Source organism: Enhydra lutris, unplaced genomic scaffold, assembly GCF_002288905.1.
Source record: "Enhydra lutris kenyoni isolate GAN:26980312 unplaced genomic scaffold, ASM228890v2 scaffoldscaffold144, whole genome shotgun sequence".
Lineage (NCBI taxonomy): Eukaryota > Metazoa > Chordata > Mammalia > Carnivora > Mustelidae > Enhydra > Enhydra lutris.
The window spans coordinates 181,833-250,820 of record NW_019154228.1 but is presented as its reverse complement, the minus strand read 5'-3'; the positions used below and the strand labels follow the sequence as shown (position 1 = coordinate 250,820).

The following is a 68,988-nucleotide window of genomic DNA, read 5'->3' as shown; positions in this document are numbered from 1 at the left end:
CAGGCAGTGTGCGACTCCTGTCCCCATCTCACTCGGTCTCCAACTGCGGCTGGCCGCGCTCTTGGAGAGAAAGCTCTAGCGGCACCGGCCACAGCCCTCGTCTCCATGCTCGGGGGCTGCTCGCCATCAACGGCGGGGCTCGGAGACTACAGCGGAGACCGTGTGGCCCGTGGGTCCTGACGTGTTTTCACGTCCCCTCTTTGTGGCCCTTTACAGAAGTCTATCAGCCCGACCCAATCTAGAAGGGACATGTTTCCATGGGTTTTCTAAGGAGCTGATCCTCTCAACAACAGGGGCAGGTAAAGGAATCCAAGCAAAACCCCAGTGTGGCCTGAAGTTAGCCCTGTACCTCAATAAAACAAAGTACTAGAACCAGAGAGACTTGTTTCCACAAAAATGTAACAAAAGAGGTGCTGGGTCCCCAAGATACGCAGAGCGCGGCCACGCAGACCTGCACAAAAGGATCCAGAATCCACTGGGGCACAGATCACAGCTACTCCAGTCACCAACCAGGTGATCATGCCAAGTTATTTCAGTCTCTCGAGTCTTTTTATGGTAAAATAGGGATAACAAAGATTGTACACCCCAGAGCTGCTGGGCAGAAAAAATAATGCCGGTAAAGTCTCCCCACAGCGCCAATGCCGAACAGGTGGTGAGCACAAAGCAAATACGACTGCCGTCACCCCGTCACCATACAGGGTCAAACCCCGCTCGCAGCTCAAAAAAAGTGTCTGGGCCAATGGCGATCAGTAGGGGACGAGGCGCATCATGCTACAAACCCAGGAAAGGAAGGCTTCATGCCTTCGCAGAGCACAGAGCACCCAGAAGAGGGAGGTGCCCGTGGGGGGTCCAGTAGCCGGCTGGGCGTGGACAAGCCTCCCCAGGAGCTCGCTGTAGCCACGCAGCCTACGACAGCCCCGCGCTCGCACCACCCCCGTCGCACACTGGTGGGAGGGCGCCTGCCATCGCCTGCGTCACTGGACACATCAGCCGGGATGACAGCCACGACGCCCTCTGCGTGGCCACCAAACCACAGCAGCAACTAGCCTGTACTGCTCGCTGGTGTTCCCACAGGGTAACTGTGGCCACAGAGGCGGATAAAGGGACGCTGGGCGACGTACTGGCTCCAAGCAGGACAGCAAGCCACCGGGAGGGCAGGACGGCACACACACCCACGCAGCGCACGCCTCGGCTCGCCTTCCGTTTCTGAGCAACAGGACAGGAGCCCACCAAGTACCTGTGGCTGGGATGAGAGCTGAGCGACCTGCATCTGAGGCTTCCCAGGCATCGGGGCGTGCAGGGACTGCGGCACGGGCTGCGGCGCCGGCAGCTGGCTGGGCGGGGGCACGGGGATAGAGGCATTCGGCTGTGGCGTCTTCGCAGGGACCTGGAGCTGCACGTGAGGCTCCACCGCCGGAGGCTGCTGAGGAAAGTGCAGTGCCGGCGGGAGGGGCGCAGTGGGGAGGCCGGCGGGGGGCAGCCTGCCGGGGAGCTGCGGCGGCGGGGTGTGCAGGCTGGCGGCGTTCTGCACCGGGGGCCCCGTGGATGGGTCATACTGCTGCTGGCTTTGCTTCTGTCCAGCGAGCTGGGCGGCTTGAGGGGCCGGAGGCATTCCTCCTGCAAGACAGGAACAGCCCCAGCAGCGCTAAGTCTGCAGCCCCCAGGCTCTCCGCACGCCACAGATCTCCCACCCCGGTGCTCATCACAGACCCGTAGGCACCACCACACACTCCAACGGGAAATGCCACTGGTACAGACGTCTGTTACGTTACCTCTAGTGTCGTAAACGAGCACACAAGGAAGGAAAGAAAGTTGCTTGAGCCCTGCAAGCCAGCCTCAAGCCGAGCAGGCACGGGAACCAGTGCCCCGACCACAGAAGCAACCAAGGAGTGCGCTGGCGTGCGAGGGGCAGGATCCCGAGGAGGAAGAGAGGCATGGCTCCCTCAGGCAGAGGGCCTGCCTGCACTGGCCCTTGCCCTCGCCCGCACCAGAGCTCAGAGCCGTGTCCCAGCCCCAGGAACCACGTCCGCTGCGCGGCCGCGACCGCATGAGTCCCACCGGACGCTAGGCCTTGAGGCATCTTCGCTGCATGCACTCTGAGCGGTAAGAGCGAGTGCGGGCACCGGGCCTTACCTTGAGCCGTGGGCATAAGCTGCTGAAGAGGAACCCCTGCGTTCGCCCCCGGGTGCTGGAAAACTGGCCCCTGGTGGCCCACCTCAAGCCGAGGCCGCTTAGACGGCTCTAGAATAAGTTTCAGAAAAGGTGCGATTCGATGTAAAAACAACACAACAGAAGTAGAAAAAACATGTGTCAGTGTTTTTTTTAATAATCTTTGAACAAGGAGGGCCTTTGGCCCTTCCATACGTGAACCAAAATCCGGAAGCCAGAAAAGCTAAGGTCGATGAATACAAGTTCTTTCCATTAGAACTTCGCAAGTGTAAGAAGCAGCCTCATACAAAAGCAAGGGCGGACGGCACCCCAGGAGACCACGGTGTGTGCGGCACACGCGTGCGCGAGGCTGGCGGGGCCGCCATGCGGAAAGCTCTCCCACGTTCACGGGACAGGCGCCAGCGACCAGACACACGCAACAGGCGAAGAGCAAAAAGGGCTCAGCAGAGGCAGAGTCACGAAAAGTTAACGACATGGCAAGGACCAAGCAGCCGCATCAAAACTGAAGAGCTCCACGGCACACCAGACGAGCCGTGCTCCCCCCGCAGAGCAACAAAGACCAGAGGAGTGATCGTGCTTCACCCACTGGCCACAACGTGAGAGCACCAGAGACTGGAGACGCGACTGCAGAAGGGCCGGCCCTTCTGCAGGGCCACACGCGTCCCCGTGTGGTCTGACCGAGCACTTCCACTCCTAGGAGCTTCTCCCTTAGATACAGTGACAAACGTGTCAAAAAAATAAAATAAAATCTGGGTTCAATGTTCAGAGAAAGGAGGCTATCAAGAGGAACACTACCAAGGACATGAAGAGGGCCGGAGCCCCACGCACTGGAGGAAGGAGCGGCTGTCAGAAAGAGTGTGGTCCGGGGTGGGCGAGGCGGCCTGGGAAGTAACTGGTGGCAACCAAACAGGGCACAGCGAGCGCACCCACACGCCCTCGGAACAACCACGGGCGACAACGTGAGCGTGCGGGCAGAAGGTCCGGCATGCACACAGACGTCAGCAGCAGTGACCTCTGTGGCTGGGGCACAGGGAGGGAACACGAAAGCAGAGGGACACTCGACTCACAACTTCCTCGACTGCCCCAATCTTTTGTTTTTATAATTCGAAAAAAAACTTAGTTTACAAAAAAGCGATTGACAACTTGAAAAAGAAGGCAGTTTTACCCTCAATCCTATCATGAGGACTAAGAGCCCGCCAGCGCACAAAAACGCGAAATGGAACCTACCGAACTCAGTGGGCAAACTTCGAAGTTCAGTACACACCCATGCAGCCACACAGATGTTCTCTTCAGCCGATCAGCACAAACAAATTACTCTCAAAGTAGAAAGAAAGTCACCAAAACTAAGCACATCAGCATTCATGTGGCCACTACACTGTACGCCCCCTCAGGCCACTTGGGCCGGTGCTCCGGGACGTACCTGCCGGGGTCCCCGCCTGCTGCCTCTTAAAGGGGTCCGTCTCGGCCACACTCGTGGCCCCCGCCACAAGGGGCCCCGCCAGAGCTTGCTGCTGAAAGAGAAAACGGGCACGTGAGAGGCTGATCATGTCGGTGCCTTACAAGACCGGGTATGAACTAAACTATCGTGATTACACCACACACTGGCCTCCCTACTCTCTAACTAGAGAAATGTTAGCTGCACAGCGCGTGTAATGTACGTTCTTATATAACACGGAATTTAAAGTTCTAACTTACCTCTGGAAGGGAAAAAAAGGACGTGTGAAAGATCTTATTCTGGTTTTAAATGGAGTTTCCTATCAGTGCAGACCTACATTCCCTCAGAAATGAACAGAAATCGCAAAGGACAAGCCAGTGTCAGCAAACACCGGTCCTCAATCCGACACCTGCGCCTCCCTCGGCCACACTGCCTGTCATCACTTAACCCCCAAAACACAAAAGCTGAAAATTTCTTCCTCCTGGAAAATGACACTAAAACCCTGCCTGACAGACAACACTGTGATCAACCTGGGTCTCCACGATGGCACTGCGGCCAGCGGGCTCCCTACACAGCTGGGGATGCCGGGTAACGCGCGTACAGGTGATGTCCACTGCTGACACGGGGAGCTTCTGGCACAGACGGGAAGTGGCCGAGTCGGGGCGCCCCACGCCTTCACATCTGTGTACCGTCCCCGCAGGACTGCTGCTTGCTAAGGACGATGTGTACCGAGCCCCAGTCGTGAACACTGCATTCACGGTCCCGCTGGGTCCGCCCTGCTGAACCCAGCACGCCGGATGCCGAAGTCACGCATGCCTACACAAGGCAGTGCCCCGGGGGGGCACCACGCTGTCAGCGCCAGCCACGCTACAAGTCGGGGTCTCCCCTGGGGACAGGTGCATTGACCGACTGAGGGCAAAGTGAGCGCTCCTATCTACGTTTAGTGAAGATGGGGAGGAAGGAAGAGAGGAAGGGGAAAGGAGGGAGGAAAGAAAAGAAGGATTTGAAAAACACATGGTATGTGATAGCGGTTATCTCTGGGGACAGGATTAGAAGTAATTCATAATTTGTGTGTGTGCACTTTTCTAGATCTTCCAAACATCCCACAATGAACATATACTTTTATATCAAAAGAAGCCTTTTTTTAAATAACAGAAACTGACAAAAGTCTCTACATCCAGAAATGGCCAAGCGATTCCTATCAGACTGCAGAAAATCCAGACGGACATGAGCTCTGGAGGATGGGACTGGACGCCTGCAAGGAAGGACAGGAACGAGGAGAGGTTTACAGCTTCCTAGCACTTGGCCTGAGGGCAGGCCTCAGCCCGCGCTGTGCGGGCCAGCCCAGAACCAGACACACACAGCCTCACTGGCTGGAAGACCACGAGGACGGAGAGCACAACACCGCAGCAGAGGAAGGCGGAATCGGCCGGGGAGATGACTGCACACGGGGAGGCCCCGAGTTCCCGCCCTCGTGTCCGGCTGCCTCCTACAGCAGGCACACACAGACTCCAAGCACAGGCCAAGGAAAGCACGCCGAGGTCTCGGGTGCCCTCACTCGGGAGAGTTCCAACTCAAACTCTCTCGCTCCTGAAGCCAAAACGGGCAATACTGCTCGAAGACCGCAATCGAACCCGGTGTCTGCAACGTCTCGTTCACGACGTCCCAAGTCTCTCCCAGACACAGAGACGCAGGAAAACCCGAGCCACGCTCAGAGCACAGCGCATGGGCACAAACCCCACGCCACGCGAACGCTGGGCTCAGCAGCAGGGACCCCAGTGACTTCAAGAAGCCCAAGGACGTAAAGAAAACATACTGCAACGAAGAACACAGGAAAACCGTGACCACAAAGAAGGACTATTAAGAAAGAGAACCAAACGGAGGCGCCCGAACCGAACAACAAGCTCTCTGGAAGACAAGATTCACTGGAGGGAGAAGCAGGGAGCGGAGGCCCGCGAGCTACAGGCGTGGCGCTGGGAGAAGCAGAGCCGCAGGCCCTGCGTGCCCAGGTGCAGCCCGGCCGGGCGCTGGGAGGACGACAGCCAGGCCGAGCCCAGGGGACGCACACCCACGTGGCCCGGTCACCCCCTCAGGGCTGCACAGCCCCCAAAGGGGATGCAAAGTCTTCTCCGAAATGGTGCTGAGGAACGAGGCATCCACAGGAAAATGCTAAACACTGGATGTTACTGAAATAAACAACCTGCGCTCATCACAGACACGGGCACGTGGGGCCAGCCTCCCTTCCCCGGCTTCCTGGCCGCCCCACTCTTGCCATCAGAATGACTCTGCTTTCTCGTACGCTGTCTGGCTGACTGTGCTACCGGGAAAGATACTGCCGTGCTTAAAATAAAACCTGAGGGCGCCTGGGTGGCTCAGTCATCAAGTGTCTGCCTTCAGATCAGGTCATGATCCCGGAGTCCTGGGATGGAGCCCCGCATCCGGCTCCCTACTCCATGGGGAGCCTGCTTCTCCCTCTGCCTCTCCCCCTGCTCGTGCTCTCTCAATTGCAAAAATAAATAAATAAATAATTCTTTAAAAAACAGACTTGATTTCAATTAGCAATCATTTATTAGAGTTCTTAAAAAAGAGAGAGAAAACAGAGATTCTCTGACGGGAACTGAACTCTGAGTGCCCATTTTAAGAGAGCAGCAAAACAGACCTTATCCATAAAAGACAGTGGAACTTCAAGGGAGTGGAGGAGCTCCACCAGGAGAAAGAACAGGTGAGGGCACTGGGGGTGCCGCTCACAAGAGAGACCGTCTGCCCCAGAAGGAGGAACCAACCGAGTTACTCGGGATGAAGAAACTGAGACAGTCACGGCAGCTGGCAGTCAGCTGGGGGTAAACATCAGCCGATTTAAATAAACCCAACCACCAAGCAACTATGAATGAACTGGGCCGTGGTCCGCAAGTCTGGGCCTGCAGTCAGAGTGGGGACAGGACTCGAAGGTGGGGGGAGCTCTGGTGCACAGGTCTCACCACATCTCAGCTCGAGGTTCTCCGGCGGTCTCCCTAGGCTCGCCTTGGGCAGGGAAACTGAGGACAGCACAAACAGAAAAAGCACTTGCCCTGACAGCACGCCTATTACAACAAACCAAGCTGCAGACCTCCACCCAGTCTACACCCACAAGCTTGTAACTATACATGTAAAACAAGGACACACATGTAAGAGCAAGACAGCAGCTGCAGGGGTGTCTGGGTAGCTCGGCAAAGCCTCTGCCTTCGGCTCGGGCCATGATCTCAGGGTGCTGGGGTCATAACCCACGTCCGGCTCTCTGCTCTGCTACTTCTCTCTCTCTCAAATAAATAAAATCTTTAAAAAAAAAAAAAAAAAAGACAGCAATAGTGGGGTAAGGTCACAGAGCTACAACCATTATCCGTTTCCTCTAACATCATGACTACCGAGAAATCATCTCCAATGAGAACGGCTGTTTAAAATCTAAATAACAGGGGCGCCTGGGTGGCTCAGTGGGTTAAGCCTCTGCCTTCGGCTCAGGTCATGATCCCAGGGTGCTGGGATCGAGCCCCGCATCGGGCTCTCTGCTCCGCGGGGAGCCTGCTTCCTCCTCTCTCTCTGCCTCCCTCTCTGCCTACTTGTGATCTCTGTCTGTCAAATAAATAAATAAAATCTTTAAAAAAATAAAATAAAATAAAATAAATAAAATCTAAATAACAAGGGGACACCAGGGTGGCTCGGTCATTAAGCGTCTGCCTTCGGCTCAGGTCATGACCCTGGGGTCCTGGGATCGAGCCCCCACATCAGGCTCCCTGCAGAGAGCCTGCTTCTCCCTCTCTTTCTACCGCCCCCACCCCGCTTGTGTGCTCTCTCCTGGAATCCAGCCCAAGTCAGGCTCCATACTCAGCGGCGAGTCTGCTGGAGATTCTCTCCCCTGGCCCTCCCACTAGTACTCTCGCTCTCAAATCACTGAACACAATAAAAATACAAACAGAGCAACACCTGTGCTGTTCAGGCTCGTGCCTCACAGAGCCCGGGCCCTGCGCGGGCACCGCTGCCCGAGCTGCGTGTGAGTGTCTGCGCTGTGCTCACCTACACACTCAGCTCCACACACCATGTCCTCTGCCTCTGCTTCCTAGACAACTCCCCACATACCCTTCTGCTCCACAAGGTGTGGCCAAGCCCCACACGCAGCCACGCGTGTCAGCACTGGGGCCACCACCTCCTTCCTTACTGACGGCTCTCACTGACATTGCTCTGTACGAACGTGCACGATCCACTGACCTGTCCTCCCTGCCAGCGGACACTCGGTTCTTACCAGCTGGACGCTCTTACAACCAGGGCCGCTAGGAACACTATTATACCTGGTTTCTGGCAGACACACTCAAGAATTTCTTACAGCATGCTTCTAGGACAAACGGTCTGCCTGTGGTCACCTCTTCCAGGTCAGGCAAAATGTTTCCAAACATCTGTGCTACCCTCTCATCAAAAGTAGATGAGAGGGGCGCCTGGGTGGCTCAGTGGGTTAGGCCTCTGCCTTCAGCTCAGGTCATGATCCCAGGGTCCTGGGATCGAGCCCCACATCGGGCTCTCTGCTCAGCAGGGAGCCTGCCTCCACCTCTCTCTCTGCCTGCCTCTCTGCCTACTTGTGATCTCTGTCAAATAAATAAATAAATTCTTAAAAAAAAAAAAAAAAGTAGATGAGAATCCCACTGACCCACAACAGCGGATTCTGTCCAGTTTGATTTCTGGTGATCTGGTGAGCGTGACATCATGTCACAGTGGTTTAACCTGTGTCACCATGGAGGCCACACATTTCATAACCTGACGGGTACTTCTTGCCTTCCGCTGTCCCACTGTCCTTAGGCAAATATTTACGGATGTGGTCTAGAAACACAGTAACGCATGACACTCCACGAAGCGTTAACAAGAAAGATGCCCAGCTAATACACGTCCCAAAGATCTTAGCTTCAGTCGTGTCAAACTCATCACAGGAAGCATCTAAATACCAGGTCCAGATTACGCCTCCCCACCAAAGTGGATGGGCCCCCTGCAGAAAGGACTGATTCTGGGCCAGAGGAAGGAAAACACAAGATGAACCTTAGTGTGTGCCAGCAAGGAAGGGCTCAGAGAGTGACCAGAACATGTCAACCGTGCAGGAGGCCCAGCATGAAGGGCTCCATCAGGTCAAAACACATGGTAACAGAAGGGGGGCCCCGGGCAGCAGATGATGGAAGGGCATAAAGAGACCTGAGTGGAGTGGGTTAGACCAGCACCTGACAAATTCCACAAGCCAAAACACTTATATCTGTGCCTTCCCCGCCAATAAATTACAACTCAGTGTGATCGAACTCACCTTCTTTACAGACCCAGGAAGAAAAAAAAATCACATGATGATGCAAATAGGTATAAAAATACCACTTGACAAAATTCAATATCCATTCATGATCAATACTAGAAATAAAGAAATCCCCTTCACCTAGTAAAGGACATCTGCAGAATCTACGGCTACTATCCCACCTGATGGCGAAATACTAAATGTTTTCCCCAAAACATCAGGAAGAAGGTAAGAATAAGTATTCTTATTCACTGCAAAGGCCTGACGGACCACTGCACTTAGCAAACCTGGAAGTCCTCGCCAGGACAAGAAGGCAAAAAAATAAAAACACATAAAAGGCATATAAACAGGAAAAAAAATAATAAATCTTGCTTTTCTTGGCAGACATTACTCCCTATGTAGAAAATCCCAGGGAATCTACAAAAAAGCTCCTAGAACTAACAGACAAGTTTAGCAAGGCTGCAGTACAGGTTCAAATAATCACCCGCATTCCTACACATCTGCAATGAACGTCTCAATTTTTTCTAACAACCACATACAACACCACAGAAACACTAGAAACACCTGAGTATAAATCTAACAAAATATGTACAGAATGGGCATCCTGAAAACTACATAAAACACTGATGAAACAAGTCAAAAATGACCAAAACAAAGGGAGAGCTATGGCATATTCCTGGACGGGAAGACTCAGTACTGTCAAGGTATCACTCCTTCCCACAGTGGTCAACAGATTCAACATAATCCAAATCCAAATCCTGCAGATATCCACAGAGCAGATTCTACAATCTCTATGAAAATGGAAAGGAACTAGAGTGACCAAAACCATTTTAAAAAAAGAAGAAGAAAAGAAAAAGGTCGAACTCACACTGATTTCAAGACTTCTGACAAAGCTACCGTGGCCCAGACCATGTGGCGTTAGCAAGACACAAGATGAACGGAATTCCAGAGGGTCTAGAAAGAGACCCACACAGCCAGGAACCAGCTCATTTTCAGCAGCGAGGCAAGGTCACTGTGCGGAAACAGAGTGGCCTTTTCAAGACACACTGCTGGAACAAGTGGAAATCAACAAGCAGAAGAGCGAACTTCACGTTCGTGTCTGCCACGTCATACAGAACCTGCCTCAAAGGGGATAGTGGACCTAAGTGTGAAACTCAGAACCATACAACTTCCAGGAGAAGATACAGGTTTCTGTGACCTCAGGCTGAGCCAAGAGTTTTTAGGATGCCAAAAGCACAATCTATAAAACCGACAAAATGATAAAAAAGACCGCATCAAAACCTAAAACTTCTGCTCTGGACAACAGTGTAACAGAGAGAAAGATAAGCTTCAGAACGGCAGGAAAACATCTGCAAATCTGTATCTGACAGGGAACCTGCATTCACATCATACAAAGAATTCTCAAATCGAACAGCGACACGCAGGAGTCCGACCTTCCCCAAGAGGACTCACAGACAACAACCGTGCAGGGGTGTGGCCACGACCGGAGAGGAGCAGGCAGGACGCACTGGGGCCTCCCCACCACTGGGGGCAGCAGAGCGCAGAAGGGCAGGCCAGGGCGCCTTTGCCAGTTTTTTAGAAAACTCGGGGGCGCCTGGGTGGCTCAGTGGGTTAAGCCTCTGCCTTCGGCTCAGGTCATGATCCCGGGGTCCTGGGATCGAGCCCCGCATCGGGCTCTCTGCTCAGCGGGGCGCCTGCTTCCCTTCACCGCTCTGCCTGCCTCTCTGCCTGCTTGTGAGCTCTGTGTCAAATAGATAAATAAATAAGAAAAGAAAAGAAAACTCGAACCTATACGAGCCTGCAATCTGCCGCCGAGGTCTGAACCCGAACGAAACAAAGGCCGAGGTTCACACACACCAAACTCTCTGTGAACACCGAGGCAGCTTTACTCCTAAGTAAACAATCCAACTGCCCTTCAATGGGTGAGTGGAGACAAAGCGGGGACACCCCTGCCCCCAGACACAGACGCTGGTAAACGGCACAGCGTGGCCGCTCAGCGACAGAAGCCACGGGCAGTATGACTCCATGCAGGTTTCGTTCATTCTGGAAACGGCAGAACCACAGAGGCAGGGGGCACAGATTCTGGGAGGGTGACGGAGCTCTGTTTCTGGACCACCATGGTGGCTACACAACTCTGTGGGTTTGGCACAACTCAACAGAACCACAAACAAAAAAAGAGTGAGTTTTACCGAATTCAGTAAGTCTAAACAAATAAATACTATTAGTGACATAACCCAATGACTGAGATAAAAATCCACATATGACTATGTAAATGGACGAAAAAGGAAAGCACACCGTTCACGGCAGAATGCCGACTGATCGATGCATTAGGGACAACGGAGCTAGAAAATCCATTCTGCAATCCTGAAGGTGAAAACGGATTCTGGCCAGATGGCGGAATTAATGGCCGAAAATTTAATGAGATACAGGATATTTAACCGAGTCTCAAAGTATCTTCCCCAGATTATTTATCATTTACCAAAGAAAAACTAAGAACCTTCCATTGCAAAAGCCTGACGGACACCAGCCTCACCAAGCGGTCAGAGCGCGCGTCACCAGTCCCAAGACCGCCGACCTCACGGCCTCCTAATACAGGAGCATGAGCCATACACAGCGTCACTTCTGGGTATTCCTCTCAAAGATACATGGCCCAAGTCAGACACAAGGGCAGAAGGCAATCCAGTATCAAAGGGCATTCTACCAAACAAGTAGCCTCAACTCAAAAACGTAAAGGTCAAGAAAGACTGAGGAGCCAGGCCAGGTTAAAGAAGACCAAGGAGGGGACGCCTGGGTGGCTCAGCGGGTTAAAGCCTCTGCTTTCGGCTCAGGTCATGATCCCAGGGTTCTGGGATCAAGCCCCACATTGGGCTCTCTGCTCCGCGGAGAGCCTGCTTCCTCCTCTCTCTCCCTGCCTGCCTCTCTGCCTACTTGCAATCTCTGTCACATAAATAAATAAAATCTTAAAAAAAAAAGAAGACGAAGACGACGACGACCGAGGAGGCATGACAACTACACCCGACGCCCAACAGGCGATCCCAGCCTAGGGTAAAACCACCATGGCCGACCCTTGAACAAGCCGGGTTTGAACTGCACAGGTCCACTTACACGCAGATTCTTTCCCCTACAGAACAGTAAATGTATTTTCTCTTCTTCCTTGTGATTTCCTTCTCTCCAGCTTACTTTACAAGCAGAATACAATATATAAAACAAATTAACAGACAAATACACGCTAATCAACTACGTTATAGGTAAAGCTTCCAGTCAACAGCAGGCTAACAGCTGTTCAGTTTTTGGGGAGTCAAGAGCTGTACGTGGTGTTGCGCTGCACGGGGACGGTGCCCCTGCCCTGTGTAAGGGTCCACTCTTATGTCAAGGACATAATGGTCAAGGACACCATCAGGTCAAGACACAAAAACCACGTATGAGCTTTGGCTTAGTCGTGGTCCTGGCGTGACCCAGACCGTGTCAGGTAAGAGAACATTCTCACCAAAGGCACACAGGGCATCAGACTTACAAGTGCATGACGTGGGATCTGCAATGGCCTGTCGCCGATTCGGTGGAGACGTGTGTGTCTACACATATGCCAGAGTGAAAACAACAGAGGCGGGCAAAAAGGGCACATCCGGTGAACCCGCGTAAAGGGCACAAAGGAGTTCTTTGGGAAACTGTTTTTGCAACTTTCACATGTGTTAGAAATTACAGCAAAATTAAAAATAAAAACATTGAAAAAAAAAAAAAAAAAGGTATCCCCACAAGATGAAACTAGTCTCCGAAGCAAGAACCATCCGTTCCCTCCTGAGAGAACGTGACCTGTCCTTCCAGGTTCTTGACATCACTGACGTAACACTGAACAATTCTGTTTCCAAACAATTAATGTTACTCAGTCCGCACTCAGTGGACACCCGGGGGGACCTACGGTCCTGACTTCGGCGTTTCTTCCAGCTGCGGAAAATATCAAGTTACCAGCTGCTTAAATCTTTTTTTTCTTGTTCTGTTTTGCACTGTTCTTAAAGATACAGATAGAAGACACAGGAAAGAACCAACATTTAAAACACAGCACACAAGGAACCCTGAGCACACATTCAACAGGACTGTATTAGGTGACATGCATGCGAAGGCTACTACCGCGTCACACTCAACACAGAAAAAATAAGAATGCATTAAGATCCGTGTTGTCATTTACTCATGCAACTTAACTTTATCATTTCATATGCAGGAAGTCTTTTAAATTTTTTAAAAATAAGGAATGGGCTCTGGAAAAAAAATGCTGGAGAGCAAATAGTAAAATTGAAGGTTAAAATATCTGGATGAAGGAAAGTTTGGGATGAGGCTACATTTGAGAACCATCGAAAAGTACCTGAAGCTGTTGCTGCTGGGATGAAAAAGCAGCAGAAACATTTGGCGGAAGCTGGGTTGCTATAGCAACAGGAGTACCAGTCTGCCCATCCTTTCCTGTCACAACCTTTACCTGAGAGAAAATATTTTGAGAAAAAAAGGCAACATAATTTTTAAGACTGCTCAAAATTTTGTCAGAATTTTACTGCTGATAGCTCAGTGATGTCTGGTGTATAAAAATGGAACGCTTTTGCATGAAATCCTGTAAAAGGACACCGAACTGACTTACGGTGGATTTACAACCTAATGACCTCACTCCAGGGCGCATCATGTGGGAACTCCAACTTGAGCTCAGGTTCTGCGACTTCCAACTACAATCAAGACAACGGCAGGCAGCCTCTGAGCAGCAAGGCTCTCACGCCCGCACACGCCATCGGCATGGCAGCCACCCCGCTGCCCACCGTGTGTGGGTCTCTCTGAGCGGGAAGGTGCAAAAAAGGGGAGTCAGGTCTCCTCGTTAGCACAGAGGAGGGGGACTGAGCCTCCAGACAACAGTGTGTACAAACAGAGAGAGAACTGAATTTCACTATTTCGTGGCAACAGAGGTGTAACCCTCAAAATAATATAAACCTTTTGGAAAATAAAAATGATCCTTTCTGGAAAGGGTGTTAAAGAAAACACAAAATGGCAAAGCCACACAGATATGTCCATAAATCTCAATGAGGACGGCAGAGCAAAGAGACCAGCTTTTGCTCAGCAAAGGCTGATTTCTTTGCAGGAGAAGAGCTGACAGAGTCAAATTACTTTAGTTGTGTTGTAAAACAAAATGAGCTGCACCAACATACTGTACACTACACAACACAAAGGCACAAAATACAGTGCGCTACAGCGTCCCTCACTATTGCCCTGGTTTGATTCACTCCTTTTTCAGGAAATACAAGTGGAAGGACCTCGGGAATCCCTATGGTACTGAAAAATCCCACCCGGGGGTGTATAAAGCACCCATTCCAGACACCCCAAAATTTCACTATCTAAAAAAGATCCTATGTCAAATATCACTCAGTAGGTATTTGCACACATGTGAGTTTAAAATGCCTCAAACCAGAGACTACATCTAAAAATTGAAAAATTCTCAGAGTTTTTGCCACAACAACTGTATCTTCATCATGAAAACACCACACAGATGTACCTCATGATGTGGAATCGTGACCGGTACACGGTAAAAAGCTAGTGACTGAAATGCCTGCTTAAAAACCACATTTGAGGTGTTTTTGACAGTGGACCAGTGGCAGTGAAATGCGAAGTCCACACACGCAGCCAGAAGGGGTCCGCACCTCAAGCCTCAGTGCTAGATGAGACCCCCCCGCCCCAGCTGACCACGGGGCAGGGCCGGGTCGCGCTGGGCCAGCCTCAGGACACTGGATGACCTTGCTCTGGATGCTCGGGCCTAGCCCAACACTGCTCACACAGCATCCTGCATCTTCCTCCCAACATCCAGAGCAGCTCCTCCCCTCCATGCCGGAAAAGAGCAAAACATGTCTTCAATTTCACTCCTGGATCAAAACCTTATGAAACCACGTCCTAGAAACACCCCAGCCTCGTAGGTTAGGTCTCATTTACAGTTGCCTAGAATCAAATCTGCAAAGCATGGTCCTCTCATTATGAAACTGCTGTTTCTCACCTCATCGTTGATAACCTCAGACTTTTCTTCCTCCTCCTCCTCCTCCTCCTCCTCATCCTCCTCCTCCTCCTCCTCCAGGTCCAAATCATTCTGCCTAAGATAAGCTTGCAACGGGGCATAATGCTTCTTCTTAAAAGCCAAGAAGTCCATCATGTTCCCTTGAAGGTGTTGCAAGAAGAACAATTCGATCAGGTACTCCTTGAAGGCCTCCTTCAGCGCCTCCATTTCGCGGTAGTGGTAGTCCAGGCACTGCTTCCTCATCTGGGCCAGCTCCTGAGAGGCCGGGGGGATCTCCTCCAACTTCTTGGGGGCCTTCCTCACGCCTGCACTCCCCGCAGATGTGAGAGGAAGGCTGGAGAGGCCCGGGGGCACTGCAGTCCTGGAGGGGCTGGTGGGGGGCGGCGGGGAGGTCATCCCGAAGGCCGAAGCCCCCCCAAGCCCGACTCCGGGGAGCAGGGGTCTGGTCAGCGGCGGCCCCTGCAGCACCTGCTGCTGCTGGACCAGCTGGCCCTGGATGATACTGCTGATCTGGGGCGGCAAGCTCGCTGTGGCGATGTGGCCGGGGCTGGCCAGGGGCTGCAGGCCAGATGCACCCGCGGCCGCGGGGCTCTGGGGCCCCAGGTGGTGGACGGTGCCCCCAGACTGCGCGTGGGGCTGCGACAGTCTCCGCTCTCGGACCGCGATGGGAGCCCCCGCGTGCTGTAGCTGCACCTGGGTGCCCGGGGCCATCTGGGCGAGGCCGGGGCTCTCCTGAAACACAAAGTGCCCGCTGCTAGACGGGCTCAAGCTCATCTGCCTCACTAACACGCTGGCGTCCACAAAGCCCCCGGTGGGACTGCTGCTGCACAGGCCCAGGCCAGGGCCAGGGGTGCCAGCCCGCACGCTCTGCAGGCCCGGCCCCGGCCCAGCACTGGGCTGGGTGGGACTCTGAGTCTGCACCTGCTGGGACAGTGGCGAGGTGACCTGGATGTACGACGGAGACCCATGCTCAAAGCGCCTCTGCTGGGCGCCAAACTGGAAGCCTGGAGAAGCGGGGCTGGGGAGTGGAAGAGGAGCGAGCGTGATCTGCGGGTTTCCTCCCACCACCGGGCCGACACTCTGCAGGGCGATGTTCACATTCTGTCCCGTCACGGGGCTCCTATTCATCAGCTGCTGAACTTGGTACCCGGGAGACTGCGGTGCGGAAGGGCTGGCTGAAGGCGCGAAGGGCGTGGCAGGGGACTGGGGCGGGTTTGGGTGGGCCTGCTGTTCCTCGCCTTCGCTGGGGGCGAAGGCCCTGGACCGCTGCAGCTGGTGCTGGACACTCTGCGGGCCGCTGCCATGGTGCATTATCGCCCCTCTTTTTAATCCAACTTAACGTTCTCCTGAAAAATCAAAGTTAAAATCAAGTTACTGGAAGACAAGCGGAAGCATCCAATCAGCACGTGGCGAGAGGGCCATTCAGCAGCACTGGGGTCCGTGCCGGCTGGCACCAGACGCCAGTGAGTCCTGTGAATTCTCATCGAGCCATGGAAGAGACAGCACTGGAGATGATGCCCCTTGACACCGATGAGGGACAGGTCCTTCTAGGTCACTGCTGGGACCCGTAGGTGGGTCATCCCAGCCAGCTACTGTGGAAGGTGACCAGCATTGCTAGCTCAAGGCCAAGCACGACCTGAACTCAGCACTGGCACTAGTGACTGGCATGTTTCTTCCCAGAAGCCTTCCCCCAGCCTAGTGGCCCCTCTCCATTCCCATGTGCGGTGGGGCTGTCTGCCTGTCTGCTCCGGGGAGGGGACAGCACCCTGCTCGCCGCTCAGGAGGCAGTCAGTGGCTGCTGCTGAACGCTGGCACAGGCTGCGGGCTGCCGTCGCCCCACACCAGAGCAGAACACCCCACCAAGCCCGGGGCTACATCAACTGCAAACACACAGAGAAACCAGTGCGTGTCAGACCCTAAGCTCCTGAGGGAGAGGGCCCGGCTTGGGCACCAAAGCCTCGCCTAAACCCACAGCAGGAGCCAGGACCAAACAGGAAGGCACCTCGACCTCAGAGAGAGAGAAAGCACATGGCCAGGACTCGGGCTCGTGCTCTCGGAGAGTCTCCGTCCGAGGTCTGCAAACTCCCTGAGCGGGTACCATAGCTTCCGCGAGGCTCCTAGCCCAAACACCAATTTGTGCAGAGGACGACGCAAGTGCTGGGGGAGTGGAAGGACACCCGCTGGGGGTCAGCCCTGAGGACAGGGCTAAGCAGGAGAAAGCCAGTTCTGAGGTGGGACCCTAGAACATTCCCAAGTCAGACCTAGCTAGAATCTCAATGTCTGTGAAGAAGATGACCCACTGGGGACACAATGTCGCCTACAGCCCCCTCTGGCTGTCTGCGCCCCACTGAGGCAGGATCAAAGGGACAGAAAGATCCACCACTGGAAATTCTCAAGTCAACTCTGGCACAGCTAGCCCCCATGTCTTGGCGTTCCTCCCGCCCTGCCCCAAACAAGCAAGAGGGCCGGCCCTGTCGCCCTCGGGGCGTGAGGACCTATCTGCCTCACAGAATCAGGGATAAAAACATCCTAAACCAGAAGTCACCAACATTACAATGCAAAAATACATAAACGCAGGGACAGACACCCCGGGCCCCTGGCTGAACTAGATGGAAGAAGCTACAGAACGTGGGGTGTGCCAGTAAAGCCTGGGGAAACACAAACATCAGTGCCTAGTTAAGCAGCAGGAAAGGGGCTTTTGGCTCTGAAGACAGAGTCCCAAGATCACAGGGAGGCTACAGCACACATCAGGGCAGAAGTCGGGAGGAACGGCCGCCCTGGGCAGCCCCCGGCGCAGCATGGCCTCATCCCCGAGCAGCAGCCCCACACAGTGGGTGGCTCAGGCCCAGGCACGCCTGCCCGCTGCCTTCAAAAACGTTTCTGCTCCTGAGTCTTGTGCACAAGCGCCGTGAGGAGACGTGTGTGGAACTGGCACAAAAACAGAATGCACATGACAGACAGACACGCAAGGGCGCATTCCGGGTGACTTCCTTCGGATACATTCTCAGAACATCAAAGGTGAGCAAGGAGAGAGAACGAAGGCCAGAAACCAGCTCTCCCACATAAAACAATTCACAAAACCAGGGGAAGGTAAGACTTGGGATAAATATGTCACAACCACTGACACAGAGTGAAAATCCTATTTAAATTCTCACCACAAATCATTCACCAAAATAAAGAAGCGTCTTACAAGGTGATATCTAAGCTTTATACCAATTATAGACATGTCAAAACAGAAACAGGTAGAGAATACAAAAATGAATACTTACTAAAGCTCTGAAGGGAATTCAAGTTCCTAAACTTAAAACAGTAAAGCTGAATCTGAAAAGACAGATGGATTTGAAGACACGCAAAATTTAAAAATGTTTAAGACTTAACAGTAAATCATCAAGCTCATGAGCATTTGGGGCAGTCGGGACAGGGCGACCACGGGTACTGGAGAGAGCACGCATGCGGGCTGCACATCACTGCAGTCCCACAGAAAGGCGAAGTGAGAGACAGTTTCCCGAAAAGAAAGCATCTACTTAACCGGCATGAAGGAAAGCGTCCAACCTTGCCGCTAATAAAAGCCACACAGACAAGCGAGACTCTCCCAGATCCGCTTTGCCAACACACTGCATCACGCAGCTGGCGTCCTGCCAACCCCGCTAAAGGGGTGTGGGAGGCAGACGGGGACACGGAGCACAGCGCTCCAACGGCTCAGAGCCCGGAATATGCCTGGCAGGGTGGGCGACAGGGCTGGAAAAGCAAAGTGACCCATCTCACCCATGACCTTTGACCTAGTCCTACTATCTCTGGAAATCTCTCCTGAGGAAATTCACCCACAAATTTTTTTAAATTGTGCATAAAAACGTGCATTGCAGAATACAGTAAAAGTAAAAGTAACCAGAAACATCCAGTGTCCAGGTTCTAGACAGAGACTCTAATAAAAATGAAACACGTACAGACAAATTAAGTGGAAAAAGCAGGATACCAATTACGGGACATAACTTCGACTGCGTTAACAACGTGCATTAGAGAGCTACCCAGTGAAACATGAAAACGTGAATACTGACCTTCACCCGGCGACGGGACACAACACTGGAGCAGCCTCGGCGATGTAAGGACCGAACTGACAGACCCGCACCACGACGAGTCTTGAGACGCCAGGGGCAGAGACAGACCCAAGGGTCACGCAGCGCCGGTCACGGACATGACATGATATCCTGCAACAGGCGACAGGGACAGAGATCAGAGAGATCCCAAGGGCTGAAGGTGGGCGAGGGGCGGACTCGAGAGGAGCAGGAGGGAATCTGGGGTGTGCACCCACTTCTCCAACTGGTTCGTGAGGATGGTTACAAGTGTTTGTCCAACGTCATGGAGCCACACACTAAAGCCTGAACTTTGCTACACAGAAACTATACCTCAACCTTGTAAGAAAATGGACCCTGACCTCATTAAGCTTATAGCCAAGTTAGAAAAACAAGCGCATTCAACAACGATATAAAGACACTACTTATCTAAAGCAGCATTCCCCAAAAATGTGCCACAGTTACCCCAATGGAGAGCAAAGCTACCACCAATGGCAAAACAACTTCTGTTTTTGTAGTAGCTGTTTCTACTTTGGATGTCCATCGGGAGGAGCCGGAGCCACGTTCAGCTCGCCACCCCGCACGGGTGCTGCTCCGGACGAGGCGGAAGTCAGCAGCTCGAGGGCAAGGCAGGTGCGCAGCCCGGCGAGAAGCAGGGCGCGACCCCCTCAGTCACCGCACGCAGCACTCACCAGTGCCGCTGGCAGGATGCTGGCCACAGGCCCACCCTCTCTGCCCACTGTTGCTGTCAGGGTGACCACAACATCATAAACAGGCACAACTAGACACCAGGAAAATACCACTCTAAGGAACATTACCTGGGCCCTGTTGTCAGTGTAGGGCAGGGGCCCCCAGGCCAGAACCAATGAGAGAGTCCGAGAGACTGGGTACTTACAGCAGCTGCTCCCGGGCCCCCTGCCGAAGTCTGGAACTGCTCCCGCTGCCCACCCTCCACTCCCAGCTTCCCGTGTGGGAGCCACCAGAGTCCAGGCCGCTGGACCTCCCCTTGAACAAGTAGGCAACTCGGGCCATGAGCCTGGCTCCCTTCCCAAACTCACCTCCTTCTCTGTCCCCACGTTTTCCCAGAGCAGCCAGGCAATCCCCCCAGCTTCAGGCAGTTCTGCAATACTGTCACCATGGTCACGGTGCACCCCCTAGGCCAAAGCCAGGGCCCGGGCACCACTCGTCACACAGGCAGCATCGCTTGTCATGCAGGGAGCACTGCTGTTACTGCAGGGAAGTACTTCTGCCCATCCGTGACACCCCCTATGTCCAGCACACAGAGCATGAGCCAAAGAGCCCGCTGTGAGCTGTGAACAAACACCCAGCTGCAGACACTGAGGGGTCAGAGAACGTCCAGCTTGCTAAAAATAAGGATGGAGCGCCTCGTTGGCTCAGTCACTGAAGCACCTGCCTTTGGCTCAGGTCATGATCTCGGGGTCCTGGGACTGAGCCCCATATCGGACTCCCTACTCAGCAGAGAGCCTGTCTCTCCGTCTCCCTCTGCCATTCTGCCTACTTGTGCTCCGTCAAATTAATAAATAAAATCTTTAAAAAAAATAAATAAAAGTAAAGACCAGTCCATGGCTCCAAATGCATAAGTCAGAGCCTAGACTTGGCCCTCGTGAACCATCAAAACACGGATTATCTCTACAAGGCTGCTCACAAGGAACGAGCTAATGTTTGACTCACTCACTCACTCCCAGCCCTTACGAAATGACATTTCCTGTTACAAAAATCAGTAAAACAAAGTCGGACTCCAAGGCTTGAAGCTGAATTTTTCAAGCACGTTAACTTGTAAATCATCTCTCCTAATAAAAGAATCAGATTAAAACTAATCTGAAATGCCATTTCTCATGTCCCAGACCAAACAACTCAGCAGCCCAACAACACAGTGCTGGCGAGGTGGTGGGGACACGGGCCGCTCAGCTCTGCAGGGGGAGCTGTCCCCCCCACCCCGCCAGGGCTCCAGCAGGACCTCACAAGTGTGCTCCTCCACACACTGGACCCGCTAGTGCCCCCCACCAAGTTCCCCCCAACAGCCCCCTCCAGGAAAGAAACACGTAAACACCAAGTCAGTCACTACGCATTCTCTGCAAACACAGCGCTGGAAATACACTACATGGCACGTTTCAGAGACAGGCGACTCCATCTGGTGCAGCCCCTCGACGGAGCACCATGCAGCTGCAGAAACGGGTGAAAAAGCTCTCTGCGAACTCCGTGCAGAGTGACTTCCAGAACTCCAACATTACGTCAAACAAAGCGCAGAAGACTCTATGTGGGACACCACCCCTACATAGGAGGACAAGATAGATATACACATAGATACATCTTGCCTGCATTTTTTCCTACAAAGAGAAAGCACATACCCACATATCTACAAATACATAACTTTTTCTCAAAAACGTATTCCCTAGTTATACGCACTGCAACAGTCTACGCGCACGGACATCCCCCAAGTATCTGTTTACTCTGCAGAAAAGGAACTCGCGAAGACTGAGAAACGAATGAGACTGATGACCTCCTCAGGGTGGTGTGAGCAGGCAGGGAAGAGAGTGACACTCCTGAGCATACCATCTTGTAACACTCTGAGCTTCAGAACCGTGTTAAAGAGTCAAATATTCGAAAAACAACTACATCGATAAGGACAAAGAACTCCCTAAATCCGACGTGCACAGAAGCAAACCCTCAAACTCTAGGCAGGACAACAGAGTCACCCGTGGGACAGGGCAGGAAGGGACAGCGGAACAACTCCACGCAGCTGGAGGAGAACCAGCACTGTGTGAGCGTACAGGTTCTTCCCTTAAAACACATCTCCTCGGGGCGCCTGGGGGGCTCAGTGTGTTGAGCCTTTGCCTTCTGCTTGGGTCATGATCCCGGGGTCCTGGGATGGAGCCCCACGTCGAGCTCTCTGCTCAGCGGGGAGCCTGCTCTCCCTCTCTATCTGCCTGCCTCTCTGCCTACTTTTGCCTACTTGTGATTTCTCTGTCAAATAAATAAAAATCTTTGGGGGAAAAAAAAAACACATCTCCTCGTTCTGCCTACGGAAATGGCCTAAAGCAGTGACATCCTAGCAGAACGGAGGACCCTAGGGGCACCGGGGCCAAGGCACGATGACAAGCAGCAAAGCAGGCAGCCTCGCCTCAGCAGGACACAGGGAAAGGCGGCTACGGGATTTGAGGACAGTGGCTCCCAGCTGTTTTAACCTGATCCATCTCTGAAAAGACAGTTATACTGTCACTTAACGTTCTTTGAATTTCAACCTGAAGTTAATGCTGAGACTAAAAACAAGTCGAGGCAGTAAGACTAAAGCAAAGCTTCTCCCTTCAGCTCGTGCTCTCTAGGACATGCTGCCACACACCCAACTCACACTCCGGAAAACCAGCCAACAGGTCAGCCCGGCAGGCCCAGGAAATGGCCACAGGTGGGCAACCCAGACCGGGGGAGGGACGCTGCTGAGGCGTCCTGCATGCGGCTAGAACGCGTTCGGTGTCGGCCAGGTTGAGTCTGAGGCCTGCGAGGTCTGGCCGCCACCACGTCTCGGTTCTGGGAGGAAGCAGCTCGGGCAGAGCCAGCGCTGGGATGCACACTGAGGCCCACCCCGGCAGCAGCGGCTACACAAGGACCTTCCCCCAAACACCCAAGCCGAGCCCCGCGAAACCTCCCTCCTTTCCTGGGAAAGCACTGCCGCCCTCCCGACCTTCCCTCTGCAGGGACCGCTCTCCGCCCGCCCCGCCCTGGTCAGCCTGGGCCCTGAGGCTTTCTAGGAGGGCCCGCACCCCCCAGGCAATCTGCCAAACACCAAAGCACGGAAGTGCCTCTGCCTGAGGGAGAAGGAAAAAAAGAGGGGGTGAAGCTTGAATGTGTTAAGAACATTGCTTTCACTTACCTTGAAATGCTTCCCGAGACCTTAAAAGACAGAGACGAGACCTTAAAAGACAGAGACGGCTGGGTGATAAAGCAGATGCACCACATGCCCACGAACGGAAACAAGGCACAGTAAACACCACGGGAAAGAGACTTCCTCGTGGGACGGCAATGCCGACAGTGCTCCGAAAGTCAAGGCCCTAGCAGAAGCCCACGCTAACAAAACATGCACTCCTCCCTCTCAGACAAGATGAGCAAGGCTCCAGACTCACTCCTAAACTATGTCCATTCCAAGTGACATAAACTGGGCCACACGGAGTTTTACAACTCTGCAAGCTTCCCTGTGCCACATGCCATGTCACAACGCCACGGTGCGGAAACAAGGACTGACGGCCCCGTGTCCCCTTCTAACTTAACAGGCCACGATGCCAGGAGCTTACAGTCATGGCGGCGGGGGCAGGTCCTTAACCCACTGGGACAGAGAGCCCCGTGCTCCCCAGAGGCAGGATCGATCTCAGCTTGGGAGGAAGAGGCCAGAGAAACGGAAGTCCTTCCTCAGACACGAGCCACACAGCTGCAGTCCCCAATGACTGTCCCACTCGCTGCTGCTCCTCAACGTTTTACCCACAGCCCTCGAGGGGCCTGCTTCCACCTTTCTCTCCTAATCCCTCCCGACATGCTGTGAAATTTTAATGCCACAGCCCTAGCGTAGATCTGTGGATGACTATGACTCTTTGTGAGACCACAAACCACTGTCATAGCTAAGATTTTTTTCACCCTCCCCCCAGGAACCAATTTCCAGCCCCGTGTGAGAAACAGCACCGCCATGGAGAACACAGTTCTAACGCGCAGAGACCTGCAGGAGTGGAACCAAACCAGCAGGCCCTGGGGAGGAGGGCAGGAGCTGGGAGAAAGCAAGGAGGAACTTGTCTTCTCGTGGCCCTCATGCTGCGACCCTTGTATATCGTCTGAACAGCACACGACAGGAGCCACGCAGGCAGCGCTCCCATCATGGGACAGCAACAGCAGGGGACTGGACAAAGGGGGGCGCACCCACGCGTCCAGCCCACCCAGCGACAGGACACGAGCTCTTGGTCCAAGCAGTAACCTTGGTAAACCTCAAATGCACTATGCTCAATGAGAGAAGCCAGATCGGGGTGCCTGGGGGGCTCCGTCGTTACGCATCTGCCTTCGGCTCAGGTCACGATCCCAGGGGCCCGGGATGGAGCCCCGCATCAGGCTCCCTGCTCACCGGGAAGCCTGCTTCTCCCTCCCCCTCTGCCCTTGCTTGTGGTCTCTCTCTCACTGTGTCTCTACCAAATTAACAAAATCTTTAAAGGAAAAAAAAAAAGGAAAGAAAGAAGCCAGACTCAAAGGCTCACCCCGAAGACATCCCAGAGGGGTACCTGGGTGGCTCAGTGGGTTAAAGCCTCTGCCTTCGGCTCGGGCCATGGTCCCAGGGTCCTGGGATCGAGCCCCGCATCAGGCTGTCTGCTTGGGGTGAGCCTGCTTCTCTCTCTCTCTGCCTGCCTCTCTGCCTACCTGTGATCTCTGTCAAGTAAATAAATAAAATCTTTAAAAAATTAAAAAAAATAAATGACATCCCAGAAAGGACAGAAAACAGTGACAGAGATCAGCAGCTGCTGAGAGGAGGAGCTCGGGAGAGCGGCAGTGCTAAGGAATTCTTAGGGTGACAAAACTGTTTTTTGAGTTTTTTTAGATTTATTTATTTACTTTAGAGAGAGAAAGCACACGTATGCGGGCACCAGCAGGAAGAGGGGCAGTGGGAGAGACAGGATCTCAGGCAGATTCCATACAGCGTGCGGAGCCCAACACAGGGCTCGATCTCATGATGCTAAGATCATGACCTGATCTGAAAACAAGAGTCAGACGCTCTACTGAGCCACCCAAAACTGTCCTGAATCCTGACTGTCCTGGAAATTACACATCTATCAAAATTCTCAGAATTCCACTTCAACAAAAGGGAATACTATGATGTATAAAGTGTTAAAAAAAAAGGGGGGGGGCACGTCTGGGCGGCTCAGTCGTTAAGTGTTTGCCTTCAGCTCAGGTCATGATCCCAGGGTCTTGGGATCGAGTCCCACACCGGGCTCCCAGGGAGCCTGCTTCTCCCTCTGCCTGCCACTCCACCTGCTTGTGCTCTCTCTCTGACAAACAAATAAATAAAATCTTTAAAAAAAAATTAAAAACAGAAAACTTAAAAAAAGAAGCCCTAAGTAAAATAGGAACATGAGATTATGCAAAGTCCTTCCCTTCACTCAGGACATTTTTATTTCTACAATAATGCACCAAAACAAAGTAACAATTCCCAATGACTAGAAATACAGCTGGAGTGGGGGGGCACGGGGGAGCTGAGAATATAGGCCCAAAGGACAGAGGCCCTGCCCAGAAGAAAACACTGAGGGCCAGGCCCGACTCCTGAAGGCAATGGGCACACGGTTCCCCTCCAAGTGGCGGAGGAGCAGAGCCAGGCTCCCTGAGGAAGATGCTGGTCTTTCACCTGTAAAGAGGCTCCCCCATCAGCCGGTCCTAGACTCCAAGGAAAGGAGCAGGCCAGCCAAGCAGAACACCTCCGCACTGGGACTGCAGAACCTCAGGGACAGCAAGACCTGGTTCCAGGGCTGGACCCCAGAGCCCGAGCTGGGCAGCCACAAACCCCTAACAGAAAAGAGAGCTTCCGTCCTCCGCAGGAGGAGCACTGAGACATAAAATGGGGGCCGGGGGGACAGAGAATTCACTGCCAGCCCTCAGGGCAGGCCCCACAGATGGTCCCTGTGGAGATGCCAGGCCCAACCTCCTACTGAATGCGGGGTCAGATGACTGACCCCTTCCTTGAATGGCCTCACGCTCTCCCACCTCCAAGCTACCTCCCTTCCATCTCTACCCCCATCAACCTCACCCCCAACATGCATCTGTCCCTCTTGGAAGAGCCGGCTTCCCTCTTCTAAGCACGTGAATTCCATTCCTCAGCATCCCCCAGAATCGTTCGCTACCCCGTACACCGAGGTTCCCACCAAATCCACCTGCTCTAGAGAAGAATTTGACTGTGACTGTATTTACTCAGTAAGCATTTCCTGAAGGCTGACTGCATCAGGCATTATTCTGAAGCACCGGGGATCCGAGAGTGAACGCGGCATAGTCCCTGCCCCCAGAAGAGGGGCAGTCAGACAACACACAAAGTAGGAGGTGGCTCACAAGAAGGACTGGCAGAGGAGCGCCTGGGTGGCTCAGTGAGTTAAAGCCTCTGCCTTCGGCTCAGGTGATGATCCCGGGGTCCTGGGATCGAGCCCCATGTCAGGCTTTCTGCAGGGAGCCTGCTTCCTCCTCTCTCTCTCTCTCTCTCTCCCCCTGCCTGCCTCTCTGCCTACTTGTGATCTCTGTCAAATAAATAAATAAATAATCTTAAAAAAAAAAAAAAAAGACATGCACAATCTGATTTCTGTTTAAAAACATCATTCGGCTGCTGTGTTGAGATTCGAGAGCAGAGCAGCTCAGGGGAGCAGGCAGAGCAGGGAGGAGGCACCGGAATAACCCAGGTAAGAGATGGGAGGCGAGGGACTGAAGAACGGCGGTAGCCAGGAAGACAGTGAAGGGCAGCCAGGCTTGATTCGATTATAAAAGTGTTGACAGATCAGATTTAGGACGTGGAAGAGAAGCAGAGATCACAGGAGAGTTCTGACCTGAGCAACTAGGAACGTGGGGCTGCCTCCAAGAGAAACGCAATGGCACTGGCAGGGAAGCAGCAGGTCTCACGCCAGTGCAAGCAGGTGTGGAACCTGGAGCAGGAAGACCCCGCCAGGAGATACACAATCAGGACCTGACGCCATGTGACCTACAGTCCTGACACAGGGTGAGATCACCCGGGTGCACACACCAGAGAGGAGGTCTGGGGCTGCCCTGAGGCATCAGAAGATTTACAGGGGAAGGAGATGAGAAGCAACCAGCAAGGTAAGAGGAGAACCAACAGAGTGGCGTCCCCGTGCCACGAGCAGACAGTGTTCCAAGGAAGCCATGGGCGGCCTGGTGAAAGGCTGCCTACAGGAGGGCTTGGCAATGTAACAGCACCGGTGACCCCAAGAGGAGTGGTGCTGGAGAAGAGGCGGGACGGAAAGACCAAAAGCTTAAGTGAAGCCGGTTCACGAGAAATGGGAAGAGGAAATGGTGACAGGGGGCACATGATCTTTTTTCTAACCGTGGTGTAAAAGGAAGCTAAGACCTGGAGAGAGTTTGATGGAGAATCGGAATGTCGACAAGACTACCCCGAAGAGAAGATAAACTGAAGACAAGACCAGAACGTCAGAGCCACAGCGCAGACGGCAAGAAACGGTGGATGCAATGCAAGAGCTAATGCTGGTCTGTGGACAGACAGGGCTTAATGCAGCCGCGCTATTTTTAAAGGCACATAAAATCACGTCATACAATCTCAATTATAAAGGAAAAATTACATGGCTCAAATGACGGGCCATAAAAACATCAATTGTGCGTAACTTTGGGTGGTAGGATGACAGTTTTCAAAATATACTTTCCATTTCTTAAAACCATTCAGGTACCCTACTTGTTTTACTGGTTCCACGAAAAAAAGTTACCAAAACCATTTTATCCGCAAACACCGCTTTGACAACCCATCGGAAAGTACACAAAGACTCCAACATGGACAACGGCAGGGGCAGCACCGCTGGCATCGGGCAGCGCTACCTTCTGCACTGATAAGGTGACACCGAGCAGAGCCCTGAGGGCCACGAATCTCCGCGCCACAGAGCCGAGGGCAGAGGCAGCCGCGGGCGGAATGGCCTGGCGGTAAGGGGCTGACCCTTCTTTGGGGCGCCAGGGGGCTCCGCAGGAAGACACCTGACTACACCGCCGCGCAGCCGGCAGCAGCGTCGCAGTGAGCGGGGCCTGAATTCGGCCCGCTGTCCCCCCACTGAACGGCCTGGACAAGTCGCTCTCCTCTGCACCTGTCCCCCCACCCGTGAGGGCGACACGCCGCGCACCGGAGGACCAGTGCAGTGGGCATGCCTGTGCTGCTGAAGGCGCCGGCCACGCAGACCCGAGACCCAAACCAAACCAAAGAGCCGGGCATGCAGTGGGGGTGGGAGAGCCGCCCCCGCGCGGCACCTGCGTCCCGGCGGGCCTCCGCACCGCCAGAGCGCCCCACCCACCCCCGGCGCCCCATCACCGCGGGCCGCGTCTCCGCGCCGGCGCCGCACACCCGCCCCCGGCGCCCCGTTCCGGTGGGCAGCGCTTCCGCAGGGCAGCCCCTCACCGCACCGGGGCTCTGTCACCGCGGGCCCCGTCTCCGCACCGCGCCAGCGCCCCCCACCCACCCCCGGCCGACCCTCACTCCCGGCGCTCCCGTCTCCTCGGGCCGCGTCTCCGCGCCAAACCAGTGCCACCTCCACCCCCGGTCCCTCCACCCCCCAACTCCCGGAGCGCCCGCCCACTCCGGCGGGCCCCCAACTACACAGCCCGGGGGTGGGGGGAAGGGCTCCAGAAAGGCTGGGGGCGCAAGCCACACGACTCCGGGCCCTGACCCCCGCCGTTCCCGGCCACGCCGTGCCCCACGTACCCGGGCCTGGACCGCACTCCTGCCGCGTCCGGCCGAGGGCTGGGGGCGGGGGTCGAGGAGGCGCCGCTCCGCTCGGCGCATCCGGGGCCGCGAGCGGAGGAAGCGGCGGCGCGCCCGCTACGGTGAGCCGGAAGTGACGTCCCGCGGCGGGAGACGTCGAGACGCGCATCGGGCTAGAGCGGCCGGGTGACGGGCGGGCCGACGGGCCGACGGCGGACCGGCCCCGCCGGGTAGTGCGTGGGGCGAGGCTGGGGCCGCGGGGGTCGGCTGGGCGGGCGGGGACCCGCGGACGGCGTCATACTGGAGAGGGCTGGCGCAGTGAATACGGCCGAGAGAAGATGACCCCCGAACCGGTGAAGACCCAGTCAGACCCCGGGGCCGGGGTGGGCCGCAGAGCAGATGAGGGGCCTCGGGCTCCGCTCCCGGGAGCTCTCCGGCTTCCGCCGCCTGTTGTGCACCCCGCGGCCGGGCGCCCCGGTGCGGAGGGGCTTTCGGGGGGCGAAGTGCGTTGGGCGCGCCCCGACGCCGCTCGCTCTCACCAGCCGTCCGCGGACGAGCCCCATCGGCTGATGGCCGGGAAATGGGGCGAACCCAGGGGACACCTGCTACGACAGAGATGAACCCTGGAAGCACCGGCCCGGTGGGGAAGCCAGACAGCAGGCCGCGCGCTGCAGGGGTCCATTTCCATGAAGGGTGCAGAATGCGCGGGTCCGGGCGGTGGACAGTAGCTAGCCCTGGCCGGGGTGGTGGCGGGGGAGACTGCCTGCGGCTGGACCCGGGATTTCCTTGGGCGGTTGATGAAAATGTTGTGAAATTAGGTAGCGCCGATGGTTGCACCAGTTCGTGAATGTACCAAAAAACACTGAATTGTGCACTTTGAAAGGATGCGTTTATGGTATGTGAATTACATCCTAATAAAAAATGTCATTTTAAAAAATGAAGGCTAGGGACACCTGGCAGGCCTTGTCCAGTGGAGTGTGCGATTCTTGATCTCAAGGTTGTGGGTTCAAGGCCCACCCTGGGTGTGAAGATTACTTTAAAAATAAAAATAAGGGGCGTCTGGGTGGCTCAGTGGGTTAAGCCTCTGCCTTCGGCTCAGGTCGTAATCTCAGGGGCCTGGGGTCGAGCCATGCATGGGGCTCTCTGCTCAAAAGGGGGACGGGGTGGGGGAGGCTGCTTCCTCCTCTCTCTCTGCCTGCCTTTCTGCCTACTTGTGATCTCTATCTGTCAAATAAATAAAATTTTTTTTTTTTTTTTTTTAAAGATTTTATTTATTTATTTGACAGAGAGAGATCACAAGTAGACAGAGAGGCAGGCAGAGAGAGAGAGAGAGGGAAGCAGGCTCCCTGCCGAGCAGAGAGCCCGACGCGGGACTCGATCCCAGGACCCTGAGATCACGACCTGAGCCGAAGGCAGCGGCTTAACCCACTGAGCCACCCAGGCGCCCAAATAAATAAAATTTTTAAAAAATCTTTTAAATAAATAAAAACAAAATCTTGGGCGCCTGGGTGGCTCAGTTGCTTAGGCGACTGCCTCCAGCTCAGGTCATGATCCCGGGATCCTGGGATGGAGTCCCACATCAGGCTCCCGGCTGCATGGGGAGTCTGCTTCTCCCTCTGACCTTTTGCCCTCTAATGTTCTTTCTCACTGTCTCTCTCAAATAAATAAATAAAATCTTTTAAAAAAATAAATAAAAATAAAATCTTTAAAAATTGAGAAAAGAATTAGAAGACAAATGGGATAAAAACTCAGCAAAGTGCAGGTACAAATGCCCTCTGGTGTTAAACTGAAAATTTTAGAAAGACAAACCCTGGCTATGAAGGGAGTTGCACTTAACCTGTCGTTCCAGAACCATGGTTAAAGAACATTCTCCATCCTGTTGAATTGCCTGGGTGGGGACTGGCTCTTTGAACCCTCATGCCACCCTCCTACTTGAAGCCGGGAAGTTAAAAACTCGGTCTGCCAGAGTCCTGGCTGAGTGAGGCCCTTCTGTTTGCCGCATTTGTGCAAGACTGGAGGTGGAAGGAGGTGGTCCCAGACTCCCTGCTGCTCCTGCCTGCACCTGCTGCCCGAAAGCACGTCTGACCCATGTTCCTCCTGCAAGGGTGGCCCAGTGCTGGGTGCCACCAGCGTGGAGCTGTGGACAGTGGTAGCTTCTTGACAAGAAGATTTCCCCCGGGGCCATAGCTCTGGGCAGCTTGTCAGCAGCTCCAGGTGTGTGGCCGTGGGTGGGGGCTCCAGGTTCTCCGGTCCCCCCAGCTCCAGAGGCAGGTGCCTCAGTGGGCCAGTTATGTTTTGTCCCAGGAATCATTCTGGGGGATCTGGGGTCCAGTCCCAAACCAAGTCCTTGAGCCGCCCACCCCCAGCCATCTGTAAGCCCCAAATTTCCTGAAGAAAACATCTCCCAACCACGCACAGAACCAGTGACGTCTTCCTCTCAGAGACCTGCACGCTCCCAACACAGGTGAGAGCAGCTCACGCGATTTCCCAAGGCTCCCAGGTGCTAACTCACGTGCCCATCTTACATGCCGGCCAATGTTGGGGACCCAGCAGGCAGGGAAAGGAGGTGCGGGTTCTTGCTCTCCTGTGTCCTCGGGATAACACTGCATTCTGGCATCTGATGCCCTGACTACACAAATCCTGGCCCTAACTTTCTGTGCCTTCCATACTCAGGGAAGATCATGCAACCTAGGATAAGGCTGGCCCCAAGGTCAGACTTGCTCCCCTAAGTTTCTGGGGAGAGTGGGAAACAGCTACCATCATGTGATATCTGCAGAGTTCTGTGGAGGGACGGAGCCGTTAAAGTCGAGTGAAACCCATCAGACCACTGATTCTGCATCCACAGCTACTCACACTTGTGAACAAGGACGTATAGGGACGGTCTGGACAAATGCCTGGCAGCAGGCTGGGCAGTGTGGACATGGTGAGCCACCAGCAAGAACAGTGCAGCCTTTCGTGACCGCAAAGCCATCCTACATTGAGACAGGCAGGAGTCAAGTGTACTGTGAGTCGCCATCTATGTGAAGAGGGCGATCAGATGGGCTTGTCCATGCACAGTGCTCTCTGGGAGCAGCCCTGGAACGAGGGATGAGAGCTGCTCTCTTCTGTACTTCAAGCACGTTCGTTACTTTAAAACGCCGCACACCCAGGGATCCTCCGAGGTGACTAACACAGGTCGTCCGTTCGCTACCTGGAGTCGCAGTTGGGAGTTATCTACTCTAGAGGTCGAGACTTTATAGCCTTTCATGGTGAAGCTGTCGTCCAGCAGTTATTAGGCTCATTTCTACACTTGGAAATGTCTTCGCAAAGAGCCTTTGTTATCACGAGGCCCATTACCACACCTAATGCCCACCTCCTCCGTACCTCCTCCAAACCGCCCTTCCCCAATGGCACCATCTGCGAATGGCCCCAACTCATCAGTCCCTCAAGCCTGAAGCCCGGCTCAGCCTTCGGTCCTCTCTCCTGTGCTCACCCCCGTCCCCGTGGTAGCAGGAAGCCCAACTGCTTTTCGTTTTCCACACCCCCACCCTGGCCACACCAGCATCCCCAGCGGTCTTCCTGATGATACTCACGCCACCCTGTCTGTGCACCCAGAAGCTCTCGAAGAGATCTGCCCAGCTCCGTGCACACAGGGTTGTGCCCCCACATGCATGCACACACGTGTGCACAGAGGCACCCACAAAGACACACAAGCACACGTGCATACCCACGGGACAGACACCACACATCTCGTGCATGCACGCATTATCACGTGTGTACCTGCGTACCCATGCACGGACACCAGCACGCACGCACACAACACACTCCAGTGCGGCACTCCCCCACCGGAAACTGCCGGTGCCTTCCGCAGACTTGCCCACAGCCTGCCCGTCACCTGACCCCCCTTTCCTCACTGACAGGTCACTCCTGGGCTGTGCAGCAGCGCCTGCCACTTGGTAAAGGGAATCTCCCAGCATCCCTTGCAGCTGGACTAGATGGCGTGACATGCCCTTGATCACGAGGGGAAGAAGCTACTGGTGGGTCTTCTGTTGGGAAAGAATGTGCCTCACCAAGGGGCACATTCAGTCCCCTCGTCTGTCCCACTCTTCCCATCTGAGATGTGGGCAGGGCTGGGGTGGATGTGACCGGGAAAGGGCCTGCCCTGCTCATGCTGCCTTCTACTACACCAGCAAGCCACCAAGCCCGGTCCTGAGGGCCTGACGGCTGGTCCCGTAGAACCTCTTGTGCCCACCTGCTCCAGCCTCCACCCACCGATGCCACTTTGTTCCTAACAGCACGCACCACTCCCTCCCAAACACCGAATGAAAAATAAAAAAAAGCACGACTTAAGCAAAGTTTGTACTTATTTAATTAGAAAAATTACTTCTTTAAAAAAATAGTGTCTTTACATGCTGAGGTGTATACGGTTAACGCATGAGCTGAGAACAGACTCACAGCACGTCCTCCCTGGGATGAAGCCCAACGTGATGCAGGTCTCAAGACCCTGAGGTTGCGGGGCCGCGGTGCGGCTCTCCTGTGTCGGTGAGGACGGCCCGCAGCGGCAGCGGCGGCAGCAGCGGTTCCCGGCACACACTGGGCCAGCCCGAAGGCGCTCCAACAGGCGGCCACCACCTCAATCACTGTATCCTGGGGGGCTGGGGACCTGCAGGACAAGAACAAAAGTGTGGGTGCTTCCTCCCTGGGGTGGGCTGTCCGCCTGGGGTCACCTGGCCTGGCCTGGCATCAGGGACACACATGAGCGCCCGGTCTCTGCCCAATACCTGGTCTCCACACCAACAGTTCGGACCCCTGACCTGCTCAGGGAAAGTCAAAGCTGGAGACAAGGGAGTCTTCACGGGGCTCCGTCAGATCCCCCCAGAGGACGGAAAACGAGGCTCCTCCAAACTGGACAAGTGCAGGCAGCAAGAGCCTGTCCTGGTGGGAGTCCAGCAGAGGCACGCCGGGCCCCCAGCTCGAACCTGCACACACAGGCCATCCGGCCTCAGTGCCTGGGAGAACTAGTCCCCACCAACACCCAGAGCAGAAGAGCTCACGCAAGCTCCCAGCAGGCCCGTCTCCCCTGGAAGAGCTTCAGTTCTCCCAGTGTGGCTGTCCCCACCACCACCCCCACCCCCACCGTGGCCCTGAGACAGAGCAGGAGAACTCCCGTCTCCACTGTCCAATCCCTGTCACCGCCCATGCCGCTGCCCGCCGTCATCCTGCCTGCACACCTGCTCTTCCACACCTGGCCCACCTGGCTGGCTCGCCTCACCTGCGTGCGTGAGTTTACAACCCATGCGTGCAGGAGGAAGCACGTGTTTCTGGCGTGTAGACGATGGGAAGCACTGTCCCAGCACTCCAGGTGGGACTGCGCCTGTGGAGAGCTGCTGGGCGAGTGGAGAACCCAGGCTCAGGGACGTCTTCCGGCCTAGGAAAAGACCTCCTGCCGCAGACTACGCTGAGCTCCAGCGCCTCGCACACACGCCCTCCTCCTAACACTACCACTGGCAGGGACGACCCACCAGGAGCCGCGGCCCTAGCAGGAGGGCGCGTCAGAGAGCAGCCTCCTGGGGTGGCCGCCAAGCATCCTGCATGCCTCTCTTAAGGGAGCCCACGTTCCAGAGCAGGTGTGACAACAGACACATGAGGACCCCACAGTGTTCGTCCTCACAGCGCTGTCCCACAAATAGAAATGCAGACCACCCAGCCCGGCCTCTGTCCAAGGTCACCAGGCACAGAGAGGGGAGTGCACACAAGCAGCACTGTGGGGCCACCAGCCACTTGGTCCCATGCCCTGCCCCAGCTCATCCCCGGCTGTGTGACCCCTAAAGGCTGACACACCCCCTGCGCCTCGGCCTGCTCGTCTGCACAACAGATGCGAGGATGCCCAAGTGCAGCAGGTGACAAGCTCATCCGAGCGCCTGGAAGGGAGGGCCTGCGGCCTCCCCGGAGCCCCAGCCTCCAGCCCCACAGCCCCAGCCCCCACCTTGGCATCTGGGCAGGCTGCGGTGTGGGCGGTGGCGTTGAAGTCGTGCACGGGCAGGGTGCTCAGCCACTGGGCCATGGACCGCTCGTGGCGCTCGGTGCTGATGATGGTGGGGTAGATGTGCTGTTCCTTGAACGCCGTGACCCCCGCCTCCTCCCGCGACCAGTCCAGCGGCTCGTGGAGCCCGTCATTGCCAAAGCGCTGGTTGTACTTCTCGAAGTGCACACGCTCCAGAACCAGGCCGAGCCCTGGCGCCTTGGGCACGTCCACCTTCGCCTCTCCCCAGCTGCGCTCCAGCACGCTCTCGGGGGCGTAGCCCTTGACGATGGCCACCACCAGGCCGACCATCTTCCTGATCTGGTGCGTCATGAAGCTCTGCCCCTTCACCTTGATCACCGCGAACTCCATGCCGTCCCGCACGAAAGGCTCCTCGCAGAACATGTCCAGGACGTAGCGCCGAGCGCTGGCCTCACGGGGCCCCTTCTGCGAGGTGAAGTTGTGAAAGTTGTGCGTGCCCTTGTAGCAGGCGAGGAGCCTGTTCACGCGCAGCAGCGTCTCCGCGCTCAGCCGGTAGCTCTCATCCTGCACGTCGTGGTCCTTGTGGGCGAAGGCAAACGTGGGCAACATGTAGAAGTAGGTCCTAGCGTCACACTTGTTCTTGGAGTTGAAGCCGCCCGTGACCCTCTTCAGTCCTTGAGGGGAGAGGAGGCAGGTGAGGACAACGCTTCCCGCCAACGTGCGCCTGGAACAGACACGGGCCCAGCCTCCGCGCCCCGAACCCGCCCACACCAGACACTCCACGGCAGAGCTACACAAACCCACTCATCAAAACCACACGCTGATGTTCAAACCCAGGTTCACGGAGGGGCAGCGCAGCACGTGCTCTCGCCCTGTGCAGCTCTCCACGGCGTGTGCTGCGGACCTGAAACCACACTCTACGAACTGTCCTCCACGAGGCCACCAGGCAGCGACAACCACCAGCTCAGCGACAACCGAAGGAACTCAGGACAACGTAGAAGACCGGCAAGAGGAGCGGTCGCACGCAACTAGCATGTTCACAGAACAAAGCAGCGGCAGCCCCGAGCACCAGGAAGCAGCCGGCAGAGACCCGCACTGCGAGCGCTGACAGCCCGGCAGGTGCCCGACACGCGCCAACCAGGAAGGGAAAGAATGAAGACAGGACAAAGCGCGCAGGGCACTTGTGTGAAGCAGACACGTCTGTGTGCGTATAGAATGTCCCCAAGGACACACAAGTTCCGGCGAGGACCCTGCGCACGGCCTGAGCTGCACCAGGGCCCCGCGGGCCTACAGGGGTGGGTCTGGGCCTGCACCTCCAGCCGGCCCAGCCCCAGGGCTCCCACCGTCCTTGCTCTCGCTCTACTATCAGGCCTCATTTGGGGGCAATTTCAGGTTTTTTCTTTGCCCGGCATTAAACGCTTTCATCCACGCCGAGCATCACTGGACGCGTCGTGCAGGCGACTGCCTGCCAGGATCAGCACCCAGGCTGCCTGATGGCCACGCTCCGGGCCACACTGAGGAAAACCACCCTGCATGTCACACTGCACGAGGAGTGCTGACAACTGCGGTAACTGTGCAGGATTCGGCGCTGCTTTAGCAAAACTGGGGCCGATCTACGGACCACACGGAAGACCTTCCCATGCAAGCGCGTCAACTGGCCTTCACAAGGGTTTACGCGATGAGGAGTGTCCTGGGGGGACCCTCCCTAGGGGCAGAGAAACTGTGCAACAGAGCAAACACAGACATCCGCTGCGGACACGGTCACAGGAAGCGTCACTGACCTCACACGAAGCCTCCGTTCACTTGCACCCAATGCCCGCGGCAGCTGCGTCCGCGGCGGCACGCAAGCCCAGCACCCTCGGACGGCCCACGGAGAAACCGCGTGCGGCACGCCCGCCTGTCAGGTCCACACGGCACCTGGCTCCGTGAAAAGAGCCGCACCCAGGGCCTGACTCTGTTCACGTAAAATGCCAAGAGCACTAACCCGCGGCGCCGGACCGAGTCGGTGGTGGCCGGAGAGGAGGGGTGGGGGCGGAGGGCTCACGGTAGTAGCCGGGATGCTCCGCAGCTGTGGGCGCACGGACGCGCACGTCAGAACTGTACGCTTAAATACGGGCGTCATCAAACGTTAGTTATGGCTCGAGAGGTTTTTTTCAACTCGCAGTTAGAAAGAAAATGAGGCAGCGTGGGTGGGCACCACACGGGGTCGTACAATACCCATCAGCTGCGAGGCTGGGGGACAGATGCAGGGACGCGGCTGTCGTCTTCGACGCTACAAAAAGCAAGGTGAGAAGAATGCTCTCACAGGGACGGCCACCACGGCCACCAAACAGCCTGTTTGCAGAGACGTGAGCAGCGGGGCGGCGACAGTCAAGGAGCGCATGGCGGCCGCACGGCCTGGCCCGCTACAGAGGGTCTTCAACCCCGTTTTAGCCCCCAAAGCAATCGCTAAAAAACCACAGTGAGTTACCTAAGAAGTCACCTAAGAGGGCAACCACATGATGAGGAAATGGAACTACGAAAACATGCATTAATCCAAAGAGGAAGCAGAACAAAAGGAGCACAGAACACCTGAGACGAAAAGCGACAGACAGGGAGGCCCACAGCGACGAACCCAACGCCGGGAGACGTAAACGGCCCGGAAGCGCCACTCAAAAGCGGGGTCAAATGGGGCTGGTTTAACAAAGACCTAAAAACCCCGCTTACCGGCCGTGTTATAAAGGAGAGTCATCACCCATTTCAACTCAACCAAATCCGAACTCCTGTGTCCGGGCTTTGGTTGAAACCAGCCACTGCCATGAAGGGCGCATCCTTCAGGAGGAGGGGACAGTGACCTCTGAAGTGACTCACAACCGCTCTTACCAACCTCTAAGCAACAGCTCGGAGTCCTAATTCCACACCAGAGAAACCTGGTGCAGCCTCACGTCCCAGCAAGACCCACGGCCACGGGGCACAGGGCCGTGCCCTGCAGCGCTTACCCAGGATCCGGATGTGAGGCGGAAGGTGGCTGTTGATCTTTTCTAAAATGTCGTCTATCAGCCACACCTTCAGGGACACGACCTGGCCGGCCGCCGACACGCCCTGCAAAGGAAGCAGAAGGGTCAGGCATACCCCTCCATAAGGTGGTTCCTAGAAGAAGGACCACACCAACGCTAGGCCATTTCCCGGACAAGGTCGGCTTTAGAAACACATCTGAGAGGCTGGTGAAACCTGAGGACGGCGCTCGGCCCCCCAAGAAGCCAGGCGAGCACCACCGATGGCTTCGGAGCCCAGCAAAACACAAATCATGCAGGCAGGAAACAAAGGCCCCCTGGACCGAACGCTGCACGACAAGGGGGAAGAAGAGCAAGCGATTTCGTCAGGAGAATGGGAGGCCGAGCAAGGAAGAGCTCGCCCAGCCCCGCCCACGGCGCCGCCATCCCTGCTCCAGGCACCCGGTCACCAGCGCTGCTGACGCTCCACCGGGAGGAGCCTCCGACTCCAGCACAAGCCTGTGCCATCTGCACCCCCATCTCATCGTGGAGGCTCATCTTGTCTGCCCTCGTCATAGGGACAGCAGGTACGGCCCAGAGACCTTCCAAGAGCCCCTCCTCGTTTGACTTCCAGGCCAGCACACAGCTGTAATCACCTCGGCTTGCCCTGAGGGACCGCTGCTCGTCTGTCCCTGGGCCACCTCTATGAGCACGCTGCATAACGGGGCTTCAGCTCCATCGACAGGCCAGGCACCCACCAGGGGCCTGGAACGCATCCCCCGCAAACTGGGGGGAGGACCACTGTGCCATCTAAGACAGGAGAGCAATTATCCTGTGAACAGGGATGGGGCACGACGTGGACAGGGAAAGGGGGCTGGCTACACAGGCAATGCCCATCAGGGTGAGCACGCTTCCCAACCTGATGCCAAACCTTCGTCTAGAAGCTGGCTTTTCAGACAGTCAGCATGGCAGGACCGTGTGGGGGCAGGGAAGGAGACAGGAGGGCTGCTGGGGGGCGGGCGGGGGACAGGGTGCCGTCCTGGGTGCAGACGGGCAGGCGTGCAGCTCAGCACCACCCGCGTCACAGCGCCGCGTGACCATCATCTGAAGACACCCCACAAACCCATGCCAAGAGGTCAGACTACAACACACGGGACATCCCCGCCCGAAACTCAGACTGAGTCAAGAAAACAATCGGACAAATCCCGAGGACATTTGTTAAAACAACTGGCCTCTAGTGCCCAAAAACATGTCATAAAAGACCAAAAAAGAAAAGATGGGACAGATTAAAGGGAGCTCAAAGAATGGGAGCGCATGTGCACACATGGACTGCAGCTAAGGGGCCGGGTCAGTAACGAGCCGGCACACGCAAGCAGTGGTGTTCCATCAGTGCTGGACTGCCCAAGGGGAGACCCCCCACAGGGCGCCACCGTCCCTGCACATTCAGGCCTGCGGCTTTCGGGAAGTAATGAGGTCCACGACAGACTCTCAAACTGTCAAAACAGTTTCAGGGGAAGAAAGGACGGAAAGAGAAACATGGCAAAATGGTATCATGGCAGAATGGAGGAGAGGGCTGGTCTGGAGTCCACTGCGGCACCCCCACACGCCTGCAGGGCTGACATTCTGCCCAATAAGAACCTGGAGAGACAGGTGGCGCCTGGGGGGCTCAGCCAGTGAAGCACCTGGCTTCGGCTCAGGTCATGATCCCGGGGTCCTGGGATCGAGCCCCGCACCGGGCTCCATGCCCAGCAGGGAGTCTGCTTCCCCCTCTCCCTCTGCCCCTTCTCCCTTTCTAAAAAACAACTGGAAATCTAAGAAAAGAAACAAAAAATGAACACTGACAATGTTACCCACACTAAATCTACTGCCCCCAGATCCACGTCCTGCAATACAGAGCATCCCAGCCATTCCAGGAGCTGAAAATACACAATGGATTTCAAACACTTAGATCAAAAAAAGGAATGAGAAGGGGCGCCTGGCTGGCTCAGTGAAGCGTGCAAGTCTTGATCTCGGGGTCGTGGGTTCAAGTCCCTTGTTGGGTGTAGAGATTACTTAAAAAAAACAAAATCTTAAAAAAAAATTTAAAAAAGGAACCAAGATAGCATGGCTGCTTATCAATCACGTGTGTAAATGAGAACATTCTGGGCGTGCTGCTGGCGCAGGAGACAGCTAACAGACCTGGGGTCCTTCCTGGGGAGCTGGAAGTGTCCCCAGACCAGCCGCAGGCATGGTCACAGAGCTCTGAACACGCCTGAACCCACTGACCCGCACGCTCTGGGTGGGCAAACTGTAAGGAGTGGACTGTATCTCAACAAAGCTACTTCTTAAAAAACCTGAAATAAGGGGCGCCTGAGTGGCTCAGTGGGTTAAAGCCTCTGCCTTCGGCTCAGGTCATGATCCCAAGGAGCTGGGATGGAGCCTCACATCGGGCTCTCTGCTCGGCAGGGAGCCTGCTTCCTCCTCTCTCTCTGCCTGCCTCTCTGCCTACTTGTAATCTCTGTCAAATAAATAAATAAAATCTTAAAAAAAAAAAAAAAACTAAGAAAATGCTATCATTTCTTTCTCCATCGGACCAGATGCATTAAGTGGAGAGACGAGCTAGGACGTTGATATGGGAAGTTTCAGGTTTCTCCGGGTTCCCCAGACTGGGAGAGGAAAACGCATCTAAACGCAATCCTAACAACAGCGGATTAAGCCCCACTGTTAGCTCAGGCAAACACCTGCTTTTCTCTGGCCTAGAAAACTCCCAGAAAGCTGTCACTGGAACAATTAAAGAGAAAAGGGAGACTGTAAGGAACCACAGGACCCTAGCCTGAGCCGTGAGAAACGTTACTGCATCACCTACAAGACGCAAACTGGCAGCCCCGTGTTTGTCCTCTGCTATCTGTACAACGTGCCTCTTCTGCAGTCTCCGCCCAGCACCTGAACCCAGAGGATCTCGTACCTGCAGACGTGGCCATGGTTCGGCTGCTCAGGACCCTGACCTGCCCATATCTGGGTCACACCCCCGAGGGACCTCAGGTGACCACAGAAGCCGCTCAGAGCCGGAATGCAGAGCAGGACAGAGGGCATACGGTGCACTCTGCATTTCCTATCTACTGGAGAGGAGCGTGAGGTTAGCGCCTCTGCCTACCCGCCTGCCCAGCTCCCCTCCACTCTCCCTTGGGGACCTCCTGCCCGTGCCAGACCCACACCCAGGAACACGAGACCACTCGGCATGGCTGCCACGCCACCCAGGACTGAGCCCGGGACAGATGTGTGAGGCAGTGAGTCCCTGCAGTGGGGCCCAATCTTAGGGCCGAAAGGACAGCACAGGGCCACAGCCACTGAAGGCCCCCAGTCCCCGAGACGCGGCCAGAGCAGCGGTGACGCACCATGAGTATGGAGTACGTAGTGGGCTACCAAGCCGCAACACGCACGCACACTCGCACCCGCACCCGCACAGAACGGGAAATGTGATCTGCCGATTGTGCTCCTGCTGATTACACAGGGAAAAGAGACTATCTCGGATAAACTAAGTTAAATAAAACCGATTACTCACACCAGGGTCATCTGTTTCCTTTCTCCTCTTGGAAAACAGGACACTCGATCCTATGTGTACCATCAAGCCTGAGTCGCGGGGACACTGTGACCACCATGTGGCCACCTGCGGGAGCCACAGAGAACAGCACAGACACGAAGTCTGGGCAGCACTGAGCCTCCAGATCCTGCCACACACAGCCTGGAAATGCTCAGAGAACTTCTTAGTGACACGAGACAATGGCTTTCTTTCCCCGTTGGCTAGTTTGGTCCACGCGTCTGTCGTTCACAGAAAACAGTCTTGACAAACAGACACTGACCTGTGGTGTGTCGCACAGACTGGCAGCCGCAGGTGCTGCTGCTCAAACCTGCAGGGGAGGGGCAGGGAGTGCCTACCTTATCTGTCCGGGCACACCGTTGGAAGGACATTTTCCTCATGTCTTCGCCGTGATTTTCAGGAATACAACCCGACAGGACCAGAGCAGACACCAAGTCATCTTCGATGGTCTTGAACTGTGAGGACCCAACGTTCCTCTGAAGGAAAGAGGAGAAAACCAGTTTTCTTCACTCAGTCACTGCCCACAGATGGGAGCCCCGGGCCTACACTGCTTCCTGTAGGGTGCCTGGGTGCTGGGCCCACACCTGTGGCCCTGGGGACACACCACGGCACCTCCCTGTTCCATAGCGAGTGAGAGAGTTACCTAAGCATACCCAGTCTCTAGAAACTTCCCACCCTGGGCAGCCAGGTCAAACAGCCCACAAAGGGTGTCACCTGAGACACCGCTGCCTCCCACCTGGTCGGATCTGAAACCAGCGCCCCTCCTACCAGAGACCCATTGGTCAGCAGCAGCAGGCCACAGAGGGACACCCCCCCCCGTTATGACCATGGGGAGGCAGACCCCTTGACTCAAAGCAAGAAACCCAGCCTTGGCATCCCGGCACCCCTTCAGCTCACGTGACCAGCCTGTACAACTTCTTGGAACTACTGTGTGCCAGGGAAAGAGGACAGCCACTGCTTCTAGAACCCCCTAACGCTACCCTCTCAGCGTGCCCCAACCACAACCCAGTGCCTGCAGGCCCCTGCACATCCATGAGGTCACACGACCACGAGGATGCTCCTCAGAGAAAGCTCCAGCACACCAGGCACATGAGGGCCTACGAGCAGTCCGCCGCGATCACCACAGAGGAAGTTCTTCCCAAGGTCTACCTTACAGCCCTCCCTGAGACGATCAAGTCATAAATGCTGCTCAAACACCCACGCGGGGGACGGAGATGCGGCAGTGGGGAAGGCGGCCAAGTGCCAGGCTCTCAGAATGTCCTTCCATCAGCACAGAGAGCCACTGTCACTCTCCAACCCCCCGCATTTCCCTAACGGGGAAACTGAGGCAAGGAAAAACCAGTGAGCCTCAGCAAAGCTCTCGAGACGGCGCCTAAGGCAAAAATGCACGTCAACATCACAGTCACAAAAGCATTTCACGGCCCACACGGAGCAGCAGGGGTGGTCCCTCCGTTCCTGAGGCAGTCACCGATGGCACAGTTGACCTCATGCCACATCAGTTTCCCCGGTGCCTCCCACGTTCTTCCCTAAAATAAGACCGGAAGAGCCGCAGGTCTCCCGCTGTTCGTAGTGAGAGCTATTACAACACCTGGAGCGCCCAGGACGGTTGTGTTGGATGCTCCGGGCACGGCACTCAACTCCATGCCCGAGTCAAGCTTCAGCAAGCTTACGGAACACGGGACCCACGCTGTGGGACCAAGGAGAGCCGTCATGCACGCGTGTGGCACCCACACCCCGACTTCCAGGAATTCTGAGAATTCTACCTCCCCACAGCCTCTGAGCTCCAGCGCCTGACAGACACCGGCGGCTGCCTCTCCCAGCCCCTCGGCCTCCAGGAGAGAGGAGCAGGGAGAGCCTCCGTCAGGGCCTGGAGCCACAGGCTGTTCGGACACAATCCCAGCGGGGCACCTCCCCGGGCCACAGCAGGCCTCCAGCGGAAACCCCGCCCAGGGAGCTCACCCTGAAGAGCAAGGCCCCGTGTCCTGCGCTGCCCTAGCCTGGACAGCTGTCACCGCGAGGTCCCAGCCTGACGCCGGTCGGAGGCAGCCCCGCGCGGCGCCCTCACCTGCATGCCGTGGTAGCCCTTCCCGGAATAGGCCATGAGCAGCACGATCTTCCGCTTGGGCAGCTTCCTCTGCAGCTCCCCGTCCGGACTGCTCCTGAGCTTCTTGGCCTGCTGCTCCGCGTCCTCCCAGACCCGCGCCCCGCCCTGCCAGCCGCTCCGGGCCTTCCGGTCCTGCTCCCGCGCTGCGCCCACGGGGGCGGGGGCCTGCACGTTCCCGGCCATGGGGGGCGAGCTGCAAGGACACGGCCCGAGTGAGCGTGCGGCCGGGGCGCGCGGCCTGGACAGCGGGGGCCCGGGCGACGCGCCGCGGTTACCAGAGCAGACGCCGTCCCAGGCGCGGGCTCCACGCTCCGCAGGCTCTCCGCAGGGCCCCGGCCGCCGCCCGCAGACTGGGCGCCGCCATGCGCGGCGGGGAGCGGGGTGTTGGGGGCGGGGGTGGCACGGGCCCGGTCCCCTCCCCCGGGGCGCCCCCGCGGCCGGCGGCCGACCTCCCCGGCGGCGCCGGCCTTTCCCGGCCCTCCCGCCCCGCCCGGCCGGCTTCCCCCTCGGGAGTCCGGGAGCCTCCGGCCACTCTCCCGCAACGAGACCGACGCGCTCCCACCCGACCCCACTCACAGCGCCGCGCACTGAGCCGGAGCCGGACCACGTGGGCGAAGGCGGAAGTGCAACGCGCGCCCGACGGCGGCCGGGCGCGGCCTAAAGGCCTACTGAGCGGGGCGGGGGGCGGGGCCGCGCCGCCCGAGCGCGCGCGGCTCCCGGGAGCGAGCAGGTGCGGACAGGTGTTCGGCAGGACTAGTGCCGCGGGCGCCGCGTTCCTGAGGTGGACCCCAGGGGTGGGCGTGAGCCCCTGCCCGGGAGGCGAGCACACCAGCGCCTCCCCGGACTCTGCGTCTCCCGGATCCGCGGTGGCCGAGCGTCTGCTCACGGCTCACACCTGGGGGCCGCGGTCCTGGGGAAGACCTTGCGGGAGGGCTTGGGAGGCGGCAGGAGGCGCCCGGGTGGGCACGGACCAGTCTCCTTCCGGAGCCGGCGAATTGACCAGAGCAGTTCGGGAGCTCACGTTCTCGTGGGGGGACGCCCAGTGACCAACCCAAGCAGAAAAATAAAACGGGGCATCCCAAAGCCATAAACGTCTTGTGCAAAAGGAGCTGAAGCACTGGTGCGCCCACGATGTGAGTCTTGGAAACTGCCCGCAGTTAAAGAGACCTGATCAGAGGCCCACGTAGTGTAGGTCCTCATTCATACGCAGCGTCCATAACAGGCAGGCCAGGACCCAGAAAGTGGGTTGGTGGTTGCTGACAAGAGTCTCCATGGACCACACCATAACCAGGCTCCTCTAAGCTCAAAAGCGAGGATGGGTTGACAAGATCATGCTGGCGGGAGGGGATGCTCACCCGTGCTAACGGACCCCCAGGACAGCTCTCCCCTCTGCGGGAGGGGGGAGCGCAGCGTCTCTGTGCAAGGGCTGGGTGACCTGGGGAGCTCTGGTGGCTCAGCAGCTTTAGGAAGCATTGGGCCAGCTCCACAGAGCACCCAACCTTCACACAGGGCATCCCCCACCCTCTTCTGGAAGATTCCCTCTGCCGGGAATGTTCCCTCCCAGCCCTAGCAGCTCTGAGGCCACAGGCCCCACCCAGCATAGTGAGATAGACATGGAGTTCCAGGCTGGAGGCATCCACAGGAATCCAGGACCTGGACAACTGGGACGGCTCCAGATGGGCAGAGGACTTACCCAGCCAGGGAGCCAGGAAGGCTGGACGCTGAGGCTCTCCCTCCCCACCGCATGGGAGCCAAGGGTTCCTTAGTGCTGGAACAGAGACCCAGACCATGTGGAGAGCTGTGGCGGGGCAGACCCAACACCCCCCCGGACTATGCCATGTGCAGCCCCTGACCGGGAAGCCCCCAGCCAAGTTACATCAGGTGGGAAGGATGGAGGCATGTGTCCCTACAGGAGCCTATGCCAGGGTCCTTGTAGGAGTGAAACTGGCAGCAAGGTAAGCACTGTGACAGGTCAGAACTGCCCACTGTCAGGGGAGAGAGGCTCCCAGTCACCTGTCATGTGGGGAGCAGACCACCACACCTGCTCCCTCCTCAGACCCCGCCAATGACGGTGGCCAGCCTGAGCCTGATCCTCCTGGCCAAGGGCCCCTGTGAGCCTGGGCAACGGTAAACATGCCTGGAATGAGCTGGGGAACGGGGAGGTCCTTGGACAGAAAGGAGAGAGCCAGCCCCTCCTGCAGAGCTGCCACACCCCACGCCCAGCCCTCACCACCAGGTTCCTACACAGGGAGCTTTCTAGCCGTTTAGCCGTAACTGCCCAAACTTGGAAGCACTGAGGTGTCCTTCAGCTGGGTGACTGGATTAAGTAACCCACCCAAACTATACAGTATTCTTCATGACTAGAAGGAAATGAGCTATGGACGCAGAAACCTCAGATGTGTCTTATGTGAAAAGCAGCCAGTCTGAAAAGGCCGCAAACGGATTCCAAATCTATGACATTCTAGAGAAGTTGAGATTATAGAGGGAATAAAAAGGCCAGTGTTTGCCACGGGTTGGGGAAGGGAAGGAGGAGGCAGAAGAGAGGATGGTGGGCAGTGAAGTTCCATGTGACGGTGTGGGGGACATGCGAGCACAGGTGTCAGCCCACAGAACGGACAGCAGCAACCACGGACCAGGGTGATGTCGAGCGTCCATGTAGGCTCCCCCACCGCCACGCGGTGTGCGCAAACGGGGACAGGAGAGAGGAGGAAATGGAACTCTGAAGCCTATTAATTGAGCAACAGAATGCCACAATTCTCTTAATCTTCTGGGCATTTCTTCCACTTACTGATAGACCAGGAGCCCCACAGAGCGGAAGGGACTCCGCCTCCCGGCCCCTTTCCCACCCGCACACCCCTTCCTGTCTGCAGAGACTGCACGCACACGCCAGGAAGGCAGGCAGGACCCGAAGCCCCAGGGCCCCGCCTTCCCAGGCCCCACGCTCTGCCGCCTCCAAGGCTCGCTCTCCGTGCACTTTCATGTAATCCTGTGGTTAGCCTTTCTGGTAATGAGTTATTTTTAAAACTCACAGAAACAGTATACAGTCTTAAGAATGCAAATCCTGCACCTAACCTACCTAGAAACGGCCGACAAGCACCAGAGACCGTGCTGGAGGTCACCAGGCATGAAGGAAACACTGCTCCAACAGCAGCACGGCCGCGACCCAGACAGAGGGCATCAGGGAGGACGCAGAGAAAGCAGACCCTCCTGCCCCAGAGACGGGCCGACGTGGCATGGCGGCCACGCAGTCCAGGGCTGGCTCCCCTCTCAACCCATACGCCCCCCAGGTGCCCCCCCAGGGACTAAGACTGTGTTCCTGGTGGTGGGGGTCGACGCAGCCCTAAACTCACGTCAGAGCACCTAGTGTAGCCCAGGGGTCTGCGCCCTGGGGGTCACGGACAGGGTGACTCCTCGCGCTGCTGCAGGCCCCGGGCCACAGCGGGAGACACACTAGAGACGCCACTCCCGCTCAGTTCCAAAGGTTTATTTCCTTCAATCGGTATTACACAATGTAACGCAAATGGAGGGAGTGGGGGAATCACACGAAACTCTTTTGAAGTAGACCAAGGGTCGGATGCCGAGTGGTGGAAACAGGACGGGCGACAGCACGCGGGGAGGCGGGCGGCGAGGCGGCCTGCGGCCTGCGTTCCCTCCCGTGGCCACAGCCTCCTGGTGGCCTGAGTCCGAGCCGACCGTGAAGCAGTAAATACGCACGGGTTCCGGCAGCAAGAACAGAGCCACAGGCCGGCGAGGGAACGACTCACAGGGCTGCTTCCGAGATTTCAAGTATTACAGAGAAAGGAACACACAGATGTCCGTGTCTTGATGTAAGACCTTAAACCCCTCGCCCAGGGCGCCTGGACCCAGGCAGGCTTCGTCTGCCCTCTCCAGGACACAATGAGGGGGGCGAGGCAGAGCCTCCCTGCCGGCCCCCCCCCCCGAGCAGCCAAGACCCAGCCTGGGGGTGGGATACGACTTTGGCATCAAACCCTCTGTGAAAGCTGACGGGAGGCCTTGCACACCATCCCCCTCTCCCACCCACCGCCTCCAGGTCAGCGTGGGGGGGGGGGGATAGGGCTGCCCTCTCAGCCACCACCGGCCTCCACGTGACACTGAGGACCCACCCCATCCTGCCTCCCGCTTCCAAAACAAACCCTAAACTTCTACAAATTTTCTTCTTTTGTTAAAAAAAAGAGCTGCAGAAAAATAAGACACGTTTCAGGAGTAAAGTGTAATAGACTTCAACGTCTGTTCTGGGTTCAGAAAGCTTGGTGCTTCATACTGTCCGTCCCTAAAAGAACATTTAAATAAAACGTCTGTGTCTCCCCGGGAAGGTCCGGGCAGACAGCACACACGCTCGCGTGGTTATTTATATATGTATATATGTATATAAGTATGTACACACGCCTCCTAGTGCAGCAGGCAGCCCTGCGCCTGCGTAAAGTGCTCCGTGATTCACAAAGCTGGGTGGGTGGTCGCAGGAAAGGAGGGGAACCAGGCGACCGCACCTTTTCCTGGGCAGAGCTGTCTCAGTGTCTCCGCCTGTCCTCAGCACGGCAGCCGGCATCAGGGCTGCCCCAGGGTCTGGCTGGGGGTGGGGACCGGCTGCATGTACCCACCTGCCTTCAAGGTGGCCGGGAGCCCAGCCCGCCGGTGAGGCGGTGGGGGGATCGCCCAGATTCGGGCGCCCCAAACCCCCCACAACAGAGTTCAGCCGTTTGGCTCGGGAGCCCCCCGGCCTCTCCCAGGCAGCAGCAGGCAGCACCACGGCCGCAGGCTCGTTCCACTGAGCCCGGCCAGCCGGCCGCCCATCAGCCTGGGGGACTGGCAGAGGAGATCCAGCCCCTGGGGCCCCATGAGCCAGGCACCCTGCAGGTCAGGCACAGAGGCCGCTCAGCAACGCCGAGAGTCTCCGCTCGATGCACAGCTTGCCTGCAACGAGGGACGGCTGGGTTAGGAGGCCCCTGCTCCCCACCTCTCCCCTGCGGCCTCCCCCCGGCCGGCCCAGCGGCACTCACACTTGGCGATGTTCTCCACATCCGCCTGGTCGCTGAGGATGTGCTGCAGCCCCTCCATGAGCAGCAGGGCCTTGTGGTAGCGCTGCACGCAGTCCTCCCGACGGTGGAACATCTCGTCCAAGGCGGCAGACTGCACCTGCTCGGGGGAGGCCGGGGCTGAGCCAGCTGGCCCAAGCCTGGCACCAGCCACACAGGGACCAAGGACCGACTGGTGCCGCACACACAGCGGGCGGCTCAAATGAGGACATGGCCCACGGTGAGGACCACCAGGGCCAATGGGGGCCTGAATGGAGACTCGTGCGGCCCCGGGCCGCTGCTGCCGTGGAGAGCACCCGCTGGCAGCACCAGCTGTGCCAGACTACCTCGCCGCCCATCACCCCTGCAGAGGAGGCGGCACGCTCTCCCTCAGACGCTTGCTGTGCCTGCGCATTTATGCTATAAACTAACACTGTCAAACACAGCCTCCACCTCACAGCCAACTCATCCTAGGCACCAAGACCCAGAAGCCGCGGGAGCAGAGGAGGCCTGGGCTCCTGTGGTGCACGCTATAACGAGGCCGCCTGCCCTGGCCGCTCCCGGGGAACACACACCCACCGTAAGGCCTGAGCACCAGGCCTCCTCCTTGGACCCGAAGCCCAGACAGGCTCCCGGCACGGGCTGGGCCTGGGGAGCCCAGGGGCGAGCACTAGTGGGGGGACCCTGGCCTCAAGCCTGGCAAGCGGTGGCCCTCCCGCCCGCCGTGCAGGCCTACCGTCTGCACCGCGTGGCTAAAGATGAGCTTCTCGGCGGTGACACTCTGGATGCGGTCTAGCAGCCGCTGCTTGTCCAGGAAGAAGCGCCGCAGCCGCAGGCTAAGCCCTTGGCAGGACACCACGCTCGCCTTGTACAGCTCGTTCAGCTTCCGCACCACTGTGGGCAGGGCCAGGGCGAGCACAGCCTCCGTCAGCGCGGCCCCTTCCATCCCCGGGAGCCCTGGCTGCTCCCGGCGACTCCTCCGAAGGCCTTTCCTCCCTTTCCCCCCGCCTCTCCCCGACCTTCCGCAACTGGCCAACTCTCCGGCCTCCGTCGCAGCCCCTGAGGGCGAGCACTCACCCTGCTTCACGGTGGAAGACAGGCACAGCTTGCCGGCCCGGATCTGGTCGATGGCGGTCTGCAGGCCCGAGGACAGCAGCTCAGCCACCTTCAGGTAGAGCACCAGCTGCTCCGCAAAGCTGTGGGGCCACAGACACGTCGCGTCAGGAGGCGCAGGGGCCTGGAGCCCGGGCTGCCCCCGGCCCCTCCGCCGCCCCCGCCCCGGCCCTGCAGGGCCCACGCACCCCCACTCCTGGCTCAGCAGGCTGATCTGGTCGGCCACCACGCTCTCCTGCAGCTGCGACTCAGGCCCCCCGGCTGTGTCGCTGGCGCTGCCTCTCAGGGCCGCGATCTCCAGCACGTGCTGGACAAAGACCAGCGTGAACCGCAGGCTGTGCAGGATCTCCGTGTGCTCTTGCTGGTGGGGGGGGGGTCAAGACTGTGGAGGTGGTGGGCACCTCCCCAGACCTCCCCACCCTCCCCTCCCCAGGATCTCCGTGTGCTCTTGCTGGGGGGGGGGTATCAAGGTGGTGGAGGTGGTGGGCACTTCCCCAGACCTCCCCACCCTCCCCTCCCCAGGACCCGCAGCCCAGCCACCACCCCCACCCTCCCCAAACCAGGACCCGCCGCCCATGCCTGGGGGCCCTCACCTCCATCAGCGTCTCCTCAGGGAGATCGGGGGCCTCGAAGGTCACAGCCCCCTCCAGGTTGGCGGTGACAGGGTCGGCAAAGCCGCAGCAGTGGCCAGGGGCCGGAGCGTCCGGGGCACCCTCCCCACAGGCCCCGGGGGGCAGGTGACGGGCAGAGGAGGAGCCGGCAGAGCCAAGGGAACTCGAGGAGCCCACTGCAGGGAGAGGCCCGCGGGCAGCCGATTCAGGACACACTCCTCTCAACTACCCAACGCAAACCCCTTCCCACCTGTTCTGCACACCCAGGTCTACACTCCTCCCCCACCCCCGAGCAGAGCCCACCGCGGATGCCCTGTCCTTCCTGCCTCCTGGCCGCAGCAGGTGGGCTCTCCAGTCCTGAGGCAGGAGCTGTGGGCGCCCGAGCCCGGGACCCCTGACCCACGAGGACAGCCTTCCCAGGGTGGCTGCAGGCGCGGGTGTTGTGGGCACTGGGCCTGCTCTAAGAGTAAGACCGACACTGCCTCACACTTCTGCCTTCTGACCCGCACTGCCACTTATGCCCTGCAACCTGGAGGAGCACCGTGCAGTCCTCACCTGAGAACACCCTGGCACGGGGACCCTGGGGTGGCGTGGTCCCGCTGGGGGGCGAGCCCACAGTGAACACCACGGGAGACGGGCTGCTGGCCCCCCCAGCACGGGCTCCTGGGTGCAGGTTCCCTCCGAGGCCAGCAGAGGGCGCTGCAAGAGCAGGAGGAAAGGCTCAGCGCCTGGGGGTCCCCGCCCACCCCCACCCCGGGGAGGCTGCCCGCCCACCCACCGATCTCCATAGGCTTCTCCTGCAGGCTGTCCGTGCTCCCCGAGTCAGGGGCCTGGGTCCCAAACGCAGCCTTAAGGAGCAGATCAGTGAGGCGGCCAGTACTGAGGGACCTGTAGGGCGAGGAGCCTTGAGAAGATGGCCCGGGCCCTGGCCCGCAATGCCCAGACAGCCCTCCCTAACTCACGGCACGACAGGCACACACGGCTTCTTGTCGGCTGGCCATGTCCTGCCCACCCTGGACACTGATAGTGGCCCCCTGAACAGACACGCCAGGTGAGCTCAGCAAGGCTCCCAGAGGGGGGCGGAGCCGACGGCGGCCCTACCCACACGCGGGTCCACTCCCAGCTTCTCTTCCCAGCGCGCGGGCAGGTGAGTCCAGTCAGGACAGTCCCTTCCCACGCACCTGCCAAGGGCGGGCGAGTCCAGTCAGGACAGTCCCTTCCCACGCACCTGCCAAAGGGGCTCTTGTCCTCGGCGGGCCGCAGGCCGGGGCCCAGCTGTGGCCCCTGGAACGGTCCTGCCTCGGAGAGGTCCGGCAGCGTCCGGTTCCGTGGCGGGGTCATGACCACACCCTGCCGGGCCAGGAGGGCCAGCAAGTTCTGGGAGCTGGGGGTCTTGGGGAAGTCGAAGGCAGGCATGGCCTAGGAGAGCGGGCGGGGAGCTAAGATGGACTGCCGCGAGGGCGCGAACAGCCCGGAGCAGCCGTGGCCCCACACCTCCATCACCGGGTGTCCACAGCACAGGCGCGAGACCTCGTTTGCTGCAGGAAAGCAATACGCGCCCCACACATGCCCAACACCCAGGCACACGTGTGCCCTCAGAAACCCCGCGTGTCGCTACGGGTCCCGCCCTGCTTCTCCAACGAGAACGCTACGGAGACTGAGCTAAGCAGCTGGCGCGAGCAGAGCCAGAGCCCATGGGGCACTTGCGTTCCTGGGGCCCGAAGCATGTCCCACGGGCATCCTGCCAGACGGGCGGGAAGGGGTCCTCGGGGCAGAGCCACACTGGCCGCTCCCTCCCTGCCCCCCCAGCTCTGGGCCCGTTACCTTGGTGGGGGAGCCGAGGATTGGGGGCAGGGGGTTGCGCTGCAGGAAGTCAGGCAGCTTGGGTGAGCCTCGCAGGGGTCGGCAGGATTGTAGCCCGTGGGCCGGCTGTGGGGGGCTGGACTGGGGGTGGCCGAATGCCACCCCCAGGGGGTCCGTGGGGGGCTTGGGCAACTTAGGGCGGACGACGTGCAGGTCGGACAGGTTGGGAGCGCTGTGCAGGCGACAGCCCAGCCCAGCAGCATGCGCAGAGTGCTCCGGTGCAGAGGAGCCTGGCAGGATAGGACAAAGCCAGGTCACTCCCGCGTAGGGCCCGCCCAGCCGAGCAGCAAGAGGAGCATGTGTGAGGCCCTCCAGTCCAGCCTACTGCCCCTACCCAGTCACACCGCAAGGTGGGCGCGGACACCGAGGCCCACCGTACCCCTCCACAGCCACAGCCTGAACTTGTGAACAATCCCCCAGGACCCAACCCTGCCTCCATGTGCACCAGTGACCGTCGCAAGCAGGAAGCTAGCCCTTGCCCAGGGCCACGGCCGCACCTACCCGGACGAGGGGATCTGCCTCCCCGCATCTCGGCTCCTTGCGGGGAGGGTGCCCCGCTCCAGCCAGGCCGCTCGGGGAGGATTCCAACTTGAGGAGAGAGAGGGGTCACCAGGGTCACGCCCCGAGAGAGCCAGTCCCCTCCCCTGACACTCCAGCCCAGGGGGGACCCCCTTCAGCAGTTCCCACCGGGGGCATCCAGGCTCACCTTGTGGAGACGGTGTATAGGGCCGGCCCCCTCCCAGGGACAGCTTCCTGGCCAAGGTGGTGCCGTGCTCAGCGTAGGACGGCGGGGACGGACTGGGGCGGGCAAAGCCCAGGGGGCTGGTGCTGCCTGACCTGCGGATGGCGGAGGACCTGGGGACAGGAAGGCGTGGGGAGGTGAGGCCCCAGCCACACAAGGTGAGGGTCATGCCCATACCAGATGGCTCAATCCTCCATCCAAATAACAGGTCTCTCTCAGGAGCCTCCAAGGAGAATGGACTGCTCACCCTCCTGCCTAGAGCGATAAGTAGGCAGCAAAGAACCCCAATGTTTCCCTTGGGCATCCTCAAACCTGTGGTCACAGTTCCTGCCAGGCCAACCACTAGTCCACAGGAACTCTCCATGAATTAAAAAAAAAAGAGGGGATCTTCTCCTGTAGCATTTGTTGAAATTTGTCAAAAATCAATGCTGAGGGGTGCCTGGGTGGCTCAGCTGTTAAGTGTTTGCCTTCGGCTCAGATCATGATCCTGGGGTCCTGGGACTGAGCCCTGCCTTTGGCTCCCTGTTCAGTGCGGAGCCTGCCTCTCCCCTTTTCCACTTTCCCCCACCCCCAGCTTGTGTTCCCTTTCTGTCTCTCCTTCTCTCTACCAAATAAATAAAATCTTTTTCTAAAAAAGTCAATGCTGAGTTTTGTAAATCCAAGATACCTTGCTAACATCTACCAAAAAGCTATCCTAATAAACCTAAAACCTCCACACATCCTAAAACAGTAGTAATGAGATTTACACAGTGCACAGCCTGCACAACTGTACATGTGGGACAACCCTGTATCACTCCAAGGAAGCTATGGCGGGGGTGTTCTCACTGTAGTTCTCTAGGACACACCCTTTGCCCCCAGGGGGGACCTCTATAGTCAGTCACGGGGGGTCAGAGGTAAGAGGGGGCTATGCTCACCGTGTGGTCTGGTACTGGGTAGGCGACTGCAGATTCTGCTCAATGCGCTGGTAGTTGTGCACCTGCGTGGGGACTGGGATGGGGACGGACACGCCGCACCTGCTGCTGAAGGGGCCGGCCCGGCTGCAGTGGGAAGAGAAGCAGGGAGGAGGGAGGGGCTGTCAACAGAAACAGCAGACTGAGCTGAACCCCAGTCCCAAACACCAGGCGGCAGAGGCCACGGAGGCCGCCTGCTTCCTCAGCTCTGCACAGGCCACCATTCCGGGACCCGGAACTGTTCACGCCCCATCCCAAGCACCCTGTGCCACAGGGACATGTGATAGAAGGCCAACTAGGGCTGCTCCCCCGCTTGGCTCTGGGGCCCTGAGCCCAGCTGGCCCCGCAGCTCCCTCCCCACCCCCCAGATCTACATCCCTCCTGCCATAGCCCCCCATCCTGGGCCACCCACGAGAAGCCAGTGACCTGCAAGGCCTGAACAAGGACAGGACCCGTGGACAAAGGTCTTGCGAAGCCCCACCTGAGGCTGGGGGCCCTAACCGCAGCTTGGGGCCCCTCACAGCCCTACCCCACCCCAGGCCCTGCTCACCCTGAGGGGCTGGGAGAGCTACTGCAGGGCGGGGAAGGAGATGGGGTCCGGCCACGGCTCTCCAGGCCAGCAGAAGCCACCAGTGAGCTCCTGGTATGGACAAACAACATAGACAGGACAAAGGAACAAATGCCAAGAGCCAGCATGTCCCTCTCCCCAAACCAGCAGTGGGCAGGGCAGGGGGCTCACCCGCTACACATGAGGCTGTCCGGAGGAGGCTTGGCACCAGCTGCCTCAGCCACCAGGTCACCTGCAGATGGGATACGGGTGAGGCTGGGCCTGGGTACCTCTCACACCAGGACAAGTGTCCACTCCATGCTCCCGGGCCACCTCACCCACCACAGCTCCTTGATGGCCCCACACTCCATTCCAGATGGCGGGGGGAGGCTCCAGGCGGTGTGGGGAAGAGGCAGCACTCCCAAGTCCCCACTTCTGTTCCCCAACCTGACCCGAACTCAGGCTCTGAAGCAGACCCTGGGTGTGCCCTCCGTGTTCCACCCTTCAGCCACCTCCAGGCCAGGCACCTGCGGCTCCCAGCCTGGGCCTGACCCCTCCTCTGGGACCCTGGGTCCCACACCTGCCCCATCAACCTCTCTCATGGCCCTGTCTCCCGATCACTGCCCTCCTGGCCCTGACCCATCCCCAGAGTCATGGGATGGCCACGGGCAGCGAAAGGAACCGTCAATGCCCAGGGTCACAAAAGGAACTTCAGACCCTGGGACAGAGTTTTGGGAGGGGCTGGGCCGGTCGCAGAAGCCTGAGAACCAGTACTTGACAAACACTAAACGGACAGCAGCTGCCTCCCTAAGAGCAGAGACCAGAGAGCAGGGCCAGAGCCCAGGGACTCAGTGTACAGACCAGCCATGGAGACGTGAGATGACGTGGTCTGGACTCCCTAGCCAAGCCGACCTGGCAGGGAAGCTCCCAGAACCACCGAGGACACACACAGTGACAGGTTTACAAGCATACGCACGTGCATAGACACACACGTGCAGGCAGGCGCACACACGCTCACACAGAAGCCACTCCCAGCCTCTGACCTGGAAACTGGGCCGGGACCATGACGAAGTCGTCCGTGTCGCAGGATGAGTCCTTGCTGCTGCCACCAGAGCCACGGGAGCCCTGCAGGAAGCCACCGTCGGCCGGGGACGTCAGCGTCTTCTGCAGCTGCTGCTGCATCTCTCCCAGGGACTGGGGTCACAGGAGAGGTCACTGAGACTCGGGGCAAACCAGGGCTGCAGGGTGCTGACATGGGGCTCAGCACAACCTCCTCCCCATCAGCTCCCGCATGGTCTACCACCAGCTGGGCCCCACAGGGACAGTCCCCGGACGCAGCCACCCAGCTCCCAGAGTTCCCGGGGAGACGTCCCCTGCATCTCCATCAGTCCTGCAGAGGCCTGAAAGGGCCGCTCCGCACTCAGGACAGAAGGCATCCCACATCTGCCTTCGCCGTGGCCGAGAGCCATCCTCTGCACCACAGGCCCTGGCACCTCAGGTCCGTGTGTGCCCTCGGCAGGGCCCCCCCAACCCATGCCGAGGTGCCGGGGACACGTGCGAGGGTGTGCTCCAGGTCGCAGGACCACCCCACTCCCGTGCCCACGCATGCACAGGCCAGCACGCACAGACCACACCTAGCAGGCCGGCCTCTGGGACACAAGGGCTGGCAGTGGGGGGTACGAGCGCTTCTCCCAACTCGTCACGCTCTGACCTTCCACAACCCGAGCTTGTCTGTCCACAGCTAGTGCGAACAGCGGGGGTCCTAGGGCGTAGTGTCCCCAGCGTGGGGACGAACCCCAGGGGTAGAAGCCCAGGCCCGGCCGCCAGTGGGGGACTCACCGGCGGGGAGGCCAGGTGCGAGGCGGAGCTGCTGCTGGAGCTGCTGCCGGAGCCCGAGCTCGGGTACGAGGGCACAGGCACGGGAGGGGCTGGCGGAGGGCACAGGTCAGCACACAGGAGGCTCCCACCCCCCCAGCAGGTGTGGCACCTGAGCCCCCATGCAGCTCCGCCAGGGCCTCGGGGGCACCAGGACCCTCAGGGGACTCACACTTCTTCACAGTGGCGCTGGCGTCGAGGAAAGGATGATGGAAGAACTCGTCTGCAGGAGAAGGCCCGAAGAGGCCTTAGAGCCCTGAGCCCAGGGCTCTGGCCCCCCAGTGCCGCTGGGGCCTGAACTCCCACAGGCATGGGAACCCGCGCAGACGGAAACAGAGACGGCCCCAGCAGGTGGCTCCTCACACCGCCGGCTGAGCACGCCCACCCCGCCTGATGGGTTTTCCTAGTGGCCCCAGTTCCCATTGTAAAACCAGGGTTTTCACAGCCTGTGGGTGCCCGGGAGCCGAGGGAGAGCGGCACGCGGCCAGGAGGCCATGCCCCGACCCGGTGGGCCGTGAGAAGCAGATGTGCGCTGCGGGCCGGCCAGGGGCCACTCACCGAAGTCCATGCGGTCCTTGTGGTTCCGCTGCAGCAGGGCAAGCAGCAGCTGTCTCAGCGGGGCTGACGTCTCCCTGGGGATGCTGGCAGGGCAGAGACAACATGACCCTGCTGCCTACCCCGGGGTCAGTGGAAGGGGGGTGGGAGCGGGCAACACCAGGCACTTACGTGGGGACCAGCGTCTTGTTCCTCTCGTAGAAGAGGCGAAGGTCCTGGGGGCTGCTGGCCTGGCAAGGGACGGCAGCGTGAGCACCCCTCAGAGCCTCTAAGCCCCACGCGAGGCCCCCCCAGCTGAGACAGCAGGCCAGAGCTTGGGGCCCTGGACCAAGCACTGCAGGCACTCCGTGCTCCCAGGGATGGCCTCCATCCTCTGCCCCAACCAGGCTGCAGACCACAGGGACCACATAACGGTGGCCAGGCCTCCCTCCCACCCACGGCAGACTGGTTAGGGTGGTCTTGGGTACCTGGTGGGACTGGACATTTGCGTTTTGAAAGAAAACAACAGTCCCAGCACCCCACCCCAGCAGAGAACCCCAGCACCAGCTTTCCCCTCCCTGTGGGCACCGTACCCCCGGGGAGCACCTGGCGGGCACGTGTACGGTCAGCCATCTGTGCTCACTGCTCGTGGCCGCGGTGCTGGCGCCAGTGAGCTGCCAAGAGCAGGAGACCACCCAACCCTCTAGGGTTGAAAGCGAGAGACAACCCCCCGCATGCTCACATAGGGAGGGAACGGCAGACGGGGGTACAGGGAGCTAGGGGCCAGCCGAGGTCACCAGGCGGCAACAGCGAAGAGCTGTGCCATCAAGCCAGAAGTCATGACGGGATGTGCAGCCTGGCACAGCGCGGCTCAGAGCCCCCGGCCCTCCGCAGCCCCACTGCCAACCCAGTCACTGCTTTCACACGTGGTGCCCCTCAGTGCCTAACTCCTGTTCAGCGCCTCATGCCAACAGGGCATGGGCAGGAGGGAGGGCACAAGGCTGGGTTCAGACAGGCTGGGCACACGCAGATGAACGCTGGACCTCACGGACTCCAGCTTGGCCCAGAGCAGGACGGGGCCCCACAGGACTGTATGCTAAAGAGCCACGAGACCACCTGACTCCTGAGAGCAAAGGCTGCCAGCCTGCGGTGCTCGGTGGCCGAGCTGGGACCCAGAGCCAAGCATCAGGTGCAGGATGGAAAGTGGCGCTGGGCCCACACCTGACCTGGGGCTCGCTCACCTGGAAGGGCGCCTTCCCCGTCAGGCACTGGTACACGATGGTGCCGATGCTCCACAGGTCCGCCTTCCCGTCGTAATGCTGGGACATGATGACCTCGGGGGCCTACAGGTGCAAAGCATACAGGTCAGCTCCGTGGCCGAGATGGACACAGCGTTCCGTGACCCGAGTCTTGTGTCCACACCAGCCCATCAGAGACGCGAGCCAGCTGGCACCCAAGTGCCACAGGTGTCATCGAGAACAGCGGCCCAGCCACGCAGACTGCCCCCCCCATGTGCAGCGGGGGACAGGGGTGGGTCATGACTCACGTCCCTCCCACGGGGCCCGGGGCGGAGGTGGCCCGCCTACCATGTACATGGGGGAGCCGCACAGCGTGGCCGCCATCATGTTGCTCTGCAGGTACCGAGCGAACCCGAAGTCGGCTGCGGGGCGGGGGGGGAAGGTTTGTGTGTGAGGAGGGCGGCCCCAGCCCCCACCCCCCCACTCCCCAGCCCCCAGGCCAGCCCTGGCCTCACCGATCTTGACGCGGATGTTGTTGGGGTTGGCGCGGCGCCCACCAGGGTTGGACAGCAAGATGTTCTGGGGCTTCAGGTCCCGGTGAATGATGCCTTTGCTGTGCAGCAGACGCATGGCGCCCGCGATCTGCTGCAGGAAGAGCCGGATGGTGTCCTCGCTCAGCGTCCGCATGGCTGCGGGAGGGGGAGCGGCGGCTCAGCCAGGCACCAGGGGGAGGGGCTCCAGGCTCCGCAGGCTCCCACACGGTGCCCCTCCACAGCCCCACCCCAGAGGCCACGGGGGCCGTGCCCAGCGCTCACCCCGCGGGCCCATCTGCTGCTGGGTCTCTGAGCCACCATGCCACCGCCAGCACGTGCTGCTGCTGATGCACCCTCTCCCCGTCCCCAGGCCTCCCCCGGAGGCCTGCAGAGTGCCTGCCCCCCGCACCCCCGCGCTCAGCCAGGCCTTGCTGGGGACCCAGCACGCTCAGGACAGCCCAGCGCCCCACAAAGCAGCCGTCCAGGGGCTTTGGGGACGCTGTGGGGCCAGGCGGCCATCAGAAGGCACCACAGCCCCGCCGAGCACATAGGGCCTGCTCACAAGGGGCCTTCCAGACCCCTCTGTCCTGCAGAGCCGTTCCACCTCCCGCAGCAAGTGCGGGGGGACAGGAGGCCCCCCACCTCCGTCAGGCTGCCCTGCAGGCTGGGTCAGGGCGAGGCTGGGTGCGCAGCCCCCGGCCGAGGGGCGTCCACTCACTGTGCAGGTAGTCGGCCAGGTCCCCGCCGTTACAGTACTGCAACAGACCATCGGCAGAGAGCCTGGTCAGCGGCCCTTCCTGGACCACCCGCCACCCTACACCAGCCCCCCTGCTCCTGGGCTCCTTCCTGGGGCAGGTGTCCCTCGCAACTCCTACTTGAAGAGGTCAGTAGGAGGTCTGATGGCCCCTCAGACACCTGCCACAGCCACTGGGGCTGTGGATGGGGGCGCCCTACACCCACAGACGTGCAACCAACCTCTACTCCCCAGGCAACAAGGAACCAGGACCCAGGAGAGTCCGGCCTCCCTGTCCTCCCAGCCGGGGCCACAGGCACTCACCTCCATGACCAGGTAAACAGAATTGGCCATCTCCTGTAGGACACAGAAGCAGCAGTGAGAGGCGGAGGGGGCCACTCCTTGCCCCCACCCCAAGTAGTGCTCCAGGAAGCTCCTCTCGGCCTCAGTGTGACCACGCGCTTGGCACTCAAGCCCTCAACACAATCCCTGGGCGGCAAGCGAGCGAGGCCAGAGGGCAGACACCCGCAGGCCGCTTTTTTGTGTCGTGCTTGGCCCGCTGGGGAGCGGCCAGAGGATGAGGACCAGGCTGTGCTGTTTGGTTTTGAGGCCACCGGCATGCGGGCATGACAGACAAGAGCAGGAGCCAATCAGAGCACTGTTATTTGCCAAGTCCGAGGGAGAACCTGAGGTCCCCGGAGCGGGGTCCGGGGTGGATGCTGACCCCGCCTCCAAGGGGCAACCTTCAACTGCCCAGGTCCCCATCAAGGTCAGGGTCAGCCCAGCCCTGAAGTTTCAATAGGGGTCAGCTTCGCATTCTACCCAACCAGTGGGGGACCCAGGTCCCCAGGAAGGAAACGGCCAAAGTAGGAGAGCCTTGACCCACAAGGCTCAGAAACCACTCCTAACTCCAGGATCAAGGACCCCAACCAACAGGATTACAGAGGGCTGCACCAGCCCCTGCGGCCCGGTACCCAGTCACCCATGGGCTCAGGGTGCTGCTGACGTCCCTGGCAGGGTCCCCCCGACGAGACTGCAGAGCTCGAGGCCCGGCCAGTTCACGGGCAGCCCCACCACCAGCAGCCACCTATGCCACCCTATGGTGGGGGCCTGTGCCACCCACGGGTTCCAGCTGCCGGCAGGAGTGCTGCAGAGACCCCCAGGTGGTACGCTCGTCGTCTGAGGCCCTGGACACCCAGTCCACCAGGCAGGCGGGGTCTCTGCACACAGTCAGCCCAGCCCCTCCCCATGCAGTGGCCAGCAAGGGAGGAGGCAAGGAAGTGACTCCAAGAGGGACATCTCTCAACAGCCTTGCGGGGGTGTGGGGAGGGGAGGGGGGAGTCCCCTGAGACTGATCCACAAAGGCCCGACCTCCAGCAGTGGACTCATGTCCCCAAGCCCTACCTGGCAGGACACAGGTCCCCCAGCTCAGCCACCCTCTCACCAGATCTGGCAGGACCTGGGCCCAGACCACACTCAATGGGTACGGAGCAGAGACACAAGCGGCTGCATGGGGGACACCCCATGTTTTTTGGGTTTAATATTTATTCATTTGGCAGAAAGACACAGTGAGAGAGGGTACACAAGCAGGGGGAGTGGAGAGAGAGAAACAGGCTCCCCACCGAGCAGGGAGCCCAACATAGAGCTCAATCCCAGGACCCCAGGGTCACGACCTGAGCTGAAGGCAGATAAGCCACCCAGGCGCCCCTGGGGACACCCCATGTTATAATGTCAGTACCCCCCTAATGAGAAGCCCCCCAGAGCTCCAGCAACAGAGGGCCGTGGGTTCAAGACATAGCCTGGGCAGCAGGTGGAATAGTGGGGCGTGTTCTCAGGGGGCGACCCTGACTCACCCCCCCACCCAGGGCGGGCAGGCCTCTCCAGTGTGCCCCACCCTGCCTTCCCAGGCCTGGTCCTTCCACGCCAGCTGCAGGAGATAGATAACACAGGGGCAACTCCAGGAGAGTCCCCGGTCTCCTGCGGGGCCAGAGGGGCTAGACACATGGAGAGGAGAGAGCAGGCAGGGGCTGACAGCCAGAAGGGGAGTGGGAGGCCTGCAGGCAGAGGTCCCAGCAGAGGCCAGAGGGAGGGGCAGGAAATAGGAACCTAGGAGCGTCCCAGGAGAGCAGCCATCGGGCCACCTGGCTGTTGTCATGGGCATGCCCCACGCTTCCTCCTCACCAGTGAGCTCCAGGGAGCACCGGGAGCATTCTGGCCTCAAGTCCCCTGCCCTGAGCCATACAGTAGAGGGGCAGAACTGGGACTCAGGCCCAGGCACCTCCAGAAGGAAGAGCCCTAAACTCACCCCGCCAAGCCAGGCCAGGCCCGGACAAAGTGACAGGCAATACAAAGCAAAGCCCCCCCAGGGAGTGACTCACCAGGACTGGCAGGGAGGCAAGGGCTGTGTGGGAGCAGTGAGTGCAAACCCCTGGCCTGCCTCCCCCTCCCCCCAAATCTGGGAGTGCCCCAGACCCCACGACTACCTCCCCTGGAAAGAAGGCCCCCCTTGGCAAAGGTGACAAGAGTCCCCTTTGTACTTCAGAGCCCACAGGACCCTCCAACAGGGCCTGGGCCCTGCTCCCAGCCTTGTCCCCACACGTGAACCACAGCAGGCTTCCAAATGTGACGGTGGATGCCCGTGCCCGCCCCTGCACATGCCCCATCCCTGCGGCCCACTGTTCCCACCGCTCCCCAGGGCCACAGTCCTCCCCACAGGACATCAGGGCTGATCGCCTCCTCCAATGCCTCCCGTCCTGAGACCACCCTGAGCCACCCCACGGCCTGTGGCTCCTCCCCGGACAGCCCGTGAGCAGCAGGCCGGGAGGCCACTAAGGCTCTGGGGACCTAGACACCTGCTCCCGGCTCTGATCGCAGTCCCTCCACCTGCAGCCTAGATCAGCCAGCCCAGCCTCACCCCAGCAGGCCCTCCAGGTGGGGAGCAGAGAGGGCCAGCAGGGGGAGCACAGCAGGCCTGGGCCCAAGGGCAGGGAGCCAAGCCAACCTCACATGGGGCATTAAGGCTTGGGGTGAGCCAGGGAAGCCAGGTGGGGGTCTGCCACGACCTGGGCCAGAGCACAGCTTCAGACCAGCCCCTTCCTGCCGGCATCTGTCTCCCCACCTACGACAGCCTCACTCCACTGGCCGTCCCCGGCTGGGCCGCTTCCCAGGTGAGCTCAGGAAACATGGCCAGGCCTGGGAAGCAGAAGCCAGCTCCAGGGCGCCCTCAGCCTGCCTGGGTGCTGATAGCAAGCCAGGTCCGGAGAGCCCCGCCGCACCGCTACCAGCCCCAACAGGCACCAGGAGAAGGTGCAGGTAGCACGTCTCCCCGCCCCTGGGTGGGGAACTTTTCCAGACAAGCTCCCTGCCCGGGCCCCTCCCCAGAGCTGCTGCGCCATCCACCTGGGGTCAGGCCCTCCCTCCAGCACTGCTAGTGGGTATCCCCCACCCTTCCCTGGGATGCCAGCTGGCTGGGCCCCCCAGGAGGAAAGGGCTCGTCAGCACTACCTAGGTGGCCACGGCTGGCCTGCCCCTGCCCAGCTCACTGCCCACCCACCACAGCCTCATGCTCGCCTGGGAGGGAGCAGGGACCCCACGGCTGCAGGCACCAAGCACCCTGCTCGGGGTCAGTCTAGACTCAGTACACACTTGAAACCACGGGGACAGCTTCCCCCCGGGAGAGGCAGACGGGAACAGGTGGCCTCTTCTCATCCTCAGGGGAAGTTCTTGGAAACTCATCACAACCTTACACAGAAACATACGCGTGGCCAAGGCACGGGTCCGCCCCACGGCCCATGCGGAACGCCCCAGGGCCGCCCTCACGGCCCCATGGCCAGCTACCCACATGCCCCGCTGCCCTGCTGGCCTAGGACGTGGTGGCTCCCGTCCGTGTCACAGGCCACGGGCTGTGGACATGGTCATACAGGGGCAAGGGAGGGGCAGGGCTGGGCGGGGAACCCTCAGTCCCGCCCTCCCCCACGGCTGGGGAGGGGATGTCCCCACCCTAGCACCTGACGTGGACAACATGACAAAGCCTTTACAGGGAGATGACAGGGAGCCCCCGCATCCCCTGGCAGGGTGCCCACAGGCCCCAGGGACAGGGCTGGCCCGAGCACCCAGGCACGTAGGAGGCCTCCCCGCCATGGGGGCGCTAAGGTGCTTTGCTTAATAGGATCCCACTCCCTGCCCGGGCTGGGCCTGGTGAGTGGGCAGGCACTGACCTAGTTAACTCAGGGGACGCTGGCCCTCGGCTCCGGAAGGTGCCAAAAGCCCCAGTGGGGGCCAGAGCACAGCCGCCCACAGGAGCAGGGCTGCTCCCCGCCCCAGGCCGGCTCCTTCCAGCCAGCTTCCAGCAGGGAAGGGTGCCTGGCTCCACCCTCCTTGCTTGGGGAGCCTCCTGTAGCCGCCGCAGGGTGGCCTGCCCCCCATCCCGGGGCGCACTCCGCCCGGAACACTGGCCCTGCCTGGGAAACGCAGGGGAGAAGGCAGGGGAGGTGTGAGCTGGTATGAGCCCTCGGAAAATAGAAACCACACGCTCCTCCCAGAGACGCACCAAGCCCCAGTGGCCACATACCACGGCGACACTGCAGACGTGACCTGCACAGATCCCTGAGCAGCTCCGTCCTAGGGCACTGACCCAGACGGCTGACGACGGGACACCACACAGCCCCAGAGCCCCACACGCCAAGAGCACACGGCCAGGCAGCCGAGCTGGGGCGTGTCCAGGGCTCAGAGGCGGGTGGACCGGCAGAGACATCCCCACAAAAGGCAGCACCACAAGCCCCCCAACCTGCTCAGAGAAACTCAGGCTCTGAGCTCCTGGGGCCAGCCCCGTTCCAGCTCTCTCCTCACCTAAGTGGTCCCCAAAGCACTTCATGATCTGCGTCTCCCACTGCCCACTATATGTTCTACTTCAAAATTCTAAGTTAAAAACATTTTTAAGTTAAGAAAAATAGATAAGACCATAATAACACAACCTTACAGGCATTTCCAGAAGCACCTGGACTCTCCCTCAGGCCTCCTCACTGGCCCCCAGCTTGGAACCTGGTACGAGGGGCTGCCACCCAGCCTGCACCCTGCCCACCGTCACCCACTCCACCCCTGGCCCATGGTCCCTCTTGGAGAGGAAAGGCAAGGTGGCAGACCGGCACTGCCCCGGAAGGCCCTCGAGTAAGCCAGCAGGAGGCTGGCTGCCTCCGTCTGTGGCCAGGCTGGCCCTGAGTGAGTCATGTCCAGCTGTGGGAACCAGCCGGCCTTGGGAGGGGGAGGGGTCTCTGTCAGCAAGAACTGGGAGCATCAGCCCTCCTCCCAGGGCATGCCAGGTACAGTCCTAATCCTGAATCCTTCAATGGCCACCCTCCTAAGGCAAAAGCACATCCAAGATACCACCTACCACACAGGTATAGACTCAATAGAAGACCACAGGCTCCAGCTGCCTCTCCATGGGTCAGGGGGGCCTCAGAATAGAGTACAACCCCCCCCAGCAACCACATCACCTGACAAACATCTCTATTCCTATTCCATAGGGCCTCAAAACAACAACAGAAAAGGAACAATTTCAGAGAAAATACTTGTAACATTATCACAGAAAAGTTTTCCTTAAAACGTAAAGAGTTCCTGCAAAGCAACAACATTTACACAGCAGTTGTTACGTGGCAGGCACAGATCTCAGCACAACCACCCAACCACACAGACATACTGTTACCGTCTCCCATTCTACAGGTGACACTGAGGAGCTTGCCCAAGGTCAGTCACACAAGTAAGTGAATTGAGGAGCTGGGCTCAGACAAAGACAGTATGGCTCAGGGCCCATGCCGCTAATCATGGCACCATTCAGCCTCAGTAAAAAAAGACCACAGGAATCAGGCTGAGGGCAGGCGGGATTCCAAATACTCACACACCGAATGCCGAGCCTCGCTCACAGGAAGTGAGAAACACGGAGATGTCATTTTCTGCTGAGATCAAAGTCTGACAGCCGACCTCCCGGAGAGGCTGTGGGGAGACCAGCCCTTCCGTTCGCATCCCTGCTGCATGTCCAGTCCAACCTCTGGGGACCACAGTTTGGCAACTGTACCAAATGAGAAGCACACGGCCCTCTTCCCCAGGGATCCCTGTCTAGGAGCCTGCGCTGCAGATACACACCTGGCCCAAACTGAGCGCGAGGTCACGACCACACCACCAGTGTGCCGGAAACCCAGAAAATCCCAAGTCCCATCAGTGGGGGACCGGACGCGGTCAGCTATGGAATGTCGGGCAATGGAACCCAATACACCCTCCAGTAACACCCACAACCGTGTTGGGGACAACAGCTACCAAGCACTCAGGGCTCACCACGGCGGGCTTCAAGCCCGCAACGCCAGGGTCTCCACCCGGAAGAGGTGGAGGCACAGACACGTTAAGATACTTGTCCAAGGACACACAGCTGGTTTAAGTTCAGAGGTAGTTTAGACCAGGACTGGAACTAGGTCATCTAGCTTCAGAGTCTGGGCTCCGAAGTGGTAACCTTCCCGGGAGGGGGCTGTGATGTCCTGCATACAGACACACAGATCCTCCCTGAGATACAGGCTCCGGTGAAAACAGCACTGACCGCCAGAAGCGGACCGCGTGGTGGCAGAGCGGTACGTAAGAACGTGTTTCTGCCCCTGAAGAGTCCCAGAAACCGTCAACGTCAGTGTGGGGCCAATGGGGAGAGAAAGGGGTTACCTTTTCCCAGGCCACTTTTATAACTGATTTTTTTTTCTTGTGCCAAATTACTTATTTAAAGTTTTAAAAGCTGTTTTTCCCAGGTCCCGTGTGTCTCAGAGAAGTCTAAGGACTCAGGGACCTCCGCAGGCCCCAGGGAGTGAGGCACAGAGCCCAGACAGAGGCCGGGCCTCCGAGGGGAGAGGCGGCACGGGCCTCTGTGCACTTCCTCCAGGTGGGGGAAGCGGAGGCCACTCACGAGAGGAAGCGCACTGCCCACAGCCAGGTGTGTGGCCCAGCCAGGAGGGGGCAGGAGGGAGAGGACAGGGAAACGGGGGAGAAAGAAGGGGACGGCCCTCCTGGCCCTGGGACACCGTGTCTCAGCGGCCCAGTACCCGGCTTCCAGGTACTCGCTGTCACACTGGACCCGTGCCCTCCCATGTCACCTCCTGTCATGCCATAGCCCCCAAGGCCACCACCCGGCTCTCAAGGGGGAGGGCGGAGGCCACCCAAACACAGACAGCCGGGCTGGGAACTTCCCCTCAGCCAGGGGCAGGTCCCGTGGCCTCAGTAAACAGGTTTCAAAACCATTAGTCAGCACTTTGGCCCGCAGATCCGCCTCAGGTTCCCAGTCCCCAAACTGGCTCTCCAGGGTCCCGGACCCTCACCGGAGCTGAGCCCCACCTGCGGCCCCAGGGGTGGTGAAGGGACCCGGAGGGGGCCTCCAGAGCCGGCTGGGCCTGAGGTGGACTGCCGCCTGGTTGCCGGCTGCCTCTGGCCTGGGCTCTCTGTCCCGACAGCCAGCTAGGACGACTCTCCGCGGGGCCCCTCCCCTCCCCCAGCCTGACGCAGGGAGGGACTGGCCAATGCCAGGCTGGAGCAATGTCAACAAACAAGCCGCCGGCCCAGACAGGTGGACCAGGCCGCCGGCACCTCCCTGCCCTAGGCCTGCGCTGGGGACAGGACCCACGGTCCGGGCCACTGGGTCTGATCCCCCTGAGGCCCACGCCGCAGCTAGCTTGACCTCCGTCAGTCCCAGGAAGGCGACCAGTGGGACAGGCTGCTAGGGCCGGCAGGACTCTCCCCGAATGCCCAGAGGAAGCAGGCCCCAAACTGGGCCGAGAAAGAAGTCTCCAGGGTCCTGCTCAGGCCTCTCAGTTGGACAGGCCAGACAGCGATCTACACCCAGGGGTGCCCAGCTCCTCCCAACACAAGACCCTGGCCTAGCACCTTCCACTACCCAGCAGGGTCTCAGCACCTGGCTGGCCTGGGACCCACACTCGTGGGGCCTGAGGCTGTGCACTGGCCAGCCGGGGAGGGTAACACACCCCCTCCCCACCGTCGAGGCACCCAGAGCCTTACCTGGAAGTCATACAAAGCCACGATGTTTTCATGTTTCAATTCCTAGGACAGAAACCAAGTTTCTTAGGATTAAAGCTAACTCATCCCCCACCATCTCCCCTACCGCTTCCAGAGCCCGCTCACCTTGAGGATCTTGATTTCCTTCCCCAGCAGTGTCTGGGACTTGGCCAGGTTCTTTTTGTTAATGCATTTGACCGCGACCTCCAGGTCATGCTTCTAAAAACCCAGCATGGATGTTCCTCAGGGGACGGGAACCCAGAAATCCGTAGAGGGCCACCCCCAGGCCAAGTAAGCACCTTGGGGGGGGGATTCCAATGCCAGTGGAAAGACCCAAGGTGTGGGGTGGGAAAGATGGGCTGTCCGGGGAAATAAGGAGCCCAGGATGTGGGGATGGGGATGAAGGGCCCATGTGGTGGGGTGGGCATGAAAACCCCCGCGGTGTGTGGTGGGGATGACCCAGGGATGGGGATCCCCGGGCGTGAGGAAGAGATGGGGGTCCCCGAGTGTGGGGCGGGGCTGGGGGTCCCGGTATGAGGCGGAGATCGGGGGTCCCCGGCTGTGGGTCAGAGCAGGGGTCCTGGGTGTGCGGTGGGGTTGGGGGATGGGGCGCCCCGGACTTGCGGGGGGAGGAGGGGGCGCCCCCTCGCCGGGGCTTGGTCCGGGCCCGCCGGTGCCCCTCACCTCCCGATGGCGCCCCTTGAAGACCACGGCGAAGGCGCCGTGCCCGATCAGGTCCTTGCGCGAGAACTCGAACTTGCCCACGGCCTCCAGGCCGCCGCGGCCGGGCTCCATGGCGCGGGCGGGCGGCTCAGGCGGCGGCTCGGGCCGGGGGTGGCGGGCGGGGGGCGCGCCCCATCGGGCAGGCTGGGTCCGCCTCCAGCCCCGCGGGCCGCTCGGGGCGTGCTGGCAGTCCCGGCTGCTGATCCGAATCCCTTCCCGGCTGCGACTCCAGCTGGGGTCCGGTCTCCGGCTTGGACTCCGACGGGGAAACAAAAGAGCCGCGGCGGCCGGGCCCCAGAGCCTGAGACGCCGGCGCAGGCGCAGAGTGCGCCTGGGGGGCGGGGGCGGAGCCTGGCTGGGCGGCCGCGCTAAGTGGGCGGTGGGGCAGGGCCCTTCGGGGGCGGGGCCGTGCCGGGGGCGGGGCCAGCACTCGACTCGCCCCTGGGGGGTCGGAGCGGTGGTGGGGGGAGGTTCTCCCGCTGCGACAGAGCCTGGAGTGCCTCATCTCTGCACAGCGGTATTAGTATCTGGATGTGGCCTGCGCACCCCCGGGCTAGGGACCGCACAGAATAAATCGGGCTGCTTTAGAGCTGTCGCATTTTATTTGTTTTTATTATTATTCTTTTTTTTAGTAGGCTCCACACCCCAGCGCTGAGCCCAACTGCGGGGCTTGACCTCAGGACCCTGAGATCAAGACCTGAGAGGCTGGAGAGTCGCAGGCTTAACACTCAGGCACCTGAGGTGATGCATTTTAAACTGTGTTCAACAGTAACAAATTGTCTGCCACATTGAACCAAAACATAGGAAATCAGAGGGAAAGTTCCCATAAATCCTTTCACTGGGGTGATACACAGCAGATTCCTAGACACAGTGTTAAATAGACATGTGCTCGGGCTTAAAGTGCCCCAAAGTTTAGAATTAAGAACTGGGCTACTAGCTGTCATTTAGAAAGTCCTGTGAAGCTGTGAATGCGTATGTAATATACAGGAGAACGCGGAGCCCAGGGCGTACCACTGGCCAGACCGTCCCCAGAGTGACTCATTTATTTCTCCAATGATTCCATGAGATGCTGGAATGCTGTTCTATCACCGTTTGACAGATGAGAACATTGAGGCCCAAAGAAATGTGCCCCAAACCACACAGCAAGCAAGGAGAACAGATTCTCATGCAAGAAACTGCCGGCCGGGGATGCCTGGGGAAGAGCCGGTGCTTTTCACTGTCTACCTTGTGCACCAGCGTGAATTATTCTAGTCTTGGTCAAGTCCCGCTTCTGTAAATGGGGAGTATGAGCAGTCCTCCTCTCTGCGCCCCCGCCCGCAGTGACACCCCAGGCTGGTGGCACCACCCTGCTCGTGGGGCCAGTGG

General features: G+C 58.7%; 3 protein-coding genes across 6 annotated transcripts in view; all 3 read right to left on the bottom strand.

The window, feature by feature from the left end:
- Nucleotides 1–28,474, bottom strand: part of LOC111140003 (E1A binding protein p400) — a 97,116-nt gene extending 68,642 nt beyond the window's left edge. The window contains exons 1-6 of the mRNA XM_022492393.1: nt 28,456–28,474; nt 18,987–19,136; nt 14,914–16,277; nt 3,590–3,677; nt 2,134–2,241; nt 1,238–1,617 (exon numbers count right to left, since the gene is read on the bottom strand). Coding sequence (XP_022348101.1) covers nt 1,238–1,617; nt 2,134–2,241; nt 3,590–3,677; nt 14,914–16,242 — 1,905 coding nt within the window. The 5' untranslated portion in view covers nt 16,243–16,277; nt 18,987–19,136; nt 28,456–28,474. The remainder of the gene's footprint in view (nt 1–1,237; nt 1,618–2,133; nt 2,242–3,589; nt 3,678–14,913; nt 16,278–18,986; nt 19,137–28,455) is intronic.
- A 4,306-nt stretch (nt 28,475–32,780) lies between these two features.
- On the bottom strand, nt 32,781–43,692 carry LOC111140007 (pseudouridylate synthase 1). Of its 4 annotated transcripts, XM_022492404.1 has the most exons (6): nt 43,367–43,491; nt 43,053–43,284; nt 41,326–41,463; nt 37,417–37,519; nt 34,421–35,112; nt 32,781–33,097 (listed from the first exon to the last, which is right to left on the bottom strand). In XM_022492404.1, the coding sequence occupies exons 1-6, from the start codon at nt 43,453–43,455 to the stop codon at nt 33,068–33,070; spliced, it is 1,284 nt and encodes a 427-aa protein (XP_022348112.1). In that variant the 5' UTR covers nt 43,456–43,491; the 3' UTR covers nt 32,781–33,067. The 4 variants fall into 4 exon arrangements, with proteins under 4 accessions (XP_022348112.1, XP_022348109.1, XP_022348110.1 ...); XM_022492401.1 differs by lacking the exons at nt 32,781–33,097; nt 43,367–43,491 and adding an exon at nt 43,654–43,692 and having other exon boundaries at nt 33,567–35,112; XM_022492402.1 differs by lacking the exons at nt 32,781–33,097; nt 43,367–43,491 and adding an exon at nt 43,668–43,689 and having other exon boundaries at nt 33,567–35,112.
- Nucleotides 43,693–47,855: 4,163 nt separating this feature from the next.
- On the bottom strand, nt 47,856–67,716 carry LOC111140006 (unc-51 like autophagy activating kinase 1). Its single transcript, XM_022492399.1, has 28 exons — nt 67,585–67,716; nt 67,027–67,119; nt 66,904–66,945; nt 59,188–59,220; nt 58,849–58,885; nt 58,113–58,286; nt 57,946–58,019; nt 57,601–57,702; nt 56,552–56,610; nt 56,384–56,466; nt 55,998–56,048; nt 55,790–55,878; nt 54,994–55,144; nt 54,143–54,203; nt 53,954–54,043; nt 53,368–53,490; nt 52,418–52,566; nt 52,213–52,299; nt 51,673–51,941; nt 51,077–51,267; nt 50,627–50,736; nt 50,404–50,547; nt 49,831–50,024; nt 49,426–49,598; nt 49,202–49,320; nt 48,861–49,018; nt 48,110–48,245; nt 47,856–48,023 (listed from the first exon to the last, which is right to left on the bottom strand). Exons 1-28 carry the CDS (start codon nt 67,693–67,695, stop codon nt 47,968–47,970), a joined length of 3,159 nt encoding a protein of 1,052 aa, XP_022348107.1. The 5' UTR covers nt 67,696–67,716; the 3' UTR covers nt 47,856–47,967.
- Between the last annotated feature and the right edge of the window lie 1,272 nt (nt 67,717–68,988).

Bases quoted from the DNA above. Each gene is read 5' to 3' on its own strand.
- LOC111140007 (XM_022492400.1), bottom strand. From the start codon at position 43,455: ATGGCGGCGCCCAGTCTGCGGGCGGCGGCCGGGGCCCTGCGGAGAGCC. The intron at 43,285-43,366 runs GTAACCGCGGCG...GTGTCCTTGCAG, and splicing joins CTGGGACGGCGTCTGCTCTG to CTCGCCCCCCATGGCCGGGA. The intron at 37,520-41,325 runs GTAGGCACTCCC...CTTCCTTTGCAG, and splicing joins GGTGTGCCCGGACAGATAAG to GGCGTGTCGGCGGCCGGCCA.
- LOC111140006 (XM_022492399.1), bottom strand. From the start codon at position 67,695: ATGGAGCCCGGCCGCGGCGGCCTGGAGGCCGTGGGCAAGTTCGAGTTC. The intron at 59,221-66,903 runs GTAAGGCTCTGG...TGTGTCCTACAG, and splicing joins TGGCTTTGTATGACTTCCAG to GAGATGGCCAATTCTGTTTA. The intron at 56,467-56,551 runs GTAAGTGCCTGG...CTGCCCTGCCAG, and splicing joins AACAAGACGCTGGTCCCCAC to CATCCCCAGGGAGACGTCAG.